The sequence below is a fragment of the Sciurus vulgaris genome (genome assembly GCF_902686455.1).
Source record: "Sciurus vulgaris genome assembly, chromosome: 11".
In the NCBI taxonomy this organism is placed as follows: Eukaryota; Metazoa; Chordata; class Mammalia; order Rodentia; family Sciuridae; genus Sciurus; species Sciurus vulgaris.
The window spans coordinates 56,799,504-56,871,592 of NC_136472.1; the positions used below are offsets into that span (position 1 = coordinate 56,799,504).

At 42.1% G+C, this 72,089-nt stretch overlaps 1 long non-coding RNA gene across 1 annotated transcript; it reads left to right on the forward strand.

The window, feature by feature from the left end:
* Positions 1 to 19,519: 19,519 nt before the first annotated feature.
* On the forward strand, positions 19,520 to 24,831 carry LOC306639929. The gene is made up of 3 exons (XR_013757703.1): positions 19,520 to 19,564; positions 23,427 to 23,568; positions 24,529 to 24,831. It is a non-coding gene; the product is annotated as an uncharacterized lncRNA (long non-coding RNA).
* The last annotated feature ends 47,258 nt before the right edge of the window (positions 24,832 to 72,089 follow it).

Here is a 72,089-nt window from a genome sequence, read left to right on the forward strand (position 1 = left end):
GTTTTCCCCCTGTCACATGCCTTTTCCTGGAAGTTTTATTGTTCCCTTCTGCCTCATTTTCTCATGCGCCCCTTCCTGGAGAGCTGGGACCCAGCCAGCCTCTTCTTATGGGAAATAGTCTCCAGCACCCACAAGAAAGCCCCCTTCCCTCTTCATTATGTCCCCTGTTGTCATTAAAAAGAGAAAGACAATAAAAATCTCTCTTCTTCCTGGTGCTTTTTATAGATTTTCTCATTAAGAGAATTAAGAGCAATCAAAGCCAAATCCATAGCTGCTTCTCTTTAGACAAATCATCTTGAAACTCTTTACTACTCAAGTCAAATATGATGCCTGTTGACTGCCAGCACTGAACTCCCAGGGTAGGTTCCCGTCAACTTCTCTGCAATGCAGCCAGAGGGAAAGGGAATGGCAGGTGGCGACATTGTAGGCTGACCACTTCTACCCAAGAACCACTCTATTCTGGGGGTTGGGCTTCCATACAGAGCCTAATATAGTTGTTCCTACTGGAATCCATCCAGATCCACAGTCCCCTGAATTCAGGACCCATTTGTCACCAGTCTTACAATGGCATCAGAACAGTACATTCATCAGGGAAGGTCTGATGGGATTCAGAGCTTAGGTCACCAGTAATGGGTAGGTCCTCAGGAAGACCTACCCATACATAGGTGTGAGTTCAGGTGGAAACTCTAATTAAATTCTTTGCCAACAAGTCAGAACTTCTCAGGGAAGTGGTAGGCACTGCATAATATAATGCAACTGGCACACTGTAGTTTGCCAGTACATACAGAAAATACCTTCTGGTAATTACAAGACATTCTATTCTATCAGAACATGCAATGATCTGAGACTCAGGAGAACTGGAATACTCTTCTCTTTCCCTGTGTGATTCTGGGGAAGTTATTTTCCATTTCTAAATCTCAGTTTCCTCATCTGTAAAAAACCTAGGGTTGGGGTTGGCGTTGTAGCTCAGTGGTGGAGCGCTTGCCTACCATGTGTGAGGCCCTGGGTTTGATCCTCAGCATCACATAAAAATAAAGGTACTGTGTCCACTTACAACTAAAACAAAATATTTTTTTAAATCCCTAGGATTGGTCTATATCTGAATTTCTCCAGGAAGTTTCCAGGAAAACAGTACATGAATTTTGTGGCAAAATATTTGAAAACCTTGTATGTAACGATGCTCCTTAGAGAATGACAATGCTGATGTGCCTGTGAAAGCCTCCAAAAGTCCCACAGAAGACAACTGTTTATTTTTACTTAACATTGTGTTTCTGAGATGTTTTTGAACATAGATGTCATTTTCCTTAGTACATGCCTTTATTACCCAAGAAACCAGTGCTCCTCAGCACATGTTCTAGGATGCAGGGCTCTAGATATAATCTGTAATGTCTAAGGTTCCTTAGTCTCAGAACATTCTGCACTCCTTTAACTAGTGGGAGGATAACAAAAAACTTTATTGTCAAACATTAATCATTGTACGTGTGGGTGTGTTGGAACTGCGGTTTTCTTCTTTTTTAGTTACTTTGAAATATTGTCACAGGTTGTTGTGAATCAATAGTTATCCTATAGAAAACCAGAATTAATTCCTCCTCTGTGTTTTGGTGACCCTTAAAGGTATATAAATATTGCCTCAATAAAAATAAAAAGAGAAGCCCTAGAAAAAGAAGAGCAAATCAACACCAAAAGCAGCAGAGGATAGGAAATAATTAAAATCAGAACTAAAATCAATGAAATTGAAATAAAAGAGACAGTGGAAAAAATTGACAAAACAGAAGTTGGTTCTTTGAAAGAATAAATAAAGTTGATAAACCCTCAGCCACACCAACAAAGAGAATGAGAGAGAAAACTCCAATTACTAAAATTTGTGATGAAAAAGGAAATATGAGAGATGCTACTGAAATACAGAAGATAATTAGAAACTATTTTGAAAATTTATATTCAACTAAAATAGAAAATATTGAAGACATCAACAAATTTCTAGAGACATACAATCTACCCAAACCATTTAAATAGATCGATTTCAAACAATGAAATAGAAGATGCCATCAAAAGCCTACCAACCAAGAAAAACCTAGGACCAGATGGATTCTCAGCCAAGTTCTACATGACCTTCAAAGAATTAACACCAATACTTCTCAAATTATTTCATGAAATAGAAAGAGAGGGAACCCACGTCCATACTTATTCTATGAGGCTAGTTACACCCTGATACCAAAACCAGACAAGGACACATCAAGGAAAGAAAACTTCAGACCAATACCCCCAAAGAACATAGATGCAAAAATTCTCAATAAAATTCTGGCAAATCACATACAAAAACATATTTAAAAGATAGTGCACCATAATCAAGTGGAACTCATCCCAGGGATGTGAGGTGAAAGACCTCTACAATGAAAACTACAGAACACTAAAGAAAGAAATTAAGAAGACCTTAGAAGATGGAAAGATCCCTTGTTCTTGTATAGGCAGAATTAATATTGTCAAAATGGTCATACTACCAAAAGTATGCAAATTCAATGCAATTCCTATTAAAATCCCAATGACATTCTTCATGGAACTAGAAAAAGCAATCATGAAATTCATTTGGAAAAATAAGAGACCCAGAATAGCCAAGATAATACTTAGCAAAAAGAGTGAAGCAGGAGGCATCACACTACCAGACCTTAAACTATACTACAGAGCAATAGTAACTAAAACAGCATGGTATTGGCACCAAAACAGACATGTAGACCAATGGTACAGAAGACAGAGAGACAAACCCACATAAATATAGTTATCTCATACTAGACAAAGTTGCCAAAAACATACATTGGAAAAAAAGTAGCCTGTTCAACAAGTGGTACTAGGAAAAATGGAAATCCATATATAGTAGAATGAAATTAAACCTCCATCTCTAACCCTGCACAAAAACCAACTCAAAGTGGATCAAAGACTTAGGTACTGGAGCAGAAAAAGTAGGCCCAAATCTTCATCATTTTGGCCTAGGACCTGACTTCCTTAACGAGACTCCTAAAGCCCAAGGAGTAAAATCAAGAATCAATAAATGGGAGGATTCAAACTAAAAATTTTTTTTCTCAGCAAAGGAAACAATTAATAATGTGAAGAGAGAGCCTACAGGAATGGGAGAAAATCTTTACCACACTCACATCAGGGCACTAATCTCCAGAATTTATAAAGAACTCAAAAAACTTAACACCAAAAAAAAAAAAAAAAAAAAAAAAAAAAAAAAAAAAAAAAACAAACCCACAAATAACCCAATCAAGAAATGTGCTGAGAAACTGAACAGACACTTCACAGAAGACATACAATTGGTCAACAAACATAAGAAAAAATGTTCATCATCTCTTGCAATTAGAGAAATGCAAATCAAAACTACTTTAGGATTTCATCTCACTACAGTCAGAATGGACAAGCAATAGTAAGTGTTGGCAAGGATATGGGGGAAAAGGTACACTCATATGTTGCTGGTGGGACTGCAAATAGGTGCAACCACTCTGGAAGAGAGAGCAGTATGGAGATTCCTCAGAAAACTTGGAATGGAACCACCATTTTACTCAGCTATCCCAACTCCTTGGTCTATACCCAAAGGACTTAAAATCCTACATACTACAGTGACACAGCCACATCAATGTTTATACCAGCTCAATTCACAATAGCTAAACTATGGAACCAACCTAGGTGCCCTTCAACAGATGAATGTATAAAGAAAATGTGGTACATATATGCAATGGAATATTACTCAGCCCTAAAGAAGAATGAAATTGTGGCATTTGCAGGTAAATGGATGGAATTAGAGAATATTATGCTAAGTGAAATAAGCCAATCCCAAAAAACCAAAGACCAAATGTTTTCTCTGATAAGTGGAGACTGATCCATAGTGGGGGGTGGGTAGGGAAGAATGAAGGAACTTTGGATAATGCAGAGCGGAATGACAGGGGTAGGGGCAGTGATGGTGGGAAGGACAGTAGAAAGGGAGACATTACACTATATAAATGTATGATTACACTACTGATGTGACTCAGCACCATGTACAGCCAGAGGAAGAAGTTATATTGTATTTATGTATAATGTGTCAAAATGCATTCTACTGTCTTGGATAGCCAATTAGAACAAACTAAAATAATTTAAAAATAAAAAGAGAAAAAAGAACTCCATTGTCATGTACACGAGTAGGAGCCATGCTGCATCTTTGGTTTGCATCTTTTTAGCGTCTCTGTCTGTGGGCTCTGCATACTCTCCTTTCTCTGCCTAAAACACCACCCACATTTCGACTGGCTAACTCAAGCTTCTTAGCTCAGCTCAGTGGTACTTCCTCTGAACTTCCTTCTTTATCCCTCAGGTCTGGGTTAGATGCTCATTTTATGTCTTTTATTTTCCAAACCATGGAATAAAAAGCTTCCAGAATGCCAGCGCATGCGTGTGGAGTTCTCCATTCTAATTGTAGTACCTAGGAAAGTGTTCAGGATCTGGCAGGATCTCAGTAAATAGTTATTGAACGACTTTGGAAATTGTTCCTTTAATTGGAATGGGAGAACAGTGATTAGCTCTTATAAGAAGGAAAAAAATCTTGTTTTCTCTTGTCCCAGTAAGGAATTCACAAATGGAGAGACAGTGAGTTGTTCACGATAGACTAACTAGTAACCTGTGTTGGGACAGAGCATCCTGCATGTTCACCAGAAACATTAAGGAGGCTGTCATCAATTGGAATTTAGTGTCAAATGATTTTGACATTCCCTGCTAATTGTAAGATTCTAGAATTTAATTCTTCTTTAATTAGTATTCTGTGTAATTTACATTTCCCTATAAATAAGGCCTCTTTTATCATATATCTTTGGTTTTTGAGAACTACAACTAAATTTAAACAATAATTAGTTTACTAGCAATCTCTTACATTAATCACAGCCATCTAATGCATTAATAAAAATGTTGCGTAAGTGCTGTAGTCAAGGAACAATTAAGCTATATTATATAACTCCCAATGATGATAGAAATTATTTTTTAAAAAAGTTTATGACATAATATTCATAGAAAATATGTAGACTTAAATAAGCATTATATGGAGAGTGTAAATGCAACCTGGTTACAAAGAGGGGGAAAAAACAGATGGGAAAAAAAATACACACAAATGCAGAGTATTTGAATAAGAAAGTTGGGACCAGGAGTCAAATTTGTCTGTTTGTAAATTTGCTTCTGCAAAAGTTTTCTCCAGTTCTTTGTAATGTGTTTTTTTTTTTTTTTTTTTTTTTTTTTTGGTGCTAGGGATCGAACCAGGGCCCAGGGGCACTTCACCACTGAGCCACATCCCCAGTCCTTTTTATTTTTTTAATTTGGATACAGGACCTTGAAAAGTTGATTAGGGCTTCACTAAACTGCTGAATCTGGCCTTGAACTTAAAAATCCTCCTGCCTCAGCCTCTTGGGTCACTAGAATTTCAGGCATGCACCACCGCAGCCTGGCTTTTAATGTGCTTGTCTTAATTGTAAAAATTTAAAAGGCGAAAGTATGCCTGGAAACAACAGAAACATTATTTTGCCTACATTATTGACATCAATGTTCTGCAAAACACTATTTTGACTTTTTTCCAGCAGAGCTTTTGGGCTCTTATTCAAAGATGACTGGTCTATGAGGATAATTCTGGCCTGACTCTCTTTCCCAGCTGTTTTATAGGATGCTTCATAACAAGACAGAATAAAAACAGTCACCCCTAACTCAAATATTCTACCTAGTTATTAATAACTCCCAAAGCCCCTAAGGTGGGAACTGCACTGAGATTGAAAAGCTGACAAATTTCACCTTGATCTGTTCCCATTTTGGGGTTAAGCTGCTTTTGGAGGATGGAGGAGGGGTGCCTACTCCAGATGGGTAACCTTTTTTCTTTGTCGTAAGATAAATCCTATTACTGATAAAAAGGAAAAAAAAGTTTGTTTGACTTTTTGTGCTCTGGACATAAACAACAGTCCAGGATCCTGGGCGTTGTGGGTGCACAGGATTTAATCTCCACCAGGTTTTCTTCCGATAAACATCCTTTCAGCTGTCCTAGCCCAAAACATTTTTCCTTTGTGAGGCTGGATGTGCAGGCCTGAAGCTTTGCTCTCAATGGACCCAGCCACCTATTCTGACCCTTCATGCCTGGACACTCTCAGCTCATTCATGCTTGAAATATTTGGACCCAAGACAGTCCCTGACTTGAGGTTAAATATAATTTGATGGAACAGAGAGGCCTGCTAAAGTAGCAAGAGCATGACTTTGGGGAGTCAGAACAATTGAAGTTCGAATCTCAGTCCCTCTTCTTACAAGCAGTGTGACTTTGGTTAGACAAATGACTTAACTTCCAGAAACCCTCACTTCTCCATCTGATAAAATGGCACAATCAGTCCTACATGAGGGCTGTTTTGTGACTTGAAAGAATTATCAAATACAAAATGCCTAATAGAGTAAGCCCGAGTTCCCATTCCTCTGCCAGCTAGTGTCACAAACTGAAGTGTCAAAATCACATTTTCAAAATGCCACTGCCCTGGACCAAGTCCTAAAGAAACTAACCAGGGTAGCAAAGGGTCTGGAACCCAGGCCCTGTGAAAAAGAGGTGGGAACTGAGTGCATTACCAGTGAATAAATACATACTTGATGGATGCCTTCTATGTGCCAAATTCTGCTTATCACTGAGGGCAGACTAAGCAACAAGAGGTGTTCTGCCCTCTTGAGCGTACAATGCAGGTGGAAAGACAAACACTGAGTGAGTAATTTTAAGAGTGACTAGTAATATAAAGGGGAAAGTCCCGGGTACTGTGTGGTTTTACAACCACAGAATCAGAACCAGGCATATTAGGACCATTAGGTAGGAGAGTGTTTGGTTTCAACACGGTAATTCAAAGAAAGGCACATAATGGCATCAAGGTGGGCCATCTGTGTGCTGCACAAGGATCCAGTTGAGAGGATGTATGAGGATTGGTGTCTAAGCCTTACTTCGTTTCTCAGACTAAGCACCTTGGAGCTGCCTCTTCCTGAAGGTGACACCATTTTCTTATTTTCACAGAAACAGTATATAGTCTGTAATGGTCCTGAATTGAGATTTCCAAATGGTGATCCTGGGTAATATCTGGAATAAACATATAATTTGTTGGTTTGTACATTTTTATTTTGTTTATGTCTGTTTTTAATTTGGATTAGTTGCCAGATTTTAAAATGAAGGAGACTTCACACTAAAAAGGCAGATTTCTGGACCCTACGTAAAAAGGGGGACTCTGACCTTTGTGAACCTAAAAGAAAACTAGCTAGAGGTGAACAGTGGCTGCTAGCTTTACCTTTTGAGAACTAAAGATGCCCCTATCCTCAACAATCGTTTTACATAAGTTCTTTCCCTTTCTGGATCCCAGTCACTTCCATTTGCTACCTCTGTCCTTTTTAGGTCCACAACTGTATGGAATGGGCTGTGTGTCGCGTCAATAGATTCAATCCCTGGTGTTGTTCAAGCAGCAATGCAGATTCTCCATCAGAGATGCCAAGATGGAGCCAATTTTCTAGGTAAGAAATGTCTTCTGAGCTTTAGGTTTTACAGGTGACTGAAGTCGGACAAATGACTCATATGACAGTCATTATGTAGGAGGCCTGAAAGTATATGGATCAGAATAAGAGATGTGTATTATATGTTGGTTCACATGAATATGCCAAATATCTGACAGTATTAAGAAAACCCTCAGCAAATTTCTAATGTGGACGCACTACTATGTGATAAGGAGGAACTACAAACTTGGCTTATTTTAGCTTTATTATTCAATCTACTAAATAATAGAATGATCAACTAACTCAACTATTATAGGCTGAATTGTGCCCCCTAAAATTTATACGTTAAGCCAGGCACACTGGTGTACACCTGTCCCAGCTGATCTGGGAGCCGAGGAGGAGGATCACGAGTTCAAAGCCAGCCTCAGCAACTTAGCAAGGCCCTAAGCAATTCATCAATACCCTGTCTCAAAATAAAATATAAAAAGGGCTGGAGATGTGACTCTGTGGTTAAGGCATCCTGGGTTCAATCCCTGGTACCAAAAACATAAGTAAATCAGTCGGTAAATAAATAAATAAATAAACAAACAAACAAATTTATATGTTGAAATCCTAACACCCAGAACTTTAGAATGTGACTGTATTTGGATACGGGGCCTTTAAAGAGGTAATTATTAAAAAGAGGTCTTAGAATGGGCCCTGATCCAATATTACTAGTGTCTTTATAAGAATGAGATTAAGATGTAGACACACAGAGAGCTGGGCAACCAGAAAGATAGTCATCTCCAAGTCAAGGAGGGAGACTCAGAAGAAACCCAACTTGCCAACACCTTGACTTTGAACTTCTAGTCTCCAGAACTATGAGAAAATATATTTGTCATTTAAAATATTGAGTCTGTGATTATCTTATTATGGCAGCCATAGCAAATAGTTAATCTACTAATTAAATAAGTAAATAAATAGGTAATACAAGTCCTGTTTCCTGTCCTAAAAAGGCTGATGAAATAGGAGAGAAAGTTTGACTTGTAAACATTTCCACCAGTCCCCAGAGTGATCTTCCCACAGTTAAAACTAGATCACAGAGCTCCACTGTCTGTGACTCTTTAGTGGCTTCTCTTTGCATTTAGAAAAGAATCTAAGCTCTGTCCTGCAAAAGTCCTGGTGTGATTCAGCCCCTGCCTAATGGGCCACCTAGGTTTGTGCTGTGCCCTCCTGGCTCATGCCACACGGCCACCCTCACCCTTCTGTTCCTCCACAAGCCACAAGTTCTTTCCAAACACCAAGGTCTCAGCAGGTTCTGCTCTTTCTACCTGGGACTCTTCCCCTTCCTCATCCAAACACTCTCATCCTCACTGCCAGCCAGGCCTGGAGGAAGGGGACTTCAAGGAGAAAGGGGAGCAGGTGACTCTGCTCTGTGCTTTGCATACTTATCTGGATGAAAAGCATTCCGAGGTGGAGAATATTAAACCCACTCAAAATATGGGGAAGCTAAGGTTCAGCGAATCATAAAGCTTAAGTAAGAAGAAGGAATGGGGTTGCAACCTAGTTCTCACAGACTGGAGACCCCCGTCTCATCCTGTCATGTCACCTGCTACCCACAGTGCCTGGTCACCTGCTACAGGAAACATGTGAGGTTCTTGCTGGCCTATTTCAGAAGCCTTACGGCTTTGGAGTCTTTCATGGGGGTTGGAAAAACTCTTGGGCTTTTTTTGTTATTTGCAATTGACCATTAAAATCCCTACCCTCTGCTCTTCTCTAACTTAAAAAAAAAAATGTCCTTTTATTTAACTTGGGCATCTTTAGAAGAGCTTCTGTCTGCAGCTAGGCCAGGAGAAAGGAAGGCTAAGCAGAGGAAATGAGAAAATAAAAGCAGAGAAGGTAGGCAATACACAAAGCTGAGGTGACCAAGACAGCAGGGAGTTGACAGGTCATGAAGAATGAGGAGCTGAAGCCTGTGGAGTCACTTACAGGGCAATGCTCATCATGTTCTCACTCTGAACAGCAGCTGGAGAAGGGGAATAGGAGTAATGTGTCCATCAGGGTACTCTGTGGAAAACTGAGAGTTTAGCAAATTATAAGATATCTTAAACGTGAGAGGAGTTAAATTACTATTATCTTTATTATTAGTAATTGTAGTATTTTGAAAAAACGTTCAGGATAAGGAGGAACCCAGACTCAACCCTACTGAACAGAGAAAAGGCTCAAGAATTTTACTGGGCTGCAGAGTGACTGTAAGAGTGGATTCAGTACACAGAGCCCATAAGCATGGAAATTAAACTTTATCCCCACTGGGGTGAACGTCCAAGGAGGACCCAGATGATGAACAGAGTTATACTTTCTAAGCCATTAGTGACAATTAATGGCTAAAACACTAGGGAATTGAGGTCCGAAGTAGTGATCTCAGAGCCAGGACTAGTGATTCTGTCCTGTCTCCCAAGTGGAAGGGTCAGGAAGAGCTAGACAAGTATTGGACCATGGCCAAATAAGCTCAGGCTAAGGTAGAAATGGGTGACTGATGTACTGAATGAAAAGTCAAGGCCAAAGCCAAGCTCGATGGTTCGGGCAGTGTGGGCATGTGAAGTGCCTCTGAGTTCCCTGCTCAGTGAAGTGCTTACTGCTTCTGCTGCTGAGAGTGCTCTTGGCAGAGGGCTTTCAGACATCTCTTCAGGGATTGCCTCTGCTTCAGAGGTCCCCTTGGCCAAAGTCATGCCTTGCCCATGGAGCCTATGTTAAGTGATTGATCAGTGCAGAAGGGGTGATGGCCTGGTCATCCCAGCCCTACCAGGTCACTGTGAAGAGCCTTTTTTGGGGGGGAGGGTATTAGGGATTGAATTCAGTGGAACTCAACCCCTAAGCCATATCCCCAGCCCTATTTTCTATTTTATTTAGAAACAGGATCTCATTAAGTTGCTTAGTGCCTCACTGTTGCTGAGGCTGGCTTTGAACTCATGATCCTCCTGCCTCAGCCTCCTAAGCTGCTGGGTTTACAGGTGTGTGCCACTCCACCTGACTGTGAAGAGCCCTTTTATTTCCACAGCTCCCAATGGGTTGGCCCAGGCTGTCCTGGGTCTGCATCACAGCTAGACATTTCCTTCCACCACTTCTCCTTTCTTCCCCTCCTTTTCACAGGTATTGATCCCAAGGGTACTCTTTAATAAGTATCCTGTGTGCTAGACTCTCTCATCCTGTTTCCTTGGGAACTCACTGAACAAAGACTTGAAGTAAGGGAGGGAAGGGGTATACCACACAGATACCTGGGAAAAGTGTCCTAGGCCTAGGGAACAACCAATGTTAAGGTCACAAAGTAGGAACATGCCAGGAACATTCTAGAAAGGAGACCAGTGTGACTGAGAAGAGGGGGATCCAGGGGGGAAATCTCCCAAAAGAATGATCAGAAAGGTGATACAATGATTTGAACATGGTTTGTTCCTTCTAAAACTCATCTTGGAGTTTCATTCCCATTGTGAGGTATTAAGAAGATTCAAACTCAATCTGACTATGATGTTTACAAGTGGGACCTTTGGAAAATAAATTAGGATAGAGGGGGTCATTGGGGTGGAGCCCCCAGGATTGAATATTGGTTGTTGGCCTTATAAGTAGAGGGAGGGACCAGAGGATAGGGATACATATGCTGTCCCTGTCTCTTGCCACAGGATGTCCTGTGCCACCTTGGACCTCCAGAGCCATAAGCCAAAATAAACCTCTTTTTAACTTACCCAGTCTGGTAATGTGTTATTAGCAACAGAAAATGAACTAAGAAAGGTAAAGAAGGCAAGATTGTGTAGACCTCACTGGCCACTGTAAATGCTTTGACTTTTCCGCTGGGTGCTCTGAAGCCCAGGGATGGTTATGTAATGAGAACTGACTTGATCTGACGTTTTAGAAGGATTCCTCTGGCTGCTGCTTTGAGACAGGGGAGGGGTACAGAATGGAGGTATCGCTGTCCATCTTGGAGCTACTTCTCCATCAGGAAGGAGAGTCCTGCTCCTTCTCTGCATGTGTTTGGATTCTCATGGATTCTGGGCTCTCCTCAGCCCCAGGGCTCTGTTCTTCAGGCATGGTCTGTTCTACTCCCTACCTTCTGGAGGTGATAGGGTCACCCTGTGAAAGCAGGATTGCAAGATTGCACGGAGCACCCTTGTCCTCCAGATGCAAATGGATCCTCCACGGGTGCTCACTGCCTTATCACAGTCGTCTTCATACTAAGCTGAAATTACTGGCTTTTGTGTCTGTTTTCCTAACTGATTCTGCAGAAATAGAAACTTCCTCATTTTTATTTTAATCTCAAGCATCCAGCAGAGTGTCTTACACAACTGGGTTTCATTTTATGCTTGATAAGTAAACGAACAGATGAATAGGACCAATGGGTGGACATCACGGGGAATTTTAGTCTGTTAAAAAAACAAAAATGGTTCTAACAGCCAGAGCTGATCAACAATGGAAGAAACTGTTCCTGAGGTGGAAAATTTGCCACTGTTGGGAGGGCCAGGCAGAGCCTGGACAGCACCGTGATGGGGCTGTTATAGATAATACAGGGACTTAAATTGCCTAGAACACCATTCATCAATGACTGTCTGTGTAAGTTCCATTTTAAAGTATAATAAGAATGAAACTCTGTACTCAGAGAGGAGCCTCCGGCATTGGGAATATCCTGTTTGGTACTAAGAGTTTGGGGTAAGACTTACCTCATCACTCTTCATACTGTAGGTTAGACCACTTAAGAGAGATGGAAATTTTTTAAAAATGTATTTTAAGCTGATTGGAGAAAACTCCTTGGGTCTCTATCCAAATTGGCTCCCTGATTTTGCCCACTTCCCAAACTGAATGTCTTGACCCACTTATAGTGGATGGGCCATCACAGACTTCCCTGGTAGAAACTTTGAGAAAACAAAACTTGAAAGGCAAATCTACAGTACTGATATCCTTATTCCTCATCTCACTGGCTCTTTGGAGAGCATGAAATCAGCCCAGAAAGGAATCGTGCTTTGGAAATAAAAGAGGAATTTGTCCCCTTTAGTGAGAAATTGGGGTGGAAGAATGAGGATGGATGTACTGCCCCGAGCAGCATGGACGCACCCGGGCTGCACATGAGGCGCTAGAACAGAGAGCCCTTCATGGGTGCCCTCTCCTGGAGGCCAGTGGACACTGGGAAGGGTTAACAAGCAAAAGCTGTGGTTCCGTTTGGTGGAGAGAGTTAGGATCTTACAATTGAAGCTTTCCCTTTAAGACACAATAAAAGACACTGACATGCTGCGTAAGCATTGTTCCTGGCTGTAGTTATTCCAATTATTTTTTATGTTTTCTCCTTAAATGAGAAACATATCAGACACTAACTCAAACACGGAGATACCTATTTATGCTTCAGAACAAACAGTTTAAGGGCATTATATACAGATGTCTAAATATTTAGAAAGTGTCTGTTTATGGGAGTGAAATGAAAAGTACCTGTTTTCATTTGAAGGATTTTATGTGAAATTTGCATGTAAAAAAAGGCAGCCCCCGTGGCAAAGGGGTGTGAGAGATGAGAAGCATGTATAGATGTGGAGTGGGGGTGACTGTGGGGTGGGGGCTGCCCTGGGCTGTCCAAGTCCTGAAGTGACCCAGAGTTGGAGGGGCCTAGAAAACTTAGGCTGGGTGACGCTTCCCTTTAGGTCAGGGCAAAAGTAAATGCCTTGAAGACATCTGGGTGTATTAATGTCCTAAAATGTGCTTCCAAACTCCTGACTTTATCTTTTTATCAGACACTCATCTGAGCCCCAGAGGGACATTTAAAGAGAAATAGGCTGCTTTAGAAGAGTATAGTAGTAAACGAAGGAATGATTAGACTACCTGGGGGTACTCCAGGCCCTCCCAAAGCTGGGGCACTGTGGGAGCTCAGATGGAAGAGCAGAGAGACTGTTTAACACACTGTCTGACATAGAGACAGGTTTCAGCTCAATTTATGGGAGAACATAATATGTAGATTCTGTGTATGGTTCTGGGATGCAACGAGGTACCTGTGGTGTTCTAAAATAGGATGCCCTCCTACGGGGCTTTTGAGGGGATTAGCTGGATTGCTAAGTACCTCTGGTTCTTTGGTTCCCAAGATTCTGAGATAGGTGAAGTTGCTCTCCTCTTCTGTGTTTTTTCCTGCCAGCCAGGCTGCTCCCTGAACTGGGGCTTGTCAGCAGGCCATCGAATCTGCAGGTAACTAGGATCCAGAGTTATTTCTTGAGGACAGGAGAGGGGTGGCCCATGCTGTCTGCCCCAGGTGTCCCTGTGAAGCCCTCACCAGTCCCAGATCTACAGGTCTGCATGTCCTCTGAAGGGGTCTTCCTCTTGCTTCACCGAGGGTGTAGCCTCAGACTTCATTCTCCTTCTCAAGATCTGGCATGGAGAGTTCCTGGCAGAATCAATCTTTTGCTCAGAGTCCTGTGAGGAAGAGATCAAAAGTCGGGGAAGGGAGCGATGCCTGAGTTTTCTCCCTTTCTCTGTCCTATCTTGGAATTTAGCAACAAAGCAAGGTTACTCATCACGGCATTAGAAGGAAATGGGAAAGTGCTGAGTTCCACCAAAGCTGCCTTGGGTCCCCTCCCCTCAGCTGTCACAGTGTGATGGGATAGGCCAAGGGCATAACTGATTAAGATGCAGGAGCTGAAGGCAAAGGTTCTCCTTTTAAAACTGCCAAAATACCTTGGGTCAGCACTTTCTGATCATGTTGGAGAGTTGAGACAAGGTTGGCCCTGGAGACAAAATAAAGGGTCAGAGTAGATATCCAGGGGCTTCTGGCAAGGGGAAGACTTAAGGATGGGGGCTTTAAAATTGCCCAGAAGATAAGCACATGCCTCACAGTGGGCACATCCATCGACATAGACCTGCACCAGAAGGGACTGGCCAAAATAGAGAGGACAGGAAAACAGTGGGAGGTTGGAAGTTAGGGGCAGCTGATGGAGAAGGATGGACGTGGAAATTGCTAGGATCAGCAAGAGAAGCTTATTGTGTAGGGTGAAGAATAAGAGAGCGAGAAAACTAAGATGTAAGACTAAAATTTTGAATGGCTGTGTTCACTCTGTTCTCTTATTCTGTGAAAGGCAGAGTCTGAGTCTGAGCATTTATCTTTCCATTTATTCAATTACGTTTTTTCAGTGGCATAAGACAAGCTCTATCTACATTCTGGAATAAAGCCCTTGCCCTCTAAGAGTGGAATGCTTAATGGTACTAAGTCACCAAATCCTAATGGAGATTTTACACTACATTGTCAATGTCTAAAGCAGCTGGCTTCAGGATCAGACCTCAGGCATCTAGTGGAAATCAGGAGAATGTAACCGGAGAGGGCATTGGCAAGAACACGCAGGAAAGCCCAGCTCCCTTAGAGGTAAGTGGTGACTGGGGAAGTCACCAGAACTTGGAACTAAATAGTCTAGTACTGTACCAAATGGCACTTAACAAGAAGAACCAGCTCAACACCTGAGTTCTCTAGAGATGCCTCAGCTAGTGGAGGTGATGAGGAGGGCAGCACGGAAGCCTGGTGGTTAACACAAGCACCTCTCAGACCAGACCAACAGAGGAGATTCAGGGAAATCTGTGGAATCTTGAACTCAGCCCTGAGGCAATGACTCACAGATGAGGCCAGCGAACAGGCGGAATCAACACTAAGCCTCACTGGACTGGATTCCAAAGCTGCTTAAGGACTTCCTGTCTTACTTTGGAACTGGGGCAGAGCCAGACCCACAGGTGGGAGCAACATTAGTTCCAGCTGTGGGTCCCTCTGACCTCTGTTCCTGTCTGCCAGGGAATTGAATTGACCACATATCTGTCAACTGCTGTTTGCCAGAAGATTGAATACCGATGATATTTCAACTGGGTATGCTTGTCCTCATACCCAGTTACAGAGCTAAAAGAGACTACCTCTGCTCTGTAAGAGGTAAAGGCTTGTTGTGAGCTGGTCTCCTAATTGCAGTGTAAAGGAATAAGGGTCTTATAGTGGATTTGGATAAAGGGCTCAGGTGGCACATAGAGGAGTTTGCCATAGAGAAGGCACCTATTACAATTTGGACCTAGAATGTCACCAAAAAAAATCTAATGTCTTATCCATGCAGCAACATTCAGAGGTGGAATGATTGGTTCATATGGACTATTATCTCACCAGTGGATTAATACATTTGATGTAGTAATAATTTGAATAGACTTACTGGGAAGTGGTGAAAACAATAGGCAGGCAGGGCATGGCTGGATGAAGTAGGCCACTAGGGATGTGACCTTGGGGACAATATCTGTTCTTGTTCCCCCCCCCCACACACACACACCCCCGCTTCTCTTTCCTGGCTGCTATGAACTGAGAAGCTTTCCTCTGCCATGCCCTTCCACCATGATTTTCTGCCTCACCTCAGGCTCAGAGTAATGGAGTCAGGTGACCATGGACTGAGACTTCTGAAAACATTGACCAAAATAAATCTTTCCTCCTCTGAGTTGTTCTTTTTGGTTGTGGTAACCAAATGTTATCAACACAGCAGCACCCAGCCATTATTCCCTGAGTGAGTTGACAATTATTCACTTTAGTTTTGGTTCTTTTTTTTTTTTTTTTTTTTTTCTTTGATATAAAGAAAGATGGGTCAGGAAAGTCATCAAAGGGAAACTAAAATTTGATAATTTGATTCTGGTCTTGAATGATGAGTAGGTAAAGAAGTGAATTTCAGATAGAAGAAACTTCACAAGGAACATCATGGAAACTTGAATGAACATAGTGTGCTCGGAACAGATGAGTTGTTTGGTACAACCAGAAGATGAGGCTAGAGAGGGTAGGTCAAGTCATATTGAGCAAAGGATCATGAATACAGGATCCATTAGCATTTCCTGAGTAATAAACAACCATAGGACCTAAACACATAGAAAATAAACATTGCTTTCTATCAGATGCCTCTGCTTGTGACTGGGACAGCTCTGTAATGAGTGAAGAGCAAACATGACCCACCTGTGGTGGAATCAAGTTCAGGTCTAAACAACACAGACCGGTAGTGGTATAGGGGGCCATGGTGTAGTGTAGCAGTTATCTGGGATGTGTTTTTCTCAAGAAGAAGGAAGCTCTTGGGGGAGCAAGTAGAAACATACAATGCTCCTCAAACCCTGGGATCAGAACTGAAACACTGTCACTTCTACTAAAACAGGTCATGTAGCTCTCCTCAAAACCAATGGGAAAATTTGTTTTGCCCATAGGTCGTGGTAAAGGGAATGAGCTAACAGCTCTTAAACAACTCTCTAACCTGAAATAAATACTATGCAACTTCGTTTTGATTCTGAAAAAAGTGGGAGTTGTTGCTGGTTCATCTTTCTGGGTGGGGCAGTTTTATTTTAACTGGCATGTCAAGGAACACCTGCCACATACAAGAGGACACTTTATTCACATGTGGATGAGGCTAAAATGCCTATTTGCTTATATATGGGAGTTTCTAGAGGGCAGGGATTATGATTTATTTCTCTCTGTAGCCTTAGCCCCATGCACAGAGGAAGTGCTTGAAACATTCGTTGAATGGGGAATTGGCCTCGTGATGTCCTCTGTGTATGATTAAAATTGAATGAGAAATGGAAATATCTCTGCTTCCATGGACAGTTTCAGGTAAGTGTGGTGTCAAGAATGATGAGCAGGCATGACAGACTTGGGGTGGGAATAAAAGTGCTAAGCAGGCAAAACAATAGTAGTAGAATGTAGATGACAGTCCAAACCACAGCTGCCATAGTCAAACGACTACTTGATAATGAGAGTCAAGGAGGAGTTGGAATAATGGAACTTCTTCTCTTCTTCCAGGTAACTGTCAACTTGGATATATAAATATATGTGTATATATATTCTGAAATATGTATGTGTATATATACATACACATTTACACATATGTATGTCTGATAATAATAGCAAACAAATAATGAGTGCCTGTTATGTGTCTGATGCATCTTAATATGTTTAATGTATTGTTTCTTGTAATTGAATCCTCCCTTGGAACATGGTTATTAATGGGGCACAGCACTGAGGAGAATAATAGTCTAGTTCTATTCTACTAAAGTCGCTTCTTCACGTGCTAGTTCAGTGGCAAACAAGGACGGAAAAGGCTGAAGCAATGTAAATACAATTGAGTAGTACTCACAGCTGATGAAGTCAGTAAAATTGAGCAATTGTGGATGAAAGATAGCATATACTGTGAATAATTTCAGGTCTCAAAATCATGATCAGGACAGTGGACAACAAAGAATAAGAATAAAGATTAAAGGGACAAGAATCCTCTTAACCACTTTTGGTTCTGAATTCCACATACATTCTGGTGGCAGGGACTTAGGTCCCAGGAGTCCTATTCAGTTTATTTGGATTTCCAAATGTTCCGGGGCAGGGGTGTCCTTGTTCATTTCTGATGCCCCAGAGCACAGCACAGTGTGCACGGTGTATGGTGAAACCCAATGTACTTCAGAGATCTGAACTTGGGCCTGTCACAGGGTGGAAAGAGACTTGAGAAAATTTGCAGCCTCTCAACCAAGTGTCTGCCTCTTCCTGGCGCTCTTTGACAGACTTCTCAGGGAAAACACCATCATCCCAGGGAAGCTTAGAGTAAGTACCTGCCCTTTGGTTCTGTCTTCCAATATCAGAATGTGACCTCTTCTCCAGCCTTGTACCTGCCCCTTACATCTGGCCCAATATCCTGGGTCTGCAGGAGACAACCAGATGGCAAGAGGCCATTGGGTGTATGGCTAGAGTGGGTGGTATCCGCATGGCAATACAATAGGGGATGAGACTTGAAAGATGGCAGAGTCTGCTCCACATCTTGAGTGAATCATGTGCCATTCCCGACTCTCAGTCGCCTCATTTCTGTAATGGACCAGAGTCCCTGCCCTCCCTAATTCATAGGGTTAGTTGTAAAATTAGAGAGAAGAGATATCAGCAAGATGGAGGAATGCACCAAATAAATGCTGCATGTAGATCAGTTCCCTCTGAGAGAAATCTAGAATTGTAAAGGGGAATGGGAAGGACTCTGAAAGGTCAGCTAGTCCAGAGGTTCTCAAGCTGCTTCCAGGGATTAGGCTGGGACCTGGGAGTTAGCTGCCCCTAGGATGGGGTGGAACATACTGGATCCCTGACTCCAACTCCAGTTAGGGCAAAGGCTGTGCTTTGCTTGGTGAGTGTTGGAATTCTGGGTATTAATTGACACCTCCACCGCACCCCCCAAATGAGGTGCATACACTAAAAAAAGGTAAAGTTTGAAAATCTCTGAACTAGTCCAACCCTCCCATTTTGAAGATGAGGAAAATTGAGAGAGTAAAAAGGGCCAGGAAATGATTCATGGAGCGCTGATGATCCAATCAGTGGGCTTTGACAAGAGACTGGGTTTCATATTATTGAAGACACATTCTCATGCTCATTTTCTTCTTCAGATCAATCAAGGTGTCCCCCTCCTTCCTCTCAGAGGAGTCAGGCTCCTGCCAACAAGAAAGACAAAGGATCAAAGTGGAAAAACAAATGCTAATGCTCCCAACTCTGCTGCCCACCTACTGGGCCCAAGAGTTTCAAAGCTTCCAGACCAGGAAAGAAAAGCCCAGCCCCCTCCCATCACCTGGGCTCCTGCTGCTTCTCCAACCCCATCCCCCACATCCTCCAGGTCCTCCTGCCACCTAACTTTCCAGACCCATTCTGGTCTCCTGACATGCTTGGTCACAGAGGCTCCCAGAAGGCTCTGACCCCTAAGTAGCCCCCTTACCGTGGGGACTATGTGCGAGCTTGGGGTTGTGGGGTTAACTGTGGTGGACTGACTCTTCCATCTGTTCAAAATATGTTTACGAGGTGAAAGCAGAGAAAGGGATTGGAAAGTACACACACTTAAAATTGCTGAAGAATGTTGCGAAGTGTTCTGTGTGCTTTTAGGCAAACCACTCCAGTTTTCTGGGTCTCAGCTTTCCACTTTTAGAAATGAGCAGCTGGAGGAGTTATTTCTAAGGTCCTTATCGGCTGACAAATGTAGCTCCGCCTTGTTCTTTTCTATTCTCTGAAGGCATTCTTTGAAGAGAGTTTTCCCGTGAGGAGAGCACTTCAGAGGGGAAAATATGTCAGGTATGTGTTCCCCGTGGTTATCTTAGGACAATTTGGAGTGCAAGAAATTGTAAAAGATGGACAGACAGGGCAGAGTCACGCAGAGTCTGCAGTGGGGATCGGGAACTGCATTTGAAGAGTGAAAAGGACCAGTATGCAGGGAGCCCCTCAGGGAAGCCACGGAGGCACAATGACGGTTTGATCTGCTATCCTGTGCCCAGCCACTGCTCTCCAGTGATATTTGAGTAGGGCTGCATGCTACGATTAAGTAGCAACGAGTGCAAAGTGGAAATTAGTGAGAGGCCACCATCTGTGACTTTTGCTTTGTAATTCCTGCCTGTTTCCAACATTCTTTTTTCATGCTAATAAAAATGCAAGTGAGTAAGTCACTTTTATGAAGTCATTTACAAAAGTCTCTTTCTGGCAGGGTTGATGTACAGTGGGTTCATACACTGATGGGACCTGAGTGGTCAGTCCTGTGCAACTCTAGATTGTTCTGTATTTTGAATATCACCTGAACCCCAGGACCTTTTGCTTGGGGTGCTGGAGCAGAGCAGTGGAAACACAGAAATTCTCAGGAAATCTTTTCACCAAAATTCAAGGAAGTCATACTATGTGACATACCCTTAGACATGGCTGCAGTCCCAAAACCTCAGGTTTGTTAGGGTGGTGCTGTCAGAAAGGAGCCAAAGTTCCCCAGTATTAACCAATTCTGTAAAGCACTCAGTGAGGACAACAGGCTGGAGAACTAACCTAGACCAAATCTAGAAATCCTTAGGCTGGACCACTGCCCCTGCCTGTTACCTTCTGCAAGTGCTCACAAGGGTTCTATTCTATCAAATTGCTTGCAATTCACTGAAAGGGAAGAATTGCCCCAGGAGGGAGGGGTTACTTCCTCTTTGAAGTTTTTGTTTTCAGGTCCTTAGACTTGACTTTGCTCTTTTTTTTTTTTTTTAACTTCTTTTGCTATTTGTGCACCAGTCATTCCAGTCTCCATAACACTTTACAGTATTTATCTATTTAAAATGTTGTCTTCCCCATCCAGACCTGGAATTACTCTAAGACTGGACCTGGTCCAATTTGTCTTTGCTCTCCCAGTGCCTAAGAGTGTCTGGTACATAACAGGACTTTACATATCCTTGTTAAATGAAAAGTTGAATGACTCAATAAATAAAAATGAATAAATAAACAAATCCATTCCTAGTCTTCTGCTCCCTGAAGGCATCCCTTGGTTATGTTGCCCACCTGGCTCCTCATGGCATTTGTGTTCCAGACCCCTGCTATAAGTGATAATTCATTAGAATTAGGATCAGCTGGAGTGTCAGAAAACCCTGAAATAGCAGTGGCTTAATAAGGATAGAAGTTTTTTCTTGTGAATGTTTGGAAGGAAGAGCCAGGTTTGGGGTGGTGTACCATGGTGTGTTTCTCTCTTGCTATGCATGACCTCTGCTGCTAAGGTCACTTTATAGCCCCAGATGATTGCTCCAGCTCCAGTCATCACCTCTGTGTTTTATCCTACAAGGAGGAAGAAAAGATGACAAAGAGAACATTACTTCCCTTTAAGAGTGCTACTTAAAATCTCATACTCCATTTGAAGGTAACTGCTATCCATCAGAACCGTGTCACAGACACACCTTGCTGCAAGGAGAGGTTGGGAAATGCAGTGTTTGTTCTCAGTGATCCCAAAAATGTGGGAGTTGTATGATATAGTGAGTGAGGAACAACACACGATGTGTTCTGTAGGAGCCACTGAAGGTTTTTTGCTTATTTTCGGTAAGGGAATGTTGACTGGATTGAATCTGTAATTGAGATAGATCAGTGTGGTATCTGGAAAGAAGGAATTCTAAAAAGAAGAGAGTGGAGGCAAGGAGACCAGTAGGAGGCTGTTTTACAACTCCAGACGATGAGATGCACATGGAATAGGACAGTAGCAGAGAGGACAGGAAGGAGGACATGGGTTAGTAAAGCATTGGGATGAGGGAGGAGTAAGTCTAGAACGAGTCCCCTTCTCTGACTGGGGCCCTTGGAAATAAAGACTGTACTTGACTGATTTGAGGAAATCCAGGAAGACTTTAGTGTCTGAGGTAGAGGTGAATACCAAGAACACTGATTTAGATATGGGACCCTTGATGAACTGGGCATCCCCAAAAGGAAACTGTAAGGTTCCCCAGAACTGTGAGAGGGAATGAGCAGTTGGTCCAGTTGGAAGGAGCCTGGTGAAGTAAGAAGCTCATTTGGGGGTGTGGAGTCAGATCCCTATTCCCTGCCTGGTACCTTGGTCACTGCCCTATCGGTGGAGTCCTGGTTGTCTTAGGGGGCCACCAACCAATTCTCCAAAGAGTTTCAGGACAGAAGTCATTTCAAATTCCTAATTAAAAGGGGTATATCAGTGTGTGCCTGGAGTCCTGCTGCTACTGGAAAAGGGGAGGGCTAGGGGTTTACAAATCCCTTAAGGCAGCATCCTGATTCTAAGGGGAGGTGTTGCGGAGTCTGGGGAGGGGCAGCCACGTGCCAGCTGGCTGTGCCAAATGAAGGAGCCACATGCCTGGGGTTCTGCCATGTGTTTGTTTATTTGGTTTGGCTGATGTAAAACATATACACACAGACGTACAGCCTCGGGGCCTGTGTGCAGAGCCCACATTCAATCCTCAACTAAAATCAGAAACAGTTCAGAAAAAAGAACGTCAAAGTAGCAGGATGTGATCAGGTAGCAGATTTGTGTGTGTGTTTCCTTTTTCATTCATTTATTTATTCATTCACATTTAGCAAATGAATGTCAGGCATTCTACAAGGCACTAGGCCTAGAAAGTGGCCCAAAGACAGGGCAAGGGACAGAGGCCAGGAAAAAGGTCATTTCATTACAAAGTGAACATGCAGGATACAAATCACAGCACATATCTGGTCTGGTCATTTCTGATCTTAAAGGGAATTCTTTCATCTCTAACCAGACTTTCCAAAATCTGAAAATTGCACTCTCCAAACCCCACCCATGTTCCATGTTCAGGGGGGTTCACACTCGCATTTTTCCACCTCTGCACATCCTGTCTCCCCTCTCTTTTTGCCACTTCCTGCTCAGCTTTGAAGGTCCAGTGGAACCCTCTCCTGCTGACCATCCTCTGTGTCCTCCCTGCATTTCTGTAGCCTTTATTACTGGCACTGCTCATCTGCTACTTTCATAGTTCACCTGCACATTTCCCCTGTGACCTGTGAGCAACTTGAGCAGAGAAGGATCTTGTCCACATCTCTATCCTGGCAGCTAATCAATACCTGGCACAGAACACTCTTAATAAATGCCTGACTAAATGAACAGACATAATTTAGTAGCGCTACAGATAGCCTCAATGTGCTGCAATTAAAATGCACTGGGACTCCGCAACCCAGCTGCACGGAGATTCAATCCTGAGCTCTGTCGCCTCCAACCATCCCCTTCTCTCCAAGCCTGTCTGCTTGTTCTTTGGTGTAAGCTGTTAATGTTTGTAAGTATGACTAATATGACAATGCTTCCTTGTTTGTGTGTTCATCTTTCTTTAATGTACATGGAACACTTACTACTGTTATTATTATCATCACAAGAAGAAGACAAGACACTGCTCTAATGAGTGGGGCACAATCTAGTAAGCAGGAGGATAGCTGAGTTCAGATTCTTGAGAGAGGCCTCTCACAGGTGTCCTGAATTGCCTTTCATCCAAGCTTTCCTGACTGACCCTACTCTGGCTCTCTCCCCTGAACACTGCTCTTGGTGAGCAACATTGCAAAGTGCTAGAAGAATGGACTGTGGATCCCAGCTGCACAGTTCAACTCCGGCTTTGTTGGACTCCTGTGTCCTTCTCAAATCTCTTAGCTGGCTCCTCCTTTCTCTCTCTCTTGGTTGGAACCATTCTAGACTTTGATGAGATGCCATATCACAGACATGGGACCTGTTTTCCTGAGAGGACTTCTCTTCAGATGCAGGCAACAAAGAATGTTGGTGTGGGGCCCACACTTTCAAGGGCTGCACTCTGGCCCACCATGCCACCCCACTTAAAGTAAGGAATTTAAAGGGTAAAAGGGTTGTAACAATCTAGTGTCCCCAACTTCTCCTTGCAGATCATGTGATGGGCATGTGGGCACCACAATTCCCATCCTCTGTAACCTTGAATGTGCTTCAAGAGCCTGCAGTGACCTGCACTCCCTGAAGGCAGCCCACTGATCAGTGTGTGGTCCCTCGGCCCATAATGTGACCAAGGGGTGATTGTGAGGATTGTGAACAGACCTTGGTTCCCACAGGTAGACACGTGAGACTACTCAGGGTTTAGGGCTAATTTGTGGGAGAGGCCAGAGGCTGGGGTTCTATTCTGGCTACCCTACCTGACCTGGCGTAGCATGAAGTCCTGAGAGTTCTAAATTCTAATGTGGCCTTTCAGGTCATAACAAAGTGTGTTTGACAAGATAGAAGAGTAGAAACATTCTATTTCTCAGTTTGTGTTCCTTATGTGTAACTTCTAAATATTTAGCTTTATGGTATGTGGGTCTCTGTATTAGTTTGCTTAGCCTTTGGGCTGCTGTAGCAAAATACCTTAGACTGAGTACTATATAAACAACAGAAGTGTGTTGCTCACAGTTGTAAAAGCTGGGGAGTTGATTTGTTTTCTAGTGAATGCTCTTGCCAACCTGCAGATGGCCAATTTCTTTCTGTGTTTTCACAAGACTTAAACATCTTTTCTTATATGAACACTAATCTCATCGTGACCAAATGGTCTTCCAAGGCCCCCACCTTCAAATGCCATCACACTGGGTGTTAGGGCTTCCACAATCTGTCCTTAGCAGTTTCACTCTGTACCCTACATTGCTCTAGGGTATACTCATGTTGAGGGTAGGTCTGAGGTGATGAACTCTGGAAGTTCAGAAGGGTAGTTAGCTTGCTATGGAGTGCTCCATGGTCAATGAGAAAAGGACATCAGAGGGAAACAAACAAAAAAATAACCCTTTCCCTCTCTCCTTCGCAGACTGATCCTAGAAGTGGTTTCTCCTTCCAAATGATCCAGCAGAATTCCAAATGCTGAAGCTCAGCTCCTGAGAAAGCTGCCACATCTCCAGGAGGTTCAGATGTGGTGGCAGCCAAGTGGTGTGCAGGATGTGGCATCTCTCCTCACCTTGCTCCCATTTTAACTCATCTTCATGTTTGCTGGGCTTCCCCTTAAGGCCCTGGTTTTGCTTCTCTTAAATGTCAGCACTTAAATGCTGGCCTTGTGCTGTGCTCTCTGGGGTCTCAGAATGACACTCCTATCAATTACTTGTTATAATTTTAAGGCAGGTTACTTTTCTTCCTTGTGCCTCAGTTTTCTCCTCTGTAAAATGAGAATAAGTTATAATAGCTTCCACATAGAGTTCTTATGAAGACTAAATGTGTTAATATATGTCAGTTTACTGCCCCAAACTGTTAGCTTTTATTACTGCTCTTTCTTCAAGGGCACTGCATTAGTCTGTTTGGGCTGCCATAAGAAAATACCACAGACTGAGTGGCTCAAACAACGGAAATTTATTTTCTCATAATTATGGAGACCAGAAGTTCAAGTTCAAGGTGCTAGCAGGTTTGGTGTCTCCTGAGGCTTCTCCTTAGCCTGCAGATGGCTTTCTTCTCGGGGTGCCCTTACATGGTCTTTTATCTTTGTGTGCTTATCCCTCAATTTTCTCTTATAAGGACACCTGTCAGAGTGGATTAGAACCCATCCTGATGACCTCATTTTAACTTAATCACCCCTCTAAGGATCCTGCCTCCAAGTACAGTCACATTCTGAGGTATTCTATCAGGGCTTCAGCAGAAGAATTTTGGAGAAACACAATTTGGCCCATAATAGACCCCCTTGAGTGCTGCCTCTATGTAGGGTGATCAATTTACCCAGGTTTGCCTGGGATTTTCTTGGTTTCAGAACAGTCTTGTATCCCAAGAAATCCCCTAGTCCTGAGCAAATCAGGAAGATTGCTCACCCTGATCCTTCCAGAAACCTTGCCTGAGCCACATACGTAAGGACAAGAAGAACTAAATGAACCCAACAAAGGTCTTCAACTTAGAATAGTTCAACTTAATGAGTTTTTGACTTTATATTGGTACAAAAGAAATACACATTCAATAGACATCGTACTTCACATTTTGCACTTTGCTCTTTTCCCTGGTTACAGTATGCATGACACTCTCTTGCAATGTTGGGTAGGGTAGTGAGCCACAGTTCCCAGTCAGCCCCATGACCACAAGGGAAATAAAATAAAAAGTAAATAAATAGTGACACTCTACTTCATGGTGTTGCTAAGCTGTGATGCTTGGTGTGAGGTGTATCAAATGCATGTTTGACTTACAGTATTTTTAACTTCCAGTAAGGTTATTTGGACCTCACCCCATGGTAAGGCAAGGAACATCTATATGTACAAGTGCATACTTGCTCAAGAATTTTGACATCGATGAACTGTCTATGTTCTCAATTCAGCCTTGAGAGGTAGATGGTATAGGAAATAATATTCCAGTTACAAAAAGTGGGAAACAAATGTAGAAAGATTCATCTTTGCTTGGTAACCCACCCTGTTCATCTTTCTCCTGGTTCTTTCATTACTAGGTGTTTCCTAGACCAACCTGTAGGAACCATGGTGTATGCTTCAATCCACGTTGTCCAAGGGCCCAGCCAAAAGGTAAGCAACCAGGATGTATCCGCCAAGGAGTCCTATATTTCTCTATATTGATGTGAATTAAAGAAATTAAACAGACAATCATGCCTACACTACCTGGGTGGGGGTGATGGGAGAGCCACAGGCTGGGCCTGAGCACATACCTCTGACTGGAAACAGGCAGAGCAGGAGGGAAACGGGGAGAGATGCAGGCAGTGTTTGATGATCTGCTCTGAAAGGCAAGGAGGGAAGTCATTGATTAGTGAGCTTTGTTTGATCTGCTCAAGGATCAAAGGGACAAATACTATGTGCAAAGATGAAAGTTGACCTGGAAACCCTGTGTCCTTGCCTGCTGGGATGCCAGGCTACCCTGGGCCCATGGGTCAGGATGGAGGACTCTCAAAGGAATTCTGGGCAACACTCCAAGCCCATCACTTCCTTAACCTGACCTCTGACCCCTCTTCTGACAATTGCCTTTAAGAAGAGATTCTCTCACCCCTTGGGCCCTCTCTGGGTTTGGGAAGCTCACGGTTATAACGGGACATGGGGATCAAGCATTATCTCTGAACTTTAAGAACATAGACAAGTCATCAGATAATATGAGCTAACTGCTATGATTAGGCTGAGCTTGAAGTTCTGAAGGTACCCCTGTGAAACTCCTAAATTTAACATGTGGGAGGGCACAAGGGAGGTACCCCAATTTATGCCTCCAAGATAAATTATAGAAGGATGAGGGTTTTGGTTTCCTTTTGGGAAGAAGGAGAGGAGAATCACACGCACAAGCCAAAGAGGTAATAGACACCATGATACACTATGGTTGGGTCATCATTAACTGAATTTTAATCTGGACCCAGGCCCGCATCATCTCATTGCCTCCTAATGACATCGAATGAACTATCCCTGGGGAGTCTTCCATTTCATAATGGAATGAGAAACATGAAGCTCACAATGTTTGAGTAACTTGCACAAAGTCACACAGTTGGCATATGACAGAGTCAGAATGTGAACTCAGGTATGCGTACTTGAAAACCTGGATTCTTACCAGTAGAGGTATGGTCAGATCCATGCTCTTGAAAGTTACCTCTGGTCCCTGGGGTTTACTGGAAAGACAGGAAGTAGATGCAGAGAGATCAGTTAGCACTCTATCACAATAGGTTTAGGCGGCTGGCATAATCTCCCAACCCACAGGATTAGCTGTGCAAAAATGAAATTTAGTTTTCATAAACTTGAAAAGTCTTCTGTTTACAGAAACATAATCTTGGTTCATGGATTTCTTCCTCTTTTCCTTCTCCCCATGTTAGCATCTGAAATCTGCATGGGGAAGAGCTATATAGTATCAGATTATAGGGTGGGGATGAGATGAGAACAGGGGAAAGGTGGCAGTGACTGTCATCAAGTCATACTTTGACATCAGATTCCCAACCTCTGGTCATTGGTTCACACAAATGTCATATTGTGGCTTTTTTACTTTCCATACAGTTCTAGGCTCTACTTTTGGTAGACTCTCCAGCCTCATTTTACAGCAAATTCAATGGATCTGAGTTAAGTTCTGGACCTACCTGTCCCAAGTCACTACACCTAATCTTTCTGTTCTTTCCTTGGTAGATATCAGAAGGATTCTGGGACAAATCCATTCCCAGACTGAAGACAGGAAGCGGAGCACAGGCCTCCTTGTTCCCAGATCCCAGAATTAGAGAGGAAAACTCTCATCCCTCCCCATCCCCAAGTTCACCCTAGGCAAGTAGGGCCCAGACTCCTCTCATAGACACCCTTTAGTAACTTCCTCTCTGACTCTCTGACAATTCTCCCAGATCTGTTGAATTTTATATTTTTAGTAAGTATTCTTTCTAATCTATTGTTTAATCTTGAACTTTGTTAAACTGATTAGTTTACTTGCTTCTTTTTATGTTTCTGGTATTACTATCTTTCTACTAGGATCCTGGTACTAGAGATATAGTAACAAGTTAGTCAAAGCCTATGAACTCATGTTGGGTAGACATAGATCATAAATTAGTACACAATATGTTTGTTTTAGTCAGTTTTTGCATCATTGGTACCAAAATACCAGACAAGAACATTTAGAGGTGAGAAAAGTTTATTTGGGGTTCACAATTTCAGAGATCTCAATCTATGATAGACCAAGTCCATTGCTCTGGGCCCAAGATGAAGCAGGACATAATGGCCAAAGGACATGGTAGAAGTGTACGGCTCTGTTCATGGCTGACCAGGAAACAGCAAGAGGGAGGAAGAGGCCATAGGAAAGATGCAACCTCCCAGGGCACAACCTCAGTGATACACCTCCCCTAGGCAGGTCCCACCTGCCTACAGTGAACACCAGGCAGTCCATTCACAGTAGAATGGACTGATTAGGTTATAGCTCTCACAATCCAATGATTTCACCTCCCAACATTCCTGCATTACCAATACAGGAACTTTGGGGGACACATCATATCCAAACCTTAAGATGTTCCCTGGTGATAAGTGCTATGAAGAAATGTCAGGAAGTAAAGGGGCAGAGGCAGGTGTGAGACAGTGGCGTAGTAGACAATGGCTGTAGAAAGCCTCTCAGTTAAAGGAGCATTGGGAGAGAACCAAATGGAGTGAAAGAGTAAGTTCCAACCTTGCAGGAAAGAGGAGCATCAAGTACAAAGACCCTGAGGCAGGAACAGTCTTGGTGAGACCACAGAGGATGGAGGTCCAGCAGGCATAATAAGGACTTTGAATATTTTAATAAGATAGAAAACCACTGCAAGATTTTAAGCAAAGAAATGTCACGATCAAGTTATTTTTCATAGGATTACCCTCATTACTGTGTGGAGAATAGACTATGGAGATCAAGATGACGTATGGTGGCCATTTTGGAGACAGTTGCAGATGGGCCCAGGATAGAGGAAAGAGTGACTCTTAGAGCATTAGCCATGAAGATGGTAAGAGATGAGGAAATCAGGGATAAGTTTTTAGTACATTTACTGTTGCTTGGGTATGCAGTGTGAGGAAAAGACAGGAAGATATAGAAAAGTAGGCCCATTGAGGAAAGATGCTGCTATAGGTCAAGTTGTTGGGGGATATTTGCTGCCTCTGTAGGACTTGGGGGTGGGAGGTTAATTGAGGAGCACTCTTAAGAATACCTGTGCTGGAGTGAAGGTAACTGGGGAGAAGTTCTGTGATGCAGTCATGACAGAGGCCTCAGCTGATCCCACAGAAGTCTTGGGAGCTGAGGCAACACTATATTATTGTTCAGTAGGACAAAAGGGCCCCCTCATTAGTCTGCCATTAGAGGCATGCTGCCCACAAGGAGGAGGTATAGCCATGGGGCAGGTGGCTTCCTGCTGTGAGGGCAAGTCCTGGAAAGAGGTTCCTCTGTGACTTGTCAATTGCCAATACTATCAGAAACCCTGGTCCTGATGGGGCACTGGGTGGCCCATAACACTGTCCACTACAAGTGTCCACTCTAGTCCTCTCAGGGAAGAGTCAGGAGTATTGCTCAGACCAGATGATACCTGGACTGGTTTTAGAGGCTCCTTTACTACTTTTCTGAGTCATCCGATTTTGGGTCATGAATGAGAAGGTGCTTGAACAGGACTCAAATTCCAAAACCAAAAACTGTTCTAATTATGTTCGTTGGTTAACTCTTAAACTAAATGGATTCTGAAATTAATTGCCTTTTAAACTAAAGTGTTTTTGTTTTCCCAAATTATATTTCTGATTTACATTTAGGCTTTCTATTTTAAAAATCTATTGATTCAGATCAAATACCTATTTTCTGAGGTAAATTGATATTCTAGTTGGTTCAAATTTCTGGCAACTAAATATTCCTCAATGAACAGAAATCTAATGTGCTGATATTTTTCATAACTTATTTACAGGAAGTCTTTTACATGAGCTAACATAAATCCTGTTTGGAACAATTTTAGACATTTCTTCTACATTTTTCTACAGAGGAGTTGAGGAATGACTGGCAATAAGATCTGCATAACAGGTTATTCCTGCACTTAAACCCTATTTTTGAGGATGATACTTACCCTTCAGAGAGGGGAATATTTGACTTAGGTCCTAGAAACTGACTGAATGTATTATAAAGAATATATGCTCAGTGAATGAGTAAGTATGCATGTATGTGTGGTTATTATATATTTGCATCTTTATAGTATTTTGTTTGGTTTGGTTATTCGAGGAATTGAACCCAGAAAACTCTACCACTGAGCTACATCCTCAGCTCCTCCCCCCACTCTGATGCCCACACCTTTTAAAATTTTAAATTTTGGGGCAGGATCTTGCTAAGTTGCCCAGGAGAGCCTGGAACCTGATATCCTCCTGCCTCAGCCTCCTGAGTCACTGGGATTATAGGTGGGCAGCACTGTACCCAGCTTCTAGGCATGTTTTGACAGGACTTCCCTCATTACTATGTGGAGAGTGGACTGGAGTCCGGGTGTGTAGGGATGTATAAATGTGCACATATATGTATGTAGATAACTGTGATGAGTTTGAGGGAGAATAAGCATATGGAACAGTTCTGTTTGTGTTTGTGTGAGAATCTGCATGTTTATAATGCACATACATCTGGGACAGTGATTCAGGTTTATGAGTGTGTGCACACATGCACGTGAGAGCAAATGTGCAGATGTGTCAATAGTACTTCCCAGCTACATGAGGTAATCAGATCTCATGGTTCAATGGCAGAAATATCAATGTCAAGGTCAGGTTTCTCGCCTGCAGCAACTTCAGTGATCCTGCTCCAAATATTTTCCTTAGGGGCTCCTCTAGTTCTTCTCTCTCTTCCCACCAGGGGTCAAGGCCCAGAGGGGCTTCAGGCAGCTTCTTGGCCTTTAGAGCTGCTGCTCTGATGTCTGCCCCAGGAGCCTTGACTGTGGCAGTCTTGTCATGTTGGACTCTCTGCTGTCACTGCCAAAGTGACAATTGATGATCAGAACTGGGGCTGCCCAGAAAACCAACTTCTGCACAGGGCCCTTTGATCTACCCAGCCTTGGAGTGGAGCAGAGCCCAGCACAAACGCCTTTGATGGGGCCTGGCCAATGAAGGACCTGCAGGCTGCCCTTACCCAGTCCCTGCAGCCTTTGATGCCCACCCCACCCTGCAAGGGTCAGCTACAGGAGCAGCAGGCAAGTTGGGGAAGGAGCCAGGCATGCTGCACCCTGTGCCTCAGCTTCAGTGGCAAAGCACCATCTGGGTGCTTGGCCTGGCAAAGGTTGGATCTCAAGAACACAGAAACTCATTCTCAGAAATATTGCTCTTGTAACTATATGCATATCAATGCATCTAGTATTTATGGAGCACTTTCAGAGTCAGAAAGCAAAGCCATTACATGCACAGCCTATCAAGTCAGAATGTTTGGATCAAATTTGGCCACTTACTAGTTTTTCCAACTTGGGTTAGTTAAGTAACTTGCATGAGCCCCTCTGTGTGTCTATGTTCTCATCTGTTATTAAGTTATTATGAGGACCAAATTAGATGTTGGACATAAGGCACCTGATACATATAAAGCCCTCACAAATTTTATCTATCATGACAGGGAGGCTGCATGGTTCAGTGCTGAAGTTCTATCAGGTTGAAGTCCTATGACCTGGGTTCAGATTCCAGCTCCAGGTCCTGGCCCCAGTGTTTTTTGTTTTTGTTTTTGTTTTATCTTGTAGGGTTGTTATGAGAATTAAAGGAGCTAATGCACATATAGTGGTTAAAATAGAGCCTGGCATGGAATAAGTGCTCCACAGAAGTTAGCTTTTTATTATGATAATGACATGGTATAAAGGCAAGTCTGGACACAGTGCTATGAGTTTCTTTGCCTACCTCAGGGATAAGTCTTCAATATTTTTATTTATTTATTAATTTTTCTGAGAGATCACATCTATTCCTATTATTTTAATTGCTACTCTAACTCCCAAATTCTAAATTCAATAGTCACTTCCCTGGCTTAAATTTCTTTAGTGAATAGCACTATGCAGAGAATATTTCATACCACTTAACATAGCATTCAAAATTCTCCACCTTTTGATCTCTGTTTATCTCAACAGTGTCATAATTCATAATCCCGCTCCTCTCCACCTCCCTGTCCCCTACACATACTGAATTATTTGCAGGCCATGGGGCCTCAGGTCCTTCTGCCCCCTTATGTGCTTATCACTGCTGTCCCTTCTGCATAGAATGTCCCTGCATTGTGTGCCTGTGAACACTTCCTATTTCTTCAAGACTCACATCTCAGATCCTTCCTTTTTAAAGTCTTTTTTTGACCATTTCCCCACACAGTAGAGTCAACCATTACTTCTTTCATGCTCCCCACTAAGCCTGGTATGTGTCTTGGTCCCTCTGACATGGGAAGACACTTGTTGGTCCACTCTCCTTGTAGAATGTGAGTCCTTGAGCAGGACCCAGCACCACCCCAGTGTGGATTTCCAGTACTGAGCACTGGACCCAGTGTGTGACTGCCACATGGTTAACACTCAATAAACATCTGCCTAGAAAATCAATTTCTGTCAATCTCTCCCACCTCTCAGATCCATTAGCCTTCTGAACATCTTCCTCTTGGGGTCCTATGGCTCCTCAAGCTCAGCTAATCCATCATACCACCCTCCTTCAACCTGTTCCTATTTAATTCAATGAATGCCACCATCCATCCACCTAGTCTTCCAATATGGAAACTGGAAACATCTCTGAAACACTTGCCCATTGTTACTCTATGCACATCCCAAACCATCATAAGGACTTTTTGATTTGACCCCTCTAATGTTTTTGTTGTTGTTGTTAGTTGTTTCCTATCCATTTGCATCCTCCCTTCACTGGGATGATGTGTATGTTAATATTACCATACTCCTTCAGGTCTTGAAAAGTTTCCCATCATTTCCAGGATAGTACCCAAACTTTTTGGCAGCACTTGCAGGGCATTCTGGGTTCTGACCCTGGCTTCATTCTCCATTCTCACTTTTCCTCATTGTACCCAGTACTCTTGCTATACCTGACAACTCATTCTTCCAGAATATGCCAGTGTATACCCACCACTGGCTCACCAGACCACTGTTCCCTGTACTGCTTGGAATGCCCTCCCCCACTTTCCTCCTTCCCTAGGTAATACCTCCTGTCCTTTGCAACTCTGGCCAATGCCACTTTGTGACACCTTTCCAGAACTTCCTAGGCAACTTACACCACCTCCTGCTGCCACCACACAGATTCATTTATACCATTGTGGGTGATTTCACAGTGCTTAATAATCAGCTGGCTATGCTGGATTTATTTGTTCATTTTTTAAAAATGTGTTTATCTGACTAGACAAATATGTGAACTTAATAATTCTATCTAAATTCAGGTTCTTCATCTATAAAATGGGCATAGCCGTAGCTGTACCTTCCTCAGAGATCACTGTAGGGGTGAAATGACAATATGGGAGGAGGGACTAGGCTCATAAAAGGCATTCAATAAAAAGAGTATCACTATGGTTCTTGCTGGCAGGAGCGATGAAGTTTCCAGAGTTGAGATTCCAAAGAGCACATGATTGCCACAGCTAGGTTCTCAGCATTTGAAAACACTTAATTGTGCTTTCAAGTTGAGTTTATGAAATGAAGTCATCAGTTCCTTCCACTCACTGCAACTGAGTGACTTTACATTGTCATCATACCTCTTTGTATCTCAACTTCCTTGTTTGAAATATGGGGATAATAATACTACACTTGCCTCATAAAGTTGTTCTAAGAGTAAAATAATAGGATGCCTGTGAATATTGGCGTTATTATTAATGAGTAACCATCGTGGAGTAGCTGTATCTATGCTTGGATCATGCTTCAAAAATCAATTAGTATCTTAACAGGGCTACTTCAAGATACAGGTATTTGTAGAGATGGAAACTTGGAGATTCAAACCCCATGACAGCAATAATTGCAAATGGCTGTGGGTGATAGAATTCCAGCCCAGGATGGAGATCTCCCACCCTGATCACAGGCTTGAAAACAGATAGGTGGGATATGTGACCCACTGACTAGTTCGAACCTAGGGAAGGTTAGAAGACTTCTATGGTAATGCCCCAATGGTCCTAATTCCCTCACTGATCCTGTAATTAAGGATCAGGCCTTACTTTCACTTTCCCATGAAGGTCAGAGAACTCTGGTATCAGGACTATTCTCCAAAGCTCTTATTGACTGCTAGCCTTGCTTCACCCAGCCAGCATCATGATCAAATGCTGGCATGGAGCCATATTGCATCAGTCACTTTAACAACTCTACCACTTGCTGGCTATGATCTGGAGGGCAAGTAGCTTGGTCTGCTTCAAATCTCTGATTTCTTGCCTGTAAGAAATAAGAGATAGCATTAGTGCCAATCTTCTAAGATTTCTGTGAGGATTACTTTGGAAGCTGCATATGAATATCAGTATTTGGTGTCTTCAATAAATGCTTGCTCTTTTGATTATTTGCCTGCAGGCTACCCCATCCACTCTTTCATGAAGCCCATGGAAAACCAACTGCTTCATTTGTCAAGATAGCTCTCCCCGTCACATTAGTGGCTCTAGTGTGTCCTGAATGCTTTGTCAATGGCAGCACTATCACTAGACCATGTCTCACAGAAAAACCATGCTCAGATTCCTCTTTTCGAAAGAACCAGCCTAGCCCTTTCTTGTTCCTGGATCTTTGCTCATTCTATTCCTCCAACCCAGCAGAACCTCTTCACCCTATTCTGTCTTTTTCAAATGCCACCTTTTCTATGAAGCATCTATCTTTTTTTGTAATTGTAAACAAATGGGATACATGTTGTTTCTCTGTTTGTATATGGAGTAAAGGCATACCATTTGTGTAATCATACATTTACATAGGGTAATGTTTGATTCACTCTGTTGTTTTTTCCCTTCCCCCAACCCCTCTGACCCCTCTTTTCCCTCTATACAGTCCTTCCTTCCACCATCCTTGCCCCCCGCCCTAACCCTAACCCTAACCCTAACACTAACACCTCCCACTACCCATTATGTGTCATCATCCGCTTATCAGTGAGATCATTTATCCTTTGGTTTTTTGAGGTTGGCTTATCTCACTTAGCATGATATTTTCCAATTTCATCCACTTGCCTGCAAATGCCATAAATTTATCATTCTTTATGGCTTAGTAATATTCCATTGTACATATATACCACAGATTCTTTATCCATTCATCAACTGAAGGACATCTAGGTTGGTTCCACAATCTGGCTATTGTGAATTGAGCAGCTATTGAACATTGATGTGGCTGTAACTCTGTAGTATGCTGATTTTAAGTCCTTTGGGTATAGGCCAAGGAGTGGGATAGCTGGGTCAAATGGTGGTTCCATTCCAAACTTTCTGAGGAATCTCCACACTGCTTTCCAGAGTGGCTGCACTAATTTGCAACCCCAGCAGCAATGTATGAGTGTACCTTTTTCCCCACATCCTCGCCAACACCTATTGTTGCTTGTGTTCTTGATAATCACCATTCTAATTGGGGTGAGATGGAACCTTAGGGTAGTTTTGATTTGCATTTCTCTTATTACAAGAGAAGTTGAACATTTTTTCATATATCTGTTGATTGCTTGTATATCTTCTTCTGTGAAGTGTCAGTTCATTTCCTTAGCCCATTTGTTGATGGGGTTATTTGTATTCTTCATGTAGAATTTTTTGAGTTCTCTATATATTCTGGAAATTAGTGCTCTATCTGAAGTATGAATGGCAACGATTTTCTCCCACTCTGTAGGCTCTCTCTTCACATTACTGATAGTTTCCTTTGCTGAGAGAAAGCTTTTTAGTTTGAATCTATCCCAGTTGTTGATTCTTGCTTTTATTTCTTGTGCTATGGGAGTCCTGTTAAGGAAGTCTGATCCTAAGCCGACATGTTGAAGATTAGGACCTACTTTTTCTTCTATAAGATGCAGGGTCTCTGGTCTGATTCCGAGGTCCTTGATCCATTTTGAGTTTAGTTTTGTGCAGGGTGAGAAATAGGGGTTTAATTTCATTCTGTTGCATATGGTTTTCCAGTTTTCCCAGCACCATTTGTTGAAGAGGCTATCTTTTCTCCATTGTGTATTTTTGGCCCCTTTGTCTAGTATGAGAAAATTGTATTTATTTGGGTTTGTGTCCATGTCCTCTATTCTGTAACATTGATCTACTTGTCTATTTTGGTGCCAATACCATGCTGTTTTTGTTACTATTGCTTTGTAGTATAGTGGAAGGTCTGGAATTGCGATATCCCCTGCTTCGCTCTTCCTGCTAAGGATTGCTTCAGCTATTCTGGTTTTCTTATTCTTCCAGATTAATTTTATGATTGCTTGCTCTATTTCTGTAATGTACACCATTGGGATTTTAATTGGAATTGCATTGAATCTGTATAGCACTTTTGGTAGTATGGCCATTTTGATAATATTAATTCTGCCTATCCAAGAACATGGGGGATCTTTCCATCTTCTAAGATTTTCTTTAATTTCTTTCTTTAGTGTTCTGTAATTCTCATTGTAGAGGTCTTTCACCTCATTTGTGAGATTGATTCCCAAGTATTTTATTTTTTTTGAAGCTATTGTGAATGGGGTAGTTTTCCTACCTTCTCTTTCTGAAGAGTCATCATTTATGTATAAAAATGCATTGGATTTATGATCATTGATCTTATATCCTGCTACTTTACTGAATTCACTTGTGAGTTCTAAAAGTTTTCTGATGGAATTTCTTGGTTCCTCTAAATATGTAATCATGTCATCAGCAAACAGGGATAGTTTGAGTTCTTCTTTTTCTATTCGTATCCCTTTAATTTCTTTGGTTTGTCTAATTGCTGTGGCTACAGTTTCAAGGACGATGTTGAATAGAAGTGGTGAAAGAGGGCATCCCTGCCTTGTTCCAGATTTTAGGGGGAATGCTTTCAGTTTTCACCATTTAGAATGATATTGGCCATGGGCTTAGCATAGATGGACTTTACAATGTTAAGGAATGTTCCCACTATCCCTATTTTTTCTAGTGTTTTGAGCATGAAGGGATTGCTGTATTTTATCAAATGCTTTTTCTGCATCTATCGAAATAATCATGTGATTCTTAACTTTTAGTCTGTTGATATGGTGAATGACATTATTGATTTCCAGATGATGAACCAACCTTGCATCCCTGGGATAAAACCCACTTGATCATGCTACACTATCTTTTTAATATATTTTTGTATGCAATTTGCTAAAATTTTGTTGAGAATTTTTGCGTCAATGTTCATTAAGGATATTGGTCTGAAATTTTCTTTCCTCGATGTGTCTCTGTCTGGTTTAGGTATCAGGGTGGTATTGGCTTCATAGAATGAGTTTGGGAGGGTTCTCTCCTCTTCTATGTTATGGAATACTTTGAGAAGTATTGGAATGAGCTCTTCTTGAAAGGTTTTGTAGAACTCGGCTGAGAACCCATCTGGTCCAGGACTTTTCTTTGTTGGTAGGCTTTTGATGACCTCTTCTATTTCATTGCTTAAAATTGATTTATTTTTGTATGTCCTCCTGGTTCAGTTTAGGTAATTCCTTTGTCTCTAGAAACTTATTGATGTCTTCGAGGTTTTCTGTTTTGTTGGCGTATAGATTTTCAAAATAGCTTCTAATTATGTTTTGTATCTCACTCGTGTCTGTTGTGATATTTCCTTGATCATTCCGGATTTTAGTAATTTGAGTTTTCTCCCTCTTTCTCTTTGTTAGTGTGGCTAAGGGTTTATCAATTTTGTTTATTTTTTCAAAGAACCAACTATTTATTTTGTTAATTTTTTCGATTGTTTCTTTTGTTTCAATTTCCTTGATTTCAGCTCTGATTTTAACTATTTTCTGTCTTCTACTACTTTTGGTGTTGTTCTGCTCTTCTTTTTCTAGGCCTTTGAGCTGTAGTGTTAAGTCATTTATTTGTTGATTTTTTTCTTCTTTTGTTGAATGCGCTCCATGAAATAAATCTTCCTTTAAGTACTGCTTTCATAGTGTCCCAGAGATTTTGATATGATGTGTCTTTGTTCTTGCTTACTTCTAAGAATTTTTTTTTCCTTCTGACGTCTTCTGTTATCCATTCATCATATAATAGCGTATTATTTAATCTCTAGGTGTTGGAGAAGTTTCTGTTTTTTATTCTGTCATTTATTTCTAATTTCAATCCATTATGATCTGATAGAATACAAGATAGTATCTCTATCTTCTTGTATTTGCTAGCAGTAGCTTTGTGGCATAAAATATGGTCTATTTTAGAGAAGGATCCACGTGCTGCTGAGAAGAAAGTGTATTTGTTCTTTGTTGGATGGTATATTCTATATATGTCTGTTAAGTTCAAATTATTGATGTGTTATTGAGATCTATGGTTTCTTTATTCAGTTTTTGTTTGGAAGATCTGTTCAGTGGTGAGAGAGGTGTGTTAAAATCACCTAGTATTATTGTGTTGTGGTCTATTTGATTTCTGGAATTGAGAAGGATTTGTTTGACGTACATGGATGAGCCACTGTTTGGGGTATAGATGTTTACGATTGTTATGTCTTTCTGATTTATACTTCCATTAAGCAGTATGTAATGTCCTTCTTTATACCTTCTGACTAGTTTTGGCTTGAAGGCCACATTATCTGAAATGAGGATGGATATTCCAGCTTTTTTGCTGTGTCCGTGTGCATGGTATGCTTTTTCCCATCCTTTCACCTTTATTCTGTGGGTATCTCTTTCTATGAGATGAGTCTCTTGCAGGCAGCATATTTTTTTATTTTTCTTTTTAATCCAATCTGCCAGTCTCTGTCTTTTGATTGATGAGTTCAGGCCATTAACATTCACGGTTATTATTGTGATATGATTTGTATTCCCAGTCATTTGACTCATTTTTGTTTTTTGACATTTTTTGGTTTCTCCTTTATTTGGCTATTCCTTTAGGCTAGTTTCTCCCGTTGCTGATTTTCATGGTTGTTTTTTATCTCTTCCTAATGGAATATTTTGCTGAGAATGCTCTGTAATGCTGGCTTTCTTTTTGTAAATTATTTTAGCTTTTGTTTATCATGGAAGGATTTTATTTCGTTGTCAAATTTGAAAGTAAGTTTTGCTGGGTATAAGATTCTTGGTTGGCTTCCGTTTTCTTTCACAGCTTGAAAGATGTTGTTCCAGGACCTTCTAGCTTTTAGGGTCTGGATTGAAAAATCTGCTGATATTCTTATTGGTTTCCTCCTGAATGTTATTTGATTCTTTTCTCTTGCAGCCTTTAAAATCTGTCTTTATTTTGTATGTTAGGTATTTCATAATAATGTGCCTTGGTGTGGGTCTGTTGTAATTTTTTGTATTTGGAGTGCTATACACCTCTTATACCTGGTTTTCCATTTCATTCTTCAGATTTGGGAAATTTTCTGATATTATTTCACTGAATAGATTGTTCATTCCTTTGGTTTGTTTCTCTAAGCCTTCCTCAATCCCAATAATTCTTAAATTTGGCCTTTTCATGATATCCCATAATTCTTGTAGATTCTGTTCATGATTTCTTACCATCTTCTCTCTTTGGTCAACTTTGTTTTCAAGATTAAATATTTTGTCTTCAATATCTGAGGTTCTGTCTTCCAGGTGATCTATCCTATTGGTTACGCTTTCTATGGAGTTTTTAATTTGGTTTATTGTTTCCTTCATTTCAAGAATTTCTGTTTGTTTGTTTTTCAATATCTCTAACTCTTTATTGAAATGATCTTTTGCTTACCTTATTTGCTCTTTTAACTGTTGATTGGTGCGATCATTTAATGCCTGCATTTTGTCTTTCATCTCATCCATCAATGCCTGCATTTGCTCTTTCATCGCCTCGTTTGCTTCCCTGATTGTTTTAATTAGGTACATTCTGAACTCCCTTTCTGACATTTCTTCTGCTGTGCTGTCATTGGGTTTTATTGATATAGTATCTAGGTTTGTTTGGGACATTTTCTTCCCTTGTTTTCTCATATTGGTCAGATATCAGTTGGACTCTGAGATATTGCAGATTTCTTCTATTTGCTTATAGTGTCCCTGTAGATTTCTAGTGTATCACCTCCCAGCCTTCAGTAACCTGAAGTCTTGGAGGAACTTGATAATGCAGTGCTTCCGAAGAAAGCTGCCCCTAGCCTGGTACTGGGTCCAGGGTTGGGGGCTGGTTCTGCATGGAAATCCTCTCACGGGCGGACCTGCTCCATGAAGCTGGCTGTAGACAGGGCCTGCCACTGCCGAAGGGAGCCGGGCTGCTCAGGAAAGCCTCTCCCTGTCCTACTTTGGTCCCAGAAGCCTCCTACGGGCTGAGGCCTGCCTCTGGGTTCAGGGCTTGTGGTTGGCTCTGTGCGGAAAAGCTCTCACTGGGCAGGCCTGCTCCAAGAAGCTGGCTATGGATCCTGCCTGCCGCCGGAGGGAGCAGGGCTGCTTGGGGAAGACTGTCGCTACCCTGCCCTGCTCCGAGAAGCTGCCCCTGTCTGGGCCTGCCGCCAGGGCCGAGCTTCACCCAATGGGAGAGACTCACCCCACGGCTCTTGTTGGTCCGAGTCTCTCAATACCTCCCCTTCTTGACTCCTGAGTTCTGGAGCGACGGGAGATGCAGTCACCCTCTAGTCTGCCATCTTGATCTCTCTGAAGCATCTCTTGATTTTTCTAATGGCACAGAACCAATGTCTCTACCTACATCACTTTTGGAAATATCGCTCAACCCTTCTTTCTTCTCTGGCACTTCACACCTTCTGAACTTCAAGGTTACTGAGAGAAAGTTTTGGTCTTAGTCATGACTCTTTTTCTGGTGCAGGTCCTAGAACATAGTAGGTTTTAATAATATGTGTCATTGTTCTCCTTCGTTATTTGCTCATCAAGCAGAATCTCTCCCTCCCCACCAAATTTCTTAGCTTTGAGAAAGATAAATCTATAGGGGATAAAACAGTCACCTAACTGATGATGTTCCTTTGACGTTTGGTCTTTCTCTGAGCAGAACTTGAAATAAGGACTTAGTTTCAAGTGTTATAGGAGATAAACCCAGTAAGCAGATCAGAGAGGAGAAGCCCATATAAGGATATATTAGTGAGGTTGCTCTCCAGGTCTCACAGGCTCTATTTCACTGCAGGTTCCTGAGCAGCATCTAGAACACATATCAGCTCACCTGAAGGGTAGGAGCCTGGAAAATTTGTCTCCTGGTTCCCATACCCCCTCAACTGGATTTGCTCCCTGGAGGTTGTTAGCTCTTCTGTACTTCCAAGCTCTATACATGTGAGTGCAAAGACCAAGGAGCTGTGAGGTCCCTGGATCACAGAGTGAAAAATGCATAGGGCATGGTTGGTGGGACCTAGTCAGTCTGAGGTGAGTCTGAGCTTACATGGAAGTGAGTTGGGGCAAAGGACAGGTAGTCAGCATGGATAATGAATAATCAGGTTAGAAAAATGGGGAATAATTAAAAGAAAAGGAAATGAAATGCTAACCTCCAGATAGCACTTCCTCGCCTACACTTCTAGGGGAGGGGAAGGATCCCAAATTCCAGCACAAGCAATTAACCCCTGGGTGGCTCTTTTCCTGATTCTTTCCTGCTTTGAAGCAGGAAAGAAAGGAGATGGGAGTCTATAAAAAAGCAAGACACCCCTACTCCCATGGATACCAGGTCTGGGTCCCTTTCTCTCTGGAGAAGTTTTTCTCTGTTCTGTCCCTTAAATAAAACTTGTTTTCTATGCTTGCCTTGACATCTCTCAGGTATTTAATAGTTAACTCCAGGAGAACGAGGACCTGATCCTGATTTCCAGGACTGGGATCAGAAGTGTCCACTGAATCACAACTGAAGTCAAATGTGGGCTTAAAGGAAGTGATGTTGGGCACTGGTTTAGGCCAAGATTCCTAGAAAAGGACAGAGGCAGAAATTGAATGACAATGTACTAGCAATAGAGCTTTGACCAATTCCAGCAGAATTTCTAAAGCTGGGATGATCTTCAGAGATGTTCCAAATAGAGACAGAGTGCCTATACCCTGATCCAATCATATCAACCAGACACTGGATATGGCTTGCCCCAGGGAAAGTAGGTAAACTAGGTTTTCCCTTTCACAGACGGAGATTCCAGGGGATGGTCTCAGCTGAAGTCACCAGCATGTACTACTCTCAGCAGCTGGAGAATGGAGGCTGTAGTCACGAATCGGGGACCTACATGGTACCCAGAGCATCCACTACAAGCACCCAAGACATCTAGAATTCACACTTGTCACAGCTGAGGTTAACCTGTGTCTTTTGTAACTTCTCTGTTGATTGAGTCTTCAGAGTGATTTCTTGCTTCAAATTCTTTAAAACGCTTCGTAAAGAAGGCCGGGTTGAGTGAATTCTGTTCACCATGGTGTTCTAAAATAATTTTTATCATCTCTCTCTTCTTTCACCCAGTTTAGATTTCCATCACCGTTCGTTAACAGTTTAACCACTTAGGGTTATTTGTCCATTTTGTAGATTAAGTCTTTCATTTCTGAGGAGTCTGAAACTCTAGTAGCCTTGCTCTTGTTGGACCTTGAACCCTGCAACTGTCCATTCACCATTGCTACTGGATATGAAAGAACTGAAAGAACTAGTAACTGATCTTACCCAAAAATCAGAAATGACCTTGCTAGGCTACAGGTCTACAAAGGGCAAAGGAGACCTCCAGCTAACACTATTGCCTACTTCATTCACTTTCTTTGCAGAAGGCTGAGATCAGAGTTTCCTGATTTTTAGCTATAGAAATGTCCAATGATAGCTGTTTTAGTTATAGAAGTTTACACTTTGCCTATGTTCCATCTTCTACTCAGGCGCTATGCTCAATTCAGAAGTAAAACATCTGAACCCCAGCAAGACTTTTTGTTTTTCTCCTTTCTTTTCTCCCCTCTGCCCCAGTCATGTGAAAGGATCATTAGCATTTAAATCTTCCTCTACAAAGCAAAAGAAGGGAATTTACTCTTCCAGCTGACAGAGCCTGGGCCTGCCTTCCTCTCTAACACAGAGCACATGTCCTGCTTGGCAAGGAGAGAAAGAAAGGCTATTGAGTATTTTTTAACCCTGTTTGATTAAAAAAAAAAATAATAAAAAGCATGTTTGTTTTTGTTCATAGATTTAAAGCCCAAAATGGGCCAGTACTGTAAATAAAACATGCGATCTCATTTGAAAAATTTATTATAAGGAATTTTGTTTATGATTTCATGTTCTCCAGTAATAATTAATTGGAGGTCTTCTGTGGTCCCCACAGACCAACAATCATTCAGACTGTAGGAAAAGATGATCCAACACAGTCTTTCCTCTGTTTCTCATCACTGGCCAAAGGAACCACCTCTGGTTTTGCCTCCACTTTAACCTACTTCATGGAAGTTAAACTGATACCACGACTTGCCTGATAAAAGGGTTTGGACATATTTATGAAGTCCATGTGTAATGCTGATGTCAGAGCACCCCTTTGGAAATTTTTCAGGTCAATAGATTCTACCCTTAAACTGACCTGAGATGTTTAGAGGTGTTCCTTACTTCACTTCTCAAGGGCTGATAATGGAAGTTTATTCAACTGTAGCAAAGGAAACAGGTGTATCTGCACACCTCCATATCCACATAAATAATGATAAAAAGAGTCATTCATACAAATGGTAATACCTTGTGTTTATTATATTTGAAGCCTTGGCTACAGAGTCAAGAAATTTTTATATGACTTTTTTTAGTCTTTACGACAGCTGTCTGAGTCAGCACAGGCTTGGTTGTGCTGTAACAATCTCCAAATCTCAGTGGTTTACCAGGACAAGTCAATTTTTCTGTCTTGCTTTCTGTCTCTTTTGTAGTGGTGGGGGTTCTGTTCCACATTGTCCTCTCTGCCACCTAAGCAGCCAATATATGAAATAGGCCCTATGTGGCAGAGGAAAAGAAAGCTCTAGGGAATAGGATCAGCAGTTCAGTGATACAGGCCACTTCTGATCACGATTTATTGGCCTAAACTCATTTCATTACCCTTCTGGCTTATAAAGGAGTCAAGAAGTGCAATCCTACTATATTATCCCCAAAAGAGGGTCCGGGTGGCAACTGGAAACATTTAGTGAACAGGATTTGCAACCACACAGCAAACTTATTGCACAAGTGCTTTTTTAAAAAATGAATCACAGATTAGGAAACTGAGGAAGAGAGAAGATATGTAACTTGCCCTAGGATGCATCTAGCAAATGCGAGAGCTAAGATTCAGACTCAGGAAATTTCATATATCCCTGTCTCTGCCCCAGGCATGTGCACTCACCTGTGTGCGTGCTCACGTACACATGCTCACATCCCGAGGTGCTTACTAAGTGGACCAGAGGCTATTGGGTGACTGTATCCTGTACAGGCATCCAGGAGAGGAAATACAAAGGAGAGTGTAACCCAAAGTCCTTTAAGAGACTAGGTCAAATCAGGGCAAATATGTTTAGTCATTAAGTCTGAAAGGCAGGATGAAGGACAAAAAGGAAAAAAAGAAACAAAGCAAAAAATACCGAAAGCTAAGGGTCAAGAATAGGACAAAGCAAGAGAAGAGTATGCTTGGCAGCAAAGACGGGCAAGTCGGGCACTGGACACTGACCACAAAAGAGGCCTTTGTGTTTCTGGAGTGTGGGTGGGCTTGGCTGTTTAAAAGTCTAGGAAGGAAGCTGAACATGACATATTCTCTCCGTGTTTTCCCGGGGGTTGTGCATCCTTCTTTGCCAACTCGGAGGAGGTGGGAAAGAACCCAGAGATGGAAGATGTAGTGTTCCTTGGGAGCCTGACTGGGTAGTGTGGATGCTCATGGAAGTTGTCTTTGGGGTTAGCCCTTAATGTGAAACTGGCCTAAGTCTTTGTCAAAAATGGATTTAGAGGGAGAAATATTTCTATGCTATTTTAGACAGCTTTCTTTCCCCTGCAACTAAAATTCCTGACAAGAACAACTTATAGGAGGAAAAGTTTATTGGGGGTTCATGGTGTTAGAGGTCTCAGTCCATAGATGGTTGCTCTAGGCCCAAGTGAGGCAATACATTGTGGGTCAAGGCCCAATCAAGGAAAAGCTGCTCAGTTTATGGCTGAGTGAAGAAGCCAATAGCAAGAGAGAGGAAGAGGAAGGGGAAACAGGAAGAACAGCCTTTCAGAGCATGCTTCCAGTGATCCACCTCTTCCAGCTACACCCCATCTGCCTACAGTTACTACCCAGTCCATTCAATCTGGGATGGACCGATTAGGTTAAAGCTCTCATAATGGAATCACTTTACCTCTGAGTATTTCTGCATTAACAGGAGATTTTGGGGGACACCTCATAACCAAACTATATTAAATGCCATGATTCCCTATTTTTCTGACTTGATTTCACTGATTTCTCCTTCTTGCCACTAGTCCAATGACCTTTTGAGTTGTGTCTAGCAGGATTCTTGCTGTCTAGGAATGATTAAGAGAGTTTAGAGAAGAAATTATTCACAAAGGAGTGGGCAGGGTTAAGGCAACTGACAAGGGTTGGTGAAGCACCCTGAGGGTGGCAGTGGTGGGTCCTGTTGTTAATTCTGGGTTTGAAGGAATAGGAGGGGAGAGAGTCACCAGACCTAGACAGAGCATTGTCTGTAGGAGAGCACCTCCTGATGAGGTGAGAACCTTGGCAAGGAGGGAACTGGGGGAGTACACACCCCACTTCTCTCTATTTCTGCCCTCTGATCTCCATGAGGTCTCCCATTGGCTGACCTCAACCAGGAGCCAGAGAGCAAGGGAATCTGCATAATACATCTGTAAAGCCCCCTTTCCCAGGATAGAGAAGAAGAGAGAAGGAGAGAAGGGAGCAAAAGTATTCAGCACATCCACCATTCTGGGTTTCTGGTCTTGACACTTCTGAGGATATCCTCTCTTCAGCTCACACCACCATCGTCTCCTGTGGGTACCCACACCTGTGACAGCAGTCATGGGCCTCTGGCTGTTACTCTAGTGTCTATTGCTAACTCACCTGTTCAGTCATCTCTTAAAGAAGACTTTGAATTCTGATTGGAGCCAGGCCTCATTTTAGACTCCTGGGATCCAGTGATGAATAGAAGCAAGTGCCTGTCCTCATGGAGCTTACATTCTAATGAGGAAAACTGATAATACACAGATTTACAAAGAACTATATTAAGGAATCTGAGATAGGACAGTATGGAAGGGCAAGTGGATAAGAATATGTGGGCTGCTCCTTTTGAATGGGGTCATCAGAAATATCCTGTCTGAAGAAGGGGACATGTTGAATCACCATGCACTGTGTGCCATGAATGTAAGAATGAAACTATGTTGAATACACTGTTTCTGTCCTTTAGGCATGTTCCAAGTCTTTGGGAATAAGGTATCACATTTAAAAATTGAAAGGACAAAGTTAATTAACAGTTCCAACAATATTTCACAAATTTAGAAAATGAAGTACTTTTTGAAACCTTGAGTTCAAAGAAAGGAGAGGCCAATACATTGAAGTGATCAGGGGAGGTTTCCTGGAGGAGGCAGTACCTGAAATTTCCTTGATGAATGGGGCCACTGACTCATCAGAAAGGAGCAGGGAGGACATTGAGGAGAGAAAGGGCTGGAGGGGAAAGGAATGGTGGTAGAGGGAGTCAGTGTGAGCAAATAGGGGAGATGGTGACATAGTGACACAGGAGCATTTTAGAAAGCTAATGAGTTTTGCAGACTGCAGGCAAGGATTCTGCATATGCTTTCAACTACCTCCCAGCAGATTGGCACCAAAATATGTTAGGGTAGTGGCTGATTTAGTAGCAGAATCAGGCCTAACAGAATTTTCTCTCTGCCCATAATTAGCTGTGTAATCACACACGTTTCCCAGCTTCTTCAAATTTCAGTTTGCTTATCACTAAAGTAAGGAGAAATACCGACTGGGATATTTATGGCAATGGCTAGGTGTAGAACATTTGGCTCGGTATTTGGCACCTAGTAGGCACTAAATGGCTATTCTTCTCCTCTTGTTCTGAGAGATGAATGTCAAAAGGCAAGCTGTTTTTCTGGTCAAAGAAAAAAAAATGTTTCGGCAAGGAAGTCAAATTTCATAGTAGTCAAAAACACAGGCTCCAGAGTCAGGTTGCCTGGGTTTAAAACTGGGCTTCTCCATTTCCAGCTGAGCAAACTGGGATGAAGTAGTCAATAACTTCCTTGAGCCTTGGACCATATTTTTCTTTTTAATCTGTAAAATAGTGTGCTTATAGTAACTCTTAGGTCTTGTCATTGTGAGGAGTCAATAAAAGGCGAAAGAGCTTAGCATGGTGTGTTAGTCAGCATTTTGCCACTATGACCAGAATACCTGGCAAAAACAATTTAGAGGAGGAAAGTTTACTGAAGTTCAGTCCATGATTCGCTGAATCCTTAGCTCTGAGTCTGAGTTGAGGCAGAACATCATGGCAGAAGGGCATAGAGGAGGAAAACTGCTCAGTTCCTGGAAGCCAGGAGGTGGGGGCGGGGAGGGGGGAGAGAACTCTCTGCCTAAAATGAAGAAAATGTAAAGCTGAAAGCCAAAAGATATGTCCCCAGTGTTCCAGACACACCCTACCTGCCTATAGTTATCACTCAATTAACCCATTCAAGTGGAATAATCCATGAATTAGGCTATAATTCTCATTACCTAATCATCTTACCTCTCTACATTCTTGCATTCCCTCACATATGAACTTTTGGGGGACACCTCATATCTAAATCAAAACATCTCAAAGAAGTTTCCTTTTATTCCTAGTTGGCTAAGATTTTTAAAAATCATGAATTGATAAAAACAATATTTAATTGAATATTGAACATTTTCAAATCAAAAGATTATATATTTTTCAGAATATTAATATGAAGGATTTTAAAATATTGAATCAGTCCTGCATATTCAGGGTAAGTTCACACTGATCATGGTTTTCATATTTAATTTGCTACTTTTCTGTTGAGGATTTTATATTCACATTAGTGTGGGATCTGGGTTTTAAGTTTCTTTTTCTTAGAATGTCTTTTCCTGGTTTTGGTGTCAGGGTAATGTGGGTCTCATAAAATGAATTGTAAAGTCTTCCTTCTTATATTTTCTGGAAAAGAGGATGTGGAATTGTATTTATATTTGTTAGATTTGACAGCAAAATTGCCTGCAGATTTCTTTCCCAAAATTTTTAAAAGTATGAATTCACAGTTTTTGATAATTACAGGACTACTTATATGATTTGTTTCACCTTGAGTAAGCTTTGATAATTTATGGTTTTCAAGAAATTTGTCCATTTCATCAACTTTATAAGGGTAGAGTTGTTTGTAAAATACCTGTATTAAACTTTCCATGCCTTTTTATTCCTAATGTTGATATTTTATAATCTTTTTACCTTCTTTTCTTTTTCAATATTACTAGAAGTATATAAATTTTGTTGGTGTATTTTGATTGAAAAAAGTTTAAGGTGATGGATATGCCAGTTACCTTGAATTGATTATTACCCAATATATACATGAGTCAAACCTCATATTGTGCCTCATAAATATGTATAAATGTTATGTGTCAATTAAAAATTAATTAATAAAAAGGTTGTTGGTTTTATTGAAATCCTTTATTATTTTTATTTATTTCACTTTTATTAATTTCTGTTCTTTGTTTTTATTTGAATAGCTTTGGTTTTATTTTGCTCTTTTTCTAGTTTCTTAGTATGGAAACTCAGCTTATTGACTTGAGACCTTTTATCATTGTTAATAAGCATTTAATGCTGTATATCTTTCCAAGCAACGCTCTTGATATTTCCTATTGACCCAGAGATTAGAAATTTGTTTCTTAATTTTCAAGTATTTAAAGACTTTTCATTATTGATTTCAAATTTAATTCCATATTGATCAAAGAATACACTTTATGTGGCATTAATACTTTTAAATTTGTGAAATTTTGCTTTTTAAGATCCAGGATATGGTCTGTCTTGGTAAGAGATCCTGGTGTCCCTGAAAATAATGTGACTTCTGTTCTTTGGTGGAGTGTTCTCTAAATGTCAGTTCAATCAACTGATTGAACATGTGTTCAGTTCTTAGATATATTTGCTGATTTTCTATCTACCTGTCCTATTAATTACTGAGACACAAATGATGTCTCTATAATGGTGGATTTGTCTCTATTTCCAAGTTATTCTATTTTGCTTCATATAGTTTGAAACTGTTTTTAGGATGCACATTTAGGATCATTATATCTTCTTTGCAAATTGGTTCCTCGATTATAGAATAATATCTTTTAATTTTTCTTTTAATTTCCTTTTCTCTGAATTCTACTTTGATATTGTATTTCTTCCAGCTTTCTTTTGACAGTGTTTGTGTGTTATATCTTATCTATATTTTTACTTTTAACTTTCCTATGGTACTAAGTATAAATTAAGTTCCTTACAGATAGCATAAAAGTGGATATTAAAAAATAACTGAAAATTTCTAACTTTTAGTTGATATGTTTAGACCATTTGCATTTAGTATAATTATGGATATGTTTGAATTAGGACTATTAGGACTAAAATATTATTACTTGTTTTTTTATTTTTTTCCTTCTGATTTCTTTCCTGTTTCTCCTTTTTCCTTCATTTGGGTCATTTGCAATTTAAAAAGTTATTCCAATTTAATGTATATACAGTATTTTTGGCCATATATCTCTCCATATTTTCATTAGTGATTATTAAGGAGTTAAAATGTACATACTTAAATCTTTTCACAGACTACTTAGAATCAAAGTTTTTCACTTCAAGGGGAGTGTAGAAATCTTAGCACTTATAGTTTCCTTACCATTCCTGCTTACCTGTGCTTATAGTTTTTATGTGTTTTATCTACATAAATTAAAAACCTCATCAGAAAATTTTGTGCTTTAAACCATCATTTATCTTAAATAATTCAAAGGAGAATAATATTTTATCATATTTAGCTAGGTATTTATCCTTACCTCTGCTCTTCCTTTATTTGTGATATTGCAATTTTTTTTTTTTTTTACAGTATCATTTCCCTACTCTCTGAAGAATTTTGTTCATCAATTCTTTTAGGTATATATGCTGGTAATAAATTCAGTTTTATTTCATTTATGACTGTCTTTGTTACACCTTCATTCCTGAAGGATATTTTCATAGTCATAGAGCGCCAAGTTGACAGTTCCTATTTTGTAAATTTAAAGATGTTGCTCTACTTTCTTCTCTGATGATGTAGATGTTAGAACTTTTGATATCATCCCACCTGTTCCTAGGGCTTGAAATGTTTTTTACTTACTCTTTTTTTTTTTTTTTCTGTATTCTGCTTTTTAGTTTAGATAATTTTAGTTCACTGACTTTTTCCTTTGTGTCATTAAGCCCATTCAGTGAGCTTTTAGTTTTTGTTATGATTTTGATATGAGATGTCCTCTCCAAACTCCTGTGTTAAAGCTGGAATATTCAGAGATGAAATGATTGAATTGTGAGAGCTGAAACATAATCAGTCCATCCTAGTTGAATGAACAGGGTGGTAACCATAGGCAGGTTGGGCCTGGCTGGAGGAGGCAGGACTCTGGGTTTGTGGCCTGGAAGGTTGTATCTTCCTTGTGGCCCTTTTCTCCTCTTCTGCTTCATGAAGCTGAGCAGCTTTTCTCCACTGGGTCTTTCTAGTATGATGTCCTGCTTTACTTGGGCCAAGAGCAGTTGACCCAAAATGGACTGAAATTTTGATACTGTGAACTCAAATAAACTATTTTTCTTAAAGTTGTTCTTGTCAGGTATTTTGGTCATAGCAATGAAAGGTTGATTAAAACACTTTGGGCAGTGTATTTTTCAATTCTGAAATTTCCACTAGTTTCTTATTTATATCTTCTATATCTTTCCTAAGAGTTTGTCTTTTTGCTCATTTCAAGTATATTCACTTTTATTTCTTATACTATTTTTGTAATGACTATGTTAATGTCTCTGATAGTTTCAACATTTGTGACATTTTAGTGAAATATTGTAATGTATTCCCCTGTGAGTTTTATTTTTTCCTGGATATTCATACACTAAACAGTTTTGGATCATCTCCTATTTATTTTGAGTGTTATAAAGTAAGCCCCTAGGTCTTGTTTAAGACAATAGAATATGCATTTTAGTTTTAGCAGGTAATCAACCTGGATGGGTTCAGGCCACAAATTCCCAATAGACATTTGTGAGTTTTTTTTTTTTTTTAATTTATTTTTATTGTAAACAAATGGGATACATGTTGTTTCAGTTTGTACATGGAGTAACAGCATACCATTTGCATATTCATATATTTACATAGAGTAATGATGTTTGATTCATTCCGTTATTTTTTTCCTTCCCCCCCACCCCTCCCACCTCTCTTTTCCCTCTATACATTTGTGAGTTTTATTGTCATTATCAGTAGTTTTTTCAAAGACCTTTCAATGCTATTTTGATCTGTTCTTTTGTGGACCACCTGGTGGCTTGTTTGGACCTGAGTGATAGGCTATTCTGTAGTTCAGTTTTCAGTTTTGGTATTCATTTTAGGGTCAAATCCACTGCCTAGTGAAGATTCTGGTGGTGGGGTCCACTACCAATTGGAAATAACCATGGAGGATGCCTATATGTTCTGCAATGGAGAATGGTGAACCAGGGTAGTCTCTGTGAGTCTGCAGTGATACTGCCAGGTGGCATAGTGGAGTCAGGCCAATGTGAGTACTGATACCAGATCAACATTTCCTAGCTCTCTTGTTCAGCCTCCTTCCTCCACTTTCTCACATTAAAAATGTGATACTACTTACCTAAAAAGTTGGTGGAACATATTTAATGGCATGAGGGATATAAAGTGCATAGTCTAGTGTCTGACACATGGAAGAGGTTTACTTACTCTTTAGAATCCATCTAACCTGGTGGTAAGTCAGAAGGCAGAATTAAGAATGAGGTCCGAATTGCTTAAACCTGTTTCCCCCATTTTCCTGTGAGTTTTGTTAGAATGGTGAGGTCCTAGTCTTTCCATTCCTCCTCCCCCAAGCAGTTTGAATCATAGCCAGTGCTTAGTGTCTACAAATGTTGTTCAGGGACCAGGACTGTCATCAAAACTGGAAGGTAAACACAATACCCCATAGAATTACCATGGAAACTACACTGCAACCTAACTCTCTTAGTAACCTCAGGTTGCGGCCTTATCATACAGCTTTGAGGAATCTTTGGGGGCCATTCAAAAACAGATCATGGACTCTGCCACTGTAGTAGTCTCAGTGGAAGTCATGCAGGTCACAAACCACAACTCAGAGGTTTTCATTTATTTATTTATTTTTAATTTAAAAAGTTTTGCAATACCAGGAATTGACCCAAGGGCTTGGGCATGCTAGGCATGTGTTTTACCATTGAGCTACATTCCCAGTCCCAACTCAGAAGTTTTCTTCTGAGGAACTGAAGGGATAGGATAAAAAGAAAGGGATGAATGTGTGGTCCCTGTTTGGACTAATGCCATAAGGAAGAAACTTAATGTAGGCTGAGTACTCTTCTTCCAGTTCCTGGGTAATTACAATCATTATACATACTCAGAGATTTTTGGAAACAGAAGGGTCAGAAGCATCATTATTCTGAGTCTAAGTCAGAAATTACTAATCAAACATGTACTCCTTCTTTTTGAGTATATTTGTAGTCTCAGAATAATTCTATAAACATGTCCCAGAGGTGGGGTTTACAAGAAACTTATCATGCTGAATCCAGACCAATATTCCAGCAAGAAAGAGTGAAACTCGGGGCTAGAATTTAAATCTTCTGGTTCCTAGTCTACTGCTCTTTTACATGTTTGTTTTTCTGTCCTAAAAATCATAAATAATAATGTCCAAAGAAATTGAGCACATTTTCCATCTGTTTTAACCAGGGATCTGTAGGGAGGACACAGAAGCCCTAGCGAGAATGGCGAGAACACCTGCACTTGTTTTTAGTCCCAGGAGGACATTCTGAAGCTTTGAAGAGGATACAGACCCTGATGTGAGATGGGATTTTCACATAGTACAGTAAGTCAAATGTAACTTTTATTGCTTCGATGAAAATTAACTTTTTTAAATTTTGGATTGTGCTTGAGAATCTAAGTGCATGTGTGTGTTCATGAGTGGGCATAACTTCATATATCTATCATGTCCATGATTCCTGCTCAGTGTGTTATGTGCAGGTGCCATGTCTACACATGTGTTACATGCTGACACATGTGCGTGCTGCCAGGAGCATATGAGAACACATTGTTTGTGTATATACACATATGTGTGAATGTATGCAGATTTGACCAGTTTCACTTTTCTCCAAAACTGTGGGCCTAAGAAGTATTGTGGCAGATGCCACCGTGTTGCTTCTTGGCTGACTCCCCAGTCCTCATTAACATGCACGATTGCTCTACATCCTTCCTATCTCTACATTCTCCTAGTAGCTGGACACCTGCCAGCCAGAAGCTGAAACTCCTTACAGTATCTGGGGGATCTATAAGTTTGTATGTATCAGTCCTGTGTTCACCTCAGGGCAAGGAATACTCCCCAGGGTCAGCAGGAGGGAATTCACAAAATCCAGTCAGCTGTACACCTAAAATATCTCTCTTGTCAGGTCCCTTATTGGTGCCCCTCCTATCCATAAGGCTCCTGTGCTAAGGACAGGCTGTGCCAATGTCTTCAGTCTAAACTATGTCCAACTTGTCCTGGAGCATGGGCCCATGGCAGAGAAATGGGCCCTGTGACAGAAATTCCTAGCTTTGGAGCAGCCAAGGAGGAATTTCTTCATTCAAGGGGCCTTTCCTTCCACTATAATTCCTGGTGCTTACCACAGAATAGTTCCCTATATATGTTGAACTCCTAACTGAATAAATGACTGAAAATGGATAATGAAAGCTGAGGTAAAAGACTGGACCCCCATTAGGAAGAAGGCAGTTTTCTCCATGGTTTACAAGATTGACTTGAGGTTGATATACTTTGGAGATAAAAATGAACTGCTGTTCCATTCGGTTAAGCATTTATTGAGCACCTTCTAGGTGTCAAGCACTGTGTGGACACTCAAGAAGAGCAATTTGCTCCAAAGAATGTCACAGTGTTTTGAGTGGTAATTATCAGTCAGCTAGGGCCACCATAGCTGAGTGCCACAGACTGGGTGGCTTCACCCAGAAATATTTTCTCACAGTTCTGGAGACTGAAAGTTCGAGATCAAGGTGAATGGCCAGTTTGCTTCCTTCTGAGGACCATGAGGAAAGCAACTTCTCCAGACTCTTTGTAGATGGGCAATGGCTGTCCTCTCCTGAGACTCCCCATTGCCTTCTTTCTGTGTCTGTGTCCAGATTTCCTCTTCTCAGGACACCAGTCATATTGGTTTAGAGCCTGCCCTAATGACTTCATTTTAACTTAATTATCTCCTTAAAGAATCTATCTCCCAATCTTATCACATTCGTAGGAACTGAGGGTTGAGACCTTGACATATCAATTGGTATGTGTTTTTGTGTGTGGAGAGGGATGGACAATTTAACCTGTAGACCCAGAATACTTATTTATTAAATATAACTTTCCCCATGAGGTCATCTTGGGCTCTTGTAGGTAGAATTTGATACCTCCTCCTCTGAACTATCAAAACAACTGCTTCTTTGACTTTGTAGTGGTCCTTGTATATTTAGACCACTGTCCTTCTTACTAGTCTGAAGACTCAGGTGAAGATTTCCAGAGTTCAGTACTCCATTTTTAAATCCTGTGGTGACTGTTGGCACCTAGGAGAGAGTCCTTATTGTATGGATGGGTATATGGATACATGGAACTGATAAAAATTAAAAAAAAAAAAAAAGCAATGATTTCTGCCAGAGATTTCTAGTACTTCTGCTACAGATTTCTTCTGGGGACTCCCACGGAGCTAGTAATGAGTCTAAGGAGCACAGTAGGGAAGAGAGAAACTTTCCCAGAACTCTTGTGCTGTGCTAGACAGTTAATCCTGATCAGCAAAGCAGTCAATAAGGAGGAAGTACTCCTAGAACAGGTATCTCCCCTCCCACTGAGGTTGCATTTTTCTGGACTTCTCTAGTTTTAGCAGAGATTTGGGTCTGAGGGCCATGATTTCTGATATCACCTGGCAGAATGAAGAGGCTGCTTCCTCATCTCTTGTCCTGTTCTAGCCCCAGCCTGCCTGTTGCCATCTTTCTTTTCTAGAACCAGTATCAGGGTAGTCAGACAAGGTTTTCAAATTCAAAACAAACAAAACCAACAGAATTAATGTTGGATATTCATTGATGTTCCTTGCTTGGAACTGAAACCCCAAGTGTGTCAGAATCATTACAGGATGGTCACCCCCATTCCTACACCCTTGACTCAGAGTACCTCTCTGATAGAGCCAGTCAACCTGACTAGCCCAACTGCCCATCTCCTGCATATTTCAGGGGTTGCTGTCTTTACTGTCCCTCCCCTTGCTCCAGAAGGCTCAGGGTCTAGGGCAGGAGAAGTTCTACCTGTATACTACCACATCCTGGAGCTCACTTTCCTGGATCTTAGCCAGTCTTAGAGTGCAAGATTGGCCTCTCTTTTGTGCCTGTGACTTTCTTTCTGGCTGAAATTTACTGAAACCTGGTGTGTGGTATCCAGGTTCATTCAATGCCTTTTTTTCTACCCTTGCCATGCTGTACCTTCCTTCTTCCCCTCTCCTCCTTCCTCTTGGGTGTCTTCCCTTTGAAATTCTGGCCCAGAATGGATCTAGAGCTGCCCCTTTCTGGTTAGGACACCTTGTGTGATTACTGCAAAGGTCCCATTCCATCTGTTCCTGCTGCCACTTCCCCTTGACCTGGGGTTTTCTGGGTCCACTGGAACTTGGGCTTACAGGAAGGAGGGAACAGGCAGTCACAGAATGTAACTGCAGGTGGCCTCAGAGCCCCCTGGCATCTCTCAGCTCTGCCCAGGGACCTCACACTAGCAAACAGAACCTTGGACCAGACAAAAACCATTAGACATCAGGACGACATCCATACCCTGCCATGTTCCTGGCATAAAGGGCCCAGCTAAATACCTTTGCAAAACCTGTATTGTACTGCATCCTGCGCCGCCTTCCCGGCCATCCCTGCACTATCAAATCTTTCTAGAGTCCTTTGTTGTCAAACCAAATATAGCACTACATTGTCTGGCCTTCCACCCATTCTAGCTGGATAAAGGGGCCTGGTCCCCAGACTGGGGGCGCAGGGCTCCGGGAGGCCTCCTCAATGCTATCTCACTGCCACAGCCCACGCTGGGAGCCTGCAGCTCCCCCACCCACCCGCTCTGCTCCTGGGCTGGTGGCTGCACCATTGATACGGAGTGTATTCTTTTCCATAGGTTCCCACGAGCATGTCACTAACCATTTCCTGGGCCTTATCACCAGGAGGAAAAAAAGGAGCGCCTTTGAAAAGTGGAAACAAAACATCAGGCCCCATTGTTGTGTGACTTCCCTGGTCACAATCAGGGCTCTCCATCGCTTGACACGCAGAGACTACAAACACAGCCTAGTACAGATACTCCAATCAGCAATTTGACCAGGATATTCATTGTTCTGTATCTGCAATCTTTACTGTGCGTGTTTGTGGCTTTTAAATCATTCCTTTCATTTCTCTCTCTCAGAGCAAGTCAAAAGCCTCTGACAGTGTATTCACTGCAAGAGGTGATTGAGTCAATTTGCAAACTTTGAGGTGTCTTCTTGTTTGCTGGGGCCTCACACTCTCAGTGGGAACAGTTCTGGTCACCAACTCACTCTGTCCTTTCCTACCTCATTTTTGTGTCCTTACTCTTCTTATGATTATTTCTCTTTCTTTCATATTCTCTCTCTCTCTCTCTCTCTCTCTGGTGCAATTGTCAACTCTCATTCTACAACCTAAAGAATCAGCCAGAAGTGGATGCTTCTGGTTAGTTTCTTATAATAAATCAAGGTAGCCATAGGACTTACTTAATATTGCTCCTTGGAGATGCACACCAGTCTGGACTATTAGATTTGAGGAAATCTCAGACATGAATTAGTCAAACCCCTTGTTTTATGGAGAAAGAAGAGAGTGAACTGACTTGCTCAATGCCACACAGTGACTTGATGATGGTCAGGTCTACTCAGCTTCCTGACAATTGCCAGAAATTGCTGAGCTCTTGCTGTGTCTTAAGATCTCTCTGAAGTCTCAGTGGCATGCCCCTGTTTTAGGTGTCTATCTGAGATGGAGACCAAAGGGGGGAAAAATTGTCAACCAGTCATCTCCCATTTTAGGAACCACCAAGAAACATTTTCTAGCACAGCACAGAGTAGCTGAGAGTAAAGACTCTGCATGTAGAAAACTCAAGCTAGAATCTTGGCCCTGCTGTTTATTATCTGTGTGACCCTAGACAAGTCACTAACCCCCTAGGTGTCTCAGATTCCTTATTTGCAAAATGGCCCCGAAACAGAACCTGACTCAGAGTTTTTGAGGATAAAATTAATTTTTCAACAGTGCCTGGCATGTAATAAACACTGTATAAATATTAACTATTGAAGAATTCCTACAAGCTTCTACTTGTGTTGAAATTCATTTTTCTATCAACTACACTCAGTTCTCTTGTACACATGGACTTCTCAGAGCTTTCTGTACCATGAAGTTCTTGTACATGTATGCTTTAGTTGATCCCCTGAAGCTAGGGCTCCTGCTCACCATTGCAACCACAGCACTATCCTCCACCCAGTGAACGCTCCTTCCTCCACTGGTGCAGGCTAGGTACCAGACATTGTGCCTAGTGGAGTTGGTGGTCTGATGCCCGAGATGACATTAAGCAAAGGATCACATTAATAAGTCCACAACTACAAACTAAGTACAGGACAGATATAGGAGGTTTATATTAGGGGGCAAATCTAAACTGTGAGTTTAGTGAAAACATCTCTGAGAGTGACATTTGAGTTTTAAAAGAAGTATGGAAGGTGGCTGGGACAGTAGTAAGAGAGCACTGTGGAGAAAGGCCTGATCAAGGGCTGAAAGAAGGCTGTTGTGACAGGTGCAGAAAGAAGGAAGAGGAGGCTGGGAAGAAGCAACCTGCTAATCACTCAAGGCTGCATGCGAGTCTGAGAATTTTCTTCTTAAAAGTAGTACGAAGCCTCTCCTAGGTCCTATTCAAGATCCTTGGGCTGTGGGTAGAGAATGAATGGAGTGGAGTAATTAGGAGTAGAGCAAAGAGGCTATTTATGCAGTGTAGGCTAGAGGATAGGAAGGTGGACCAGAATGGGAGACGTGGAAATGGAGGTAAGAACTCAGGGCTGTCTGTAGTACACCATGAGCATCTGGGCCTATGGAGGTGCCATTTGTTGACAAATAGAAGCCCGGAGGAAGCTCTGGGGATCCAGAGCCCTAGTTGTGTTGGGATGCCGAATAGTTAGCAGGGTATTGGATCTGGAGTTCCGATCACTGTAGTAGGCCACTGTAATGCCCAAATTGTTTATGTGTTGTGAATTCACAAATGAATGAATGAATGTGGTGTTGGGACTAAGATCTGAATACAGATCAAATCTTGGAAATTTATATTTTATGCACATTCAGTCATCTTGCTATAAACTAAATTCAATACAATGAAACAATGGCTCTTCCAGCATCCAGACTATCAAGTCCAGGTAAAAAGGTAATGACAGAACAGCCCAGGTGCTCAAGAACCTCCTGGAGACAAGGCAAGAGTTCCTACAACCCAGGGTCTGGAATAAGATCTGGAGGTAGACCAGAAGCCACTGAATGTGGAGGGTTGTATGAGTCCTTCATCCCACTCCCAAATTGCACTTAGGCCAAACTCTCCTGGAGTAGACTCTCATCAGATTTTTTTTTTTTTTTAAAGTAATTTTAGGAAAAAAATGAGTGCAGTGCTGAGCAAAGGGATGGTGTGGGTTATACTGGCCAGCAAGAACAAACAATCCCCAAGCCTTCATGACTTAACCAAGCCTCTTGTGTGTCAGGCAGTGTTCTCAGACTCTTTCCCAATAGTCACTCAGAAATCAATCCTGTTTCTGCCTTTCAACTCTGTTACCTCAAAGGTCTCCACACTGCCCCCTGCAGAAGGGCAGGTGTGTGGAGAACTCACACCTGTTCTTGACTGCTTGGCACTGGAAGCAACACAGATTAATTCTACATCCAGGCTGTTGATCTGGCATGTGCCTCACCTAGCTGCAAAGGAGGCCAGGCAATGGAGGAGAGCAGGGAGAGGTTCAGGAGGGCTAGTGTGCCACACGGCAAGTGCTCATGCTTTCTCCCTCCGATGGGAGCACTGAAGTAGGAAATAGGATTGGAAGGTCCCATAGAGAGGTAACTGGAGACAGTCAAGGTTGGGTTGACGGGTTGGAGTATGGAACCTGCTCTGGCTAGGCCAACCTTTGACTCTAAGGGACAGGAGCAGAATTCTATGCCTAGAATGGTGTCTGTTCCTAGGCACATGAGACCCATTTTCTCCACATCTTTATATACTCCACCACTCTTTGGGAAATGCTGCTACTGTTGTGGCCTGAAGAAGAGGTTAAGGTGACTTACTATGTCATAGTCCAATATCTGTGCCCTCTGTTGGCAGTTACCACCCAGAGCCATACAGCAGGGATGTCTGAAAGGGTGGGGCAGGCCTGTGCCCTGACTGAGCAGGATCCCAAGAAGGCCACATCCAGAGAACTCCCCAGGGTCCCCACTTGAAGGAGCAAAGCCTTCTCAAACCAGGAACATTGTCTCCCTCCTGGGCTGGGCCTGTCAGTAAATTTCTCTGTCCTTCCAGCATAGCGATCTTATCGAAACAGATTAAAAAATGAGAATGGGCCCATAAAACATACATTATGGTCTCTTGTAGTCTCATAAAACCAGATAAATGCTCTGCTCCCGAGAACCCTAGATGGAGTTTACACCTCTCTCCCTCCCCATAATGGAATTGTCAACAGCAGATAATTGAAGTTAAAAAAATCAGTAACTTGTAAAGTTCAACTCAGTGCATTGATTGTTTGGCCTCGTGGATTGCCTGGAGGAAAAGCAGATTACACTAGAAGATGCCTAGCTTTCTTTGACTCCTAAATGGCTGCTCCATATTTTCTGTTAGACTTGGAGCAAAGGCACTGAAAGAAATCTTGTGGCCACTCTCCCTTTCTAGGGTTCTGGCTCCATCCTTACCTTCCCACTGATGACTGAGTCCTCAGTCCCAAGTTGAATTCAGTTAGATACCAGGTGTTACAGTTTGGATCTGGAATGTCCCCTAAAGACTCATGTGCAGAAAGCTTGGCCCCCAGTAGAGCGATGTTCAGAGGTGGGACTTTGGGGAAGTGATTAGATCACAGGACTCTGACTTCATTGGTGGAATTAATCTATTGCTAGCTGAATGGACTACTGGGAGGTGGGAGGTGTTGGAAACTATAGATGGTGAGGCATGATTGGAGGAAGTAGGTCACTGGGAGCATATCATGGAAGCATATTTCTTGTCCCCAACCTCCTTCCTCCTCCCCCTTCCTCCTCCTCCTTTTTCTCCTCCTCCTCCTCTTCCTCCTCCTCCTTCTTCTTCTTCTTTTCTCTCTCTCTCTCCCCCCCCATCTCTATGCTTCCTGGATGCCATGAGCTAACAGATTTCCTCCATCACACCCTTCTGTCATGCTGTTCTTACCTCAGTCCCAGAACAATGGAGCCAGCTAACTATGGACTAAAACCTCTGAAGCTGAGAGCCAAAATAATTTTTTCCTCTAAGTTGTTTTTCTCAGGTATTGTCATAGTGCTGGAAGGCTGACTAACACACTGGACTTGCTGTGAATCTACCTCTATGTTTTAGTTAGCTTTTTCACTGCTGTGACTAAAAGGAGGATGCTGTGACTAAAAGGACTGGGCCAGAACAATTGTAGAGGAGGAAAAATTTATTTAAGGGTTCATGGTTTCAGAGGTCTCAGTCCATAGACGTCTAGCACCATTCCTCACAGCTCTAGGTGAGACTGAACATCCTGGTGGGAGAGGGTGGTAGAGGAAAGCAGCTCACATGATGATCAGAAAGCAGAGAGAGAGACTCCATTCTCCAGATACAATTTATATACCCCGTAGCCATGCCCCTAAAGAAACTCTTCCTCCACACACCCACCTGCCTCCAGTTACCACTCAGTTAATCCCATCAGGGATTAATTCACTGATTAGGTTTGTAAGGAATCCCATGGAAACCACGTTGGACACGGGAAATCACATAAGGGAGTTTATTAAGCAAACAGAGTGTCTCCCTGCAGGGTAAGAGAGAAAATGAGAGGAAAAGAGAAAGGAAAGAGAAAGGGCGCATGCTAGAGAGAGTGGAAAGCGAGGAGGAGAAAGAAAGCAAGTCAGGGGGAGAGAAAAGTAAGAGAGAAAAGATGGTGGGGTAGCTACCCTTAAGCTGTTGAATTCTGCCTGGCTAACAGGGGACCAATAATGGAGAAGGATACTTGCAAGCTGACTGATGAACCAATAGCTAGCTAGGATGTTCACAGACTGACAGTAGTTGGGAGGCGGGGAAAATGGCTGCACCAGAAAGGGTGGGGAGAGCAGCTTTCAGACTGACAAGCTAGGTTGTGATGCAACAGAAAGGACCGGGGAGCAGCTTTGTATTACAAGGTTAACGATATAACCCAATGATTTCTCTTCTAAACCTTCTTGCATTGTCTCACATACGAGCTTTTGGGGGACACCTCACATTCAAACCATTACACTGTAAGATTGTAAATGCTCTTCTGAGAATTGGCCTGAATAGAAGAGAGGGCTGGCGATCATCTGTCAGGTGCTCCACCTTGCAGCCTCTGCTAGCCCCAGCTGAAGATAAGTTGCCCACACATTTCAACAATGCCTTCCCTTCCTGGTCCCAGGTTGGGAGGACTGAAGTTGGGATTGAACAGTGAGCCTCAATCTTGATGTGTCCCAACTTAGACCAAACTTCCCTCAGGCTTGGCAAGCGACTCTGTCTGCACCCGAGCTCTCAAATCAATACTGTGTTCCCTGAAAACAGAGTCTGTCCATAAGATCCTCAGTGGGAATCCTGCCTGGGTTTCACCCAGCCCCACCACGGGGACCTCCTCCCAGCTCTTCTTCCAGAAGCTCAATTCCTTGGGGCTAGGCCTTCACATTGTTTGAATAGACCTTTCCATCAACTACTCTCTCTGTGCTCACCCCACGCCCTGTGCCCTTTATCCTTCAGAGCTTTTAACTCCTGCTATGACAGACAGTGAGAAAAGGAAGTTTCTCCCCTTGAGGTTCAATTTCATGACCCTCCTTTGGGCTGGGTGTATAGTTCAGCCAACATATACACAAGCCCTGTTTCTTCTACCAGGCTAAAAAATGACACGTGCTTCCTGAACTTAATATTGGGACCCCCTTAACCCCCTTTACACACCTGCAGTATGCTGATGGTAGAGATGGCTGTCTCTCTTCTCACCAGAGCCTTTGTTCCCTCCCAGACTTATAGCTTAGACCGCATTTGTACAGAGCATCCTTCAAGCCTGGCCACTTGCCAACAACCACAACCTCCATACTGGTCTTAGAGCTGCAGCACTGCATGCAGACCACTGGTTTCTCCCCAGTTATACTTTCTTGTCATTGCTTGGTTGCACATTTGTTTCCTGACTTAACTTTAGGAGTGTAAAGAGCAAGGGCCAGCTTTGACTAACCACTGCTATCTCCAGCATCTCACACAATGCTTGGCACATAGGGCAGAGCATGTGATCAGCAAACATGTGTGGGATGATTAAATGTATTTAATTGTGTCTGTGTAGCCCAATTCTAAGCAGACAAGGACTTTTGTGATGTGCTGTGACTGTTTCCCCACAAATGGCATAGGGAAGTGCATTGATTCTGTGACCTCCTGGGATGGGCTCTAAAACACAACTGAGACAGAATAAATGTCTGGTTGTTCTGTTTTGACTGGTGACAAGAGTTGCAAGCTGATTAATACATTTAAAGTGGTGATCAATTTGTCTTATTCACATCCTCTTATCCTGATTGTAATGAGTAGATCTTTTAACATAATGAAAACTGCATATTTCACTCAAATTCACAGTTTTGCATTCCAGAGAGATGAAATGCTGTTCTTTATTTAACGTTAAAATGAGGTGTAAACTCTTGTCTTGGGAGGCCAGGGGAGGTGACAAGTCACCTCCCTCCTTGAAGGCCAGAGTGTGGCATTGCCTTAATCTTTCGAATCTGGCTATGAAAATTGGTCAGCAGAACTGTAGAATGGGAAGGCACCTTTTCAGCCAACATATCTATCACTTGCCTGGTTTTGGGCGGCCCACAAAGAAACTCAGATCGGAGGTTATCCAGCTAGGGCCTGAATACTCTCCAGTCACTTTACACCCATTCACTTTATTTTTCAAAGTCAAGCATAAAAATAATTCTTACATTGGTCTAAAATCAACCTCTTCACTGTTAATATTTCTGTAGATTTACCTTTTCCCTTCCTTTTCCTCTTTTCCTCCTTTTCTTCTTTTTTAAATTTCTGATTATTTTTCCCTGAAAATGTCTAATACCCTGGGAACCCCTTACGATTTTGCAAAGGCACAGAGCTGTCACTGTGCTTTCTACACTGCCTGGCAGACTTGGTGAGTGGTTTCCTGTCCATTCTCTGACCATGCTGCTTTTCTCAGATTAGCCTGTCCTAAAGGAGGCAGTGACCTCTCTGGTCCACACACATTTCTGCCTTGTTCTCTGCATATCTTCAGCACCTGGAGCTTGCGTGACACACAGTGGGCTCTCAATGCTTGCTGAATTAATTGATGCATGCATGAATAAATAGTGGTGCCTGGAAGGCATTTTATTAAACGCCTGCTCTCCTGTCTGTGCTGTGCTGGTCGTGTAAAGCCATCTCTCCACTAAGCAGCCAGAAGTACAAGGGACAAGGTGAAAAGGGGAACAAAAAGAGGTATTCATGCTGTTTTAGGTGATTTAATCTGTGTCCAGAAAGTTCAGGAGCTCTGAGGAGGCTGTGTTTTGGTCAGGGTGACTAAAGAAGTAGAGGAAACCTGAAAACAAAGGGAAGAACACAGCAGGTACACAGGAAAAAGCAGAGTTGTAAAGCAGAGAGAGACCTGAGGCTCACCTGTCTGGGCTCCCCGTGACTCCCTCTGCAGGGTTCTGGGAGGTGACCGGGCCCCCTTACCAAACTCCCCCTCATTGCTCCAGCCAACTAAAAATAGCTTTACATGCAGCCAAGCATGTCCAGCTAAATACGGGTAGCCATGAAGACGTCTGAGTCTTGGCCTTGGAAGGGGCCACCAGCAGGAGTGGCAGAGGTGCAGGCGCAGTTGGTTTTTGATTGAGTCCTTACCTGGTGTCCCTCTCCTGGGCTTTGTTGTGTAAAGTCACTGATGCGCATCCCCCAGCATCCCCCGTTGGCACTCTCCCTGCATCTCCCTTTTAACAAAAGAAAGAGTGGCTTCCAGATGTAGCAGAGCAGTGGGAACCCAAACCAAGAGGAATTCGCTCTCCATAAATTATGCTTTAATAGATGTCAATTATTAATTCCTAAATAAATATTTGTTAATATTCAAAAGAGTTTGCCTACTAAGAAAAACTCAAGCTACACAGAATAATTAGTGCTTCTCACTGTGCGGTGGCTGTGGCCCATGTTTTTTTTCCCCGTTCTGCATCTTTATTTCTGAAGTGTGAATGCCTTAGCTTGCTGGGTTGTCTGGAGGTTTGGACGTACCCCGTGGAAGTGGGTTTGATGTAAGGTGTGTTTACAAAAAGGACACAAGGGGCAGGCTGCACCCACGCAAGCTCCCATGCTTTCTTTTTCTTCTTTGTACAGCAAGATTTTGAGAAAAACCGAAGCTGTTACATGACTAATGAGAGGAAATTATAAATCTAGACAAAAACTGGGTTCGCTGGCAAGGGCGCTGGGTGGGAACAGAACAGCCTGCATATGTCTCAGGGCTCAAGGAGTGTGCAGCCTAGTGGGCAGAGCATCATGGTAAGTTCTGACCTAGAAGAGAGTGAATCAGTCCAGGGGCTTGGAAAAGCTAGAAACCACATTAAATTGAAGGCAAAGGGAAGAGAGAATCAAGGAAGGAAATAGAATTTGAGACACAGTTTAAAGAATGGATAGGATTCTGGTGGCCATCAAAGGCCTTAGCATTTGAGTTTGAGAGGGCCTTTATTCAAGTACTCATCCATTTAAGAAATATTTATTTGGAGCAACTCATAGATGCTGGTCCAAGTCTGGTTGCTAGGGATATTAAAAGCAAACATACAAACAAGCAAAATAAAAAACTATGAACCTAAAAGTTTCTAATTTAATGATATATAATAATGAAACATATGATATCACCTAATCAAGTCACATATAATATAAAAATAGTTACAATATAGTAAGGTATGGGTCCAACACAACAAACACCTTTAGCAGGGGGTTTGAGAAAGCTCCACATGGCGGGGATTCTCGGTCTGGATCCTGAAAGATATTCATTCCATCACTCATTCACAGCTAATGTCTACTGAGTGCCTACACTGTGCCAGGCACTCTCTGTGTGTCAGGATACAGAACACACTCCATGTGTTCATCTGAAATGAACAAAACAGACTAAGCTTTTTCTCGAGGTGTTTGCACCTTAGGAGTTTGGCACATTAAGAGGAAGGCCATTCCTATCAGAAATAAAAGAATATGCAAGTTGTGGAAACTTGATATCGTGGAGTGTGGCTACAGCTAAAGATGAGTAGGAAGGGGGTTGTCAGGAGGTGGCACTGAAGAAGGAGTTGGGGGCTACATTTTGCAGGACCTTGGATGGTGGGCTAACTACTTAGAATCATGTCAGTCAAGGAATGTGTTTAGAGCAGAATTGAGGAAGGTAATATTGAGGGCTGCAAGGAAGTCACTTTGGAGGAAGAAGACACTGGAGCCAAGAGATCAGTTAGAAAGAGGTTGCAGTAGCCTAGGACACTTGTGAGGAGGTCCTGAACTGGGGTGCAGGTGGTGGGGATGGAAAAAAAACATGTTTAAATGGAAGCATGTCTCTTAACCTTGTGTGTATGGGTGTGTGTGTCTAAATTCCTTGAGAATCTAATAAAAATCTCTGGTTCCAAATATTGTTCATGTTCATCTGTACTTGTTATTTGCAAACAACTTCAAAGGGTATGATTTCTGGGTTCTATACCACTGAGTTATAGGAGGCAGTTGGGGTGAGTAGAAGCCAGGAAATGAACACAAAAATGAAGAAATGATAGCAATGGTTTGCACATGGATCTGGTGCTATCCTAGTTCCCCTTTCAGGACACTGCTTCTTGAGCCCTTCCTCTATCTGTCTAGTACCCGACACCTTTCCGCTATCCTGCAGACTTGCCTGGCCCTTGTTCCTTCTAGATTAGGCTTGTGACTGTCTTTGTCATTCAGACACTTGCCTAAGCCAGGACCAAGGGGACAAGGTTCTTCCTACCTTTTCTATTCTGGGGACAAATTAGAAAGTTTCCCCAGTGGTACCAGTCCCTCATGGTCCAGATGAAGGAGCACCTCTTCACAGATGCCAGAGTACTAGAGCTGGGAAATCCACCAGGAACCAACAACTCTCTCATTGCACATATGAAAAAGATAAGGGCCAGAGAGGTGAAGAAATTTTTTCAGGGCCACACAAAAGTAAATAACTGAGCTGGAAGAAGGGCTCCCATCAGCTAATCTCATGTCCTTTGCCCCTCATAGAAGGTGCCTTCTTTCTTTGTGCTTCCAATGAAGTAGCATGTGCCTCAGCAATAGTGTCAATCACATCCATAACCTGCACAAGATCACTGGACAGCAAGCTCTGTGAGTGCAGGAGTGTTGGATGAGACCATGAGGAAGGAGGTGCTGGCTCAGGTCACTGCAAGTCTTACCATGGCATGTAGGGACATTAGGGCCTCACACGTGACTTCTGGCAGTGAGAATGAAAGGAACCTAATGGGGGCAAGGTGGGGGTCGCCTGAATTAAAGGGAAGAGTATGGAAGTGGACTTGCCCAGCCCCCTGGGGAAGCACTCTTTCCTGTCTTTCTTCTTGTGCTGTGGGAAGAGCTGGGGCTGGGGAAGGTTGAGTCAGTGGTCAGAGAGGGAAGCAGAGGCTGCGTTTTGCCATTGTTGTAGCTCAGGGCTACATAATTTCTCACATATTATACTTTCACATAAACCTACACAAACACCTTTAAAGGCTCACTCAGAACCATATTCAAAATGAGCAGTAAGCACAGGAAGGTGGAGCTGGGATTTCCCTGGCATATGCCACAGGGTAGTGCATCCTGAATGGGCTGGCAGGGCCTGAGCCTATAAAGCAGCATGAAGAAAACTGTATCTTTGCTGGATTAAGTAAGAGATTCATAGTTGCAGGGCTCTGGTCCCTGCTGAAAGGTCTCACAGGTTTGTGGGTACCTGTGGTGGGCAAGGACAAAAACAGAGACCAGTAAGCAATGGGGGTCTAGAGAAGCAGGATATGGGCCCAAATCATAGACAGGGTGGTGTTGGTTTTCCTGGGTTATCCCTAGTTGAGGCTGGATTGTGGACATGAAGAAGAAGGTTTGAAAGAGTCAGGGTTCTGGAGTCAGGTACTGGCTCTGCACAGGGCAGCTGTTTGCTTTTGGGAGAGTTATTCAAACTCTCAAAGGATCAGTTTCCTCAGTGTCCCCACCCATTGGCTGGGGATAATAATAGGATCCATCTCGATGTTGGGGACTAAGCGACATAAAGCATATGAAGCAGTTAACAGAGAGCCTGTGTTTTGTACTGATCAAAACCTCCACCGAGGCACAAACAAGAAGCTGAGGCCAGAAGCACAGGCCCTCCTAGATCCAGCTGCTCTTGTCTTTGCCCCAACAGCTGCCTCAATCCTTTTATAGCCTTCTTTTTATTTTTTAAAAATGTACATATAGAAAATTGTACAAATCATCAGAGCTTGATGAGTCGTCTTAAAGTGAACACATTCATGAAACTGGCTCTCAGATTAAGAAAGTGTCCCCTGTGTACCTTTTAAGGAATACCTCTTTGGCTAGGACAGCTTTTTTTTGACTGCTAACTCCATGAATTAGTAGTGTTTGCTCTTGAATTTTATATAAATGGAATAGTACAATATACACCCTTTTGAGTTGGCCTCTTTCAGTCAGCATTGTGTTTGTGAGATTCATCCAAGTTGCATGGAGTTGCAATTCATTTATTCACATCACATGTACTATTCTATTATATGTACACAATTTATTTATTCATTTTATGTTTGATGGGCTTTTGGGTAGTGCCCCATTTTTGACTATTATAAATGGTGCTTCTAGACCATTCTTATACATGACTTTTAATGAGCATTTGTATGCATTTATGTTCGTTATATATTGGGTTGAATTTAAATAAATGGATCTGCTTTTTGTGGATCAAAAAGTCAAATACTGGCAATTTCATACGGCTCAATCTAATAGTTTAGAGAAGAAATGTTAGGTCATGAGAGGGGCACATTTAGCTTCAGGAGCTGCTGCTGGTTTCCCAATATGGTCCTACCAACTGGCTCTCCTACCAGCAGTGTTTAAGAGTTGCCATTTCTACAGTCTATTAAACAAAGGTTACCCGGGTCCCTCTGCTGAGACTCATCTACTCGTATCATCTGTTCTTAAAGGTCCTTTTGCATCATAAACTCACAGTATCCTCTCTGTTGATTTTCCCCTGGGGAGGTCTTTTTGCCAGTTCTAAGCCTGAAGGAGCCATGCTTTAGTGTATGAACAATGTGGTTCCACACGAGAACAGTGCAAAGAACAAAAGTCCTTCCACTTCCAGTGACAACCTTGAGGAGCTGAGTTCGATTGGTGTCAAGGAATATGTCATGTCTTTACACCAACATTTTTCAATCTGTCCCTAGAAGGGCAATGTGAAGAGGACAGGAGACAAGTCTCTTCCTTCTTCCCCAGATCCAAAGAAGCCAGATATCACTAGGGTGCTGGGGTTGATCAGTACCTACCTGTCAAATGGAGGTAGAGTGGGTGGTTCTTTGTCCTTGGGCTTCCATGTCTTTGGACCTTGCGTGACCAATTTATGCATTAGCCATAGTAGGCTGAGTGCCCAGGGCCCACAAGATATTTAGGGACTCACAAAAATCTTATTCTATTCTTATAAAAAAAAGAAAAAAAAATTTAGGTCTAAGAATATGTTTTGATTTCTAATACTAATATAGCCTCTATATCAATAAAATCTTAAATAAAAGATTTTAATATGTGTGTGTGGATTAATTTACTCATATATCTATTCCTCTATCTAAATGGAGGAAAGAATCCATTTAGATAGGAAAGCTGTGATGCTTAGGGTCCATGATAGTCCTAATGTAGTCCTGGGGTCAGAGAATCAGCTGTAGTCTGAAAAGTGGATTATTTGAATTCGTGGTACTCTCTAAGTTGAGTTTCCCTTGGGAATATCATGTTGATAGTTCCAACTCCATAAAGCAGTGTCTACTTGAACCAGAGAGTAAAAGGGACACTTGAAGTTCTTCATTTCACTTCATGGCCTCAAGTAGGGGAGTTCCTTAGACCTGCCTCCAGAGTTGGTGTGAAATCTGAATCTATAGATAGCATCAATTTAATTCCCTTGGGGTGAGAAGTGGGGGGGTCCTTGTAAGGACAGGATTATGTTCTCTGGCTTCCATAGAGGACCTCGATTCAGGCATCTGGAGCCTGGTCATGGCCAGACTTCCAACCTGCTTTAGTTCCAGTTAGTTTCCTCCTCTCAACATGCATGTACCCACAGACTAATTTAGGGGCTGGAGTCAGAGGCATCAAGATCTTATTTCTTCCAAACATGTCTCTGTTGGGTTGGACTTCAAGGAAATAACAAATGATGAATAGCTGTTTGCTGGCTGGAGGGATTTGGAAAGGACAAGCTATTTAAAGCTCTATGAAGCACAACCAGGTTGGAAAAAGATCTTGTATCAAACAGGGGCATAAAGGAATAATTTCACAAAATGCTTAGTTGTTTAAAATATGGACAGCCTGGGTCTATTTTATTCATATATTTATATTTGAATTTAAGTAGAGAGGAAAATGAACAGAGAAAGGAGAGCAGAGGCTTGGAGGCAGAACCAGCAAGACAGGGTTCTACATATAGATCTGTCACAAATTTGCTATGTGAATCATAAAAAAAGCACCCAGTCTCTCAGAACCTGAGTTCCTACATCTGCAAAAGAGGCAACTAGATAATTCTGAAGGTCTTTCTAGCTTTTGAATTTAGCACATAGTAGGTATTCCATCAGTAATTTCTGAGGGAGGATGGAGTCTGCCATTGTGACTAGACCAACACCATGCCCCTATGAAATCCAGCCATAGAGGTGGTGAGCGCATCAACAATGCAAGGCTGAGCGGCTGAGCCCATATGTAGCCAGCATTTGTACAGCCATAAAAATAGCATAACAAGATTATATTGAAATATCCCACTATTTAACTTAATAATTTAAATGTTTGCCTAATGAGGTGGACTTGATTGGATTAGGGCATTCACAATTAATTTTGATAGATCATTTTACACATTGGAGGTGCATTCTTCTGAACCAGGAGGTGGAACGGAAGTGCAAAATGTTTACGTTCAAACGAGCATGTGATTTTGCAGAAAACATTAATCCCAGATCATGCACACTAAGTCAATTTCAGAAATGGCTTCTAGATATATTATTAGAAATTGCTCTTCAAATATAAAAAGCTTGTAATAGAGTTCTGTCCATTTTTCCTTTGGCTGATGGAAGTTGTTTTATAAATATGCCTATGATATGATGTTTTCTTCATCCAAGCCTTTTGGTACTAATTGCAACTTTTTAAACAGTGTAAGTAGTAGCTGTCATGAACACTTTGAATCCTATTACAAATACATACATCTCAACAGTTTCACATTTAGGGGTGCATTCTTTCTTCAACTATTTTTAACTATGTTTTCTCCTATTTTTTTAAAAGCATTCAAACTGAAAACTCTACCCCTGCCTTCTTTTTGAGGGAATGACTTTATTATGCAATAGGAAAATGGCTCCGTCACCCCCACCACACACACATTTTTACCCCCTCAAAAATCAGAGGATCTGTCATTTAGGTCTTGCCCTCAGGGTCAGGAATGAGCAAGGTGGGTTGGAATCTGATTATGAAATCCATCCCAGAGTTCCAGTGAAAGCATATTCCTCAACAACATCCCTGTTAGAGCCAAATTGCATCCCTGTTTTCTACCAGAACATGAAATGATGGAGAGTGTCCATGGGCTTGATGCTTCTTGGGGAATTTTTTGGGTCTCAGTCAATCTCTGAAAAATGGGGCTAAATCTCCCATACTTCAAACTAGTGAGGGCTGGAGGCCCTAGATGTGACAACATTTGGTAAAAGAGAGATTGTGTTGTTAGACACACTGGTTTGAGACTAGCTGACCATGATTCAAATCCAGACTCTGCTCCTGTTAGTGGGTAACTTCTGAGAATCCACTGACTCTGAGTCTCAAATGCATCATTTGAAAAGTGGGAACAGTCGCATCTAGTGGAGAACGGAATGCCACATTCCTGATGCATGATAGCAGCTTCATAAGCTTTACTTTCCAGCCCACTAGTCTCTTCTGGAAAAAAGTCGTCCCAAATTCAAGGCACCTTTGTCTTTTGGTCTCCCCATGTGCTTTGGAAAAAAGTTGTGGCATTTAGCACATGGGGGCCAGGGACTTCCTGGTCTAGGTGGGCACATAAGGTCTGCTCTGCTTTGGCAGAAACACCTAAATCTGCCTTCTTCCTCCTCTAAGGTCCAAACTCTACAATGAGACTTCATTAGACTCATTCCTTGTGAGGTTTCAATGACCTTCATAATAAGTTCCAAATGCGTTTGCAGAGCACTTAAAGACCTTCCTAACCTGCCCTCTGCCTGCCTGGTTAGTCCTCTTTCTCACTATGCCACTCCCTTTACCCACCCACAGCACTCTCTCTGCTGTCTGGCATCTGAACATACTAACTCCTTCCAACTCCAATGGACTCCTGCCTCACTCTGGGATGCTCTTTCCCCTGTTCTTCAACTAGAAAAGATCTGCCACTCAAGGTCCAGCTCTAATGCCTCTCCCTCCCTTATGAGTGCAGCCAGCATGACTGATTCAGGTTCTCTGTAGCTTTGGTTTATAATTTGTCCTTGGGAAACTGCCATGTGTTTTCGTGTCTAGGTTTCCAGGAGTCTCAG